This window comes from Callospermophilus lateralis, chromosome 7, assembly GCF_048772815.1.
Source record: "Callospermophilus lateralis isolate mCalLat2 chromosome 7, mCalLat2.hap1, whole genome shotgun sequence".
Taxonomy (NCBI): domain Eukaryota; kingdom Metazoa; phylum Chordata; class Mammalia; order Rodentia; family Sciuridae; genus Callospermophilus; species Callospermophilus lateralis.
The window spans coordinates 108,458,906-108,530,994 of record NC_135311.1 but is presented as its reverse complement, the minus strand read 5'-3'; the positions used below and the strand labels follow the sequence as shown (position 1 = coordinate 108,530,994).

The 72,089-nt window shown below is 39.3% G+C and overlaps 1 protein-coding gene across 1 annotated transcript; it reads left to right on the top strand.

Moving 5' to 3' along the window:
• Positions 1-21,132: 21,132 nt before the first annotated feature.
• Positions 21,133-48,463, top strand: Cyp4x1 (cytochrome P450 family 4 subfamily X member 1). Its single transcript, XM_076862799.2, has 12 exons — positions 21,133-21,309; positions 25,622-25,763; positions 27,780-27,824; positions 29,384-29,511; positions 31,000-31,127; positions 31,212-31,366; positions 38,473-38,579; positions 39,157-39,347; positions 44,798-44,931; positions 46,230-46,294; positions 47,719-47,801; positions 48,289-48,463. The coding sequence occupies exons 1-12, from the start codon at positions 21,133-21,135 to the stop codon at positions 48,461-48,463; spliced, it is 1,530 nt and encodes a 509-aa protein (XP_076718914.2).
• Positions 48,464-72,089: the final 23,626 nt, after the last annotated feature.

Genomic DNA, 72,089 nt, shown 5'->3' with positions numbered 1-72,089 from the left:
AGGGAAATGAGGCACTGAGAGTCCAAGATGATGTTAGAACCCTTCTTTGTTGGACTCCCAAAATCCCTGCTCCACCTGCTTCCAAAATGTTCCCTGGGTCTTTTCATATCTACTCATATGTAGCCAGGAGCTTATCCTCTCTGAGCCTCACTGTCTTCTTTTTAAATTTTATTTATTTATTTATTCTAATTTGTAATACATGACAGCAGAATGCATTTCAATTCATAGTACACACATAGAGCACAATTTTTCATGTCTCTGGTTGTACACAGAGTCCCACCACTCATGTCTTCATACATGTACTTGGGGTAATGATGTCCATCTCACTCCACTGTCTGTCCTAGCCCACTACCTCCTCCCTTTCTCTCTCTCTCTTTTGCCCGATCTAAAGTTCTTCCATTCCGCCCATTCTTTCCCCACATCCCCATTATGGATCAGCATCCCCATATCAGAGAAAACATTCAGCCTTTGATTTTTGGGGATTGGCTTACTTCACTTAGCATCATATTCTCCAACTTCATCCTTTACTTGCAAATGCCATGATTTTATTCTCTTTTAATGCTGAATAGTATTCCATTGTGTATATATACCACAGTTTATTTACCCATCCATTTACTGAAGGGCATCTAGATTGGTTCCACAATTTAGCTATTGTGAATTGTGCTGCGGTAAACATTATGTGGATGTGTTACTACAGTATGCTGTCTTTAAATTCTCTGGGTATAGAACGAGGACTGGGATAGCTGGGTCAAATGGTAATTCCATTCCAAATTTTCCAAGAAATCTCCATACTGCTTTCCAGATTGGTTGGACCAATTTAGAGTCCCAACAGCAATATATGAGTGTGCCTTTCTCCCCACATCCTCGACAACACTTATTGTTGTTTGTATTCTCAATAGCTGCCATTGTGACTGGAGTGAGATAAAATCTTAAAGTAGTTTGGATTTGTATTTCTCTAATTGCTAGAGATGTTAAACTTTTTTTTGATTGATTGGATATCCTCTTCTGAGAACTGTCTGTTCAGTTCATTGGCCCATTTATTGACTGTGTTATTTGATTTTTGGTGTTAAGATTTTTGAGTTCTTTATATATTCTAGAGATTAGTGCTCTATCTGATATTTGTATGGTAAAAATTTATTCCCATTCTGTAGGCTCTCTATTCACCTCTTTGGCTGAGAGAAAGTATTTTAGTTTGAATCCACCCCATCTATTGATTCTTGATTTTAATTCTTGCTCTATAGTCTTATTAAGAACGTCAGGGCCTAATCCAACATGGTGAAGATTTGGGCCTACTTTTTCTTTTATTAGGCACAGGGTCTCTCATTTAATTCCTAGGTCCTTGATCCAACTGGAGTTGAGTTTTGCGCATGGTGAGAGATAGGGGCTTAATTTCATTTTGTTGCATATGGATTTCCAGTTTTCCCAGCACTGTTTGTAGAAGAGACTATCCTTTCTCCAATATATGTTTTTGGCACCTTTGTCTAATATAAGATAATTGTAATTAGGTGGGTTAGTCTCTGTGTCCTCTACTCTGTACCATTGGTCTACCAGTCTCTTTTGGTGCCAATACCATGCTGTCTTTGTTACTATTGCTCAGTAGTATAATTTAAAGTCTGGTATAGTGATGTTACCTGCTTCACTGTTCTTGCTAAGGATTGCTTTAGCTATTCTGGGTCTCTTAATTTTCCAGATGAATTTCATGACTGCTTTTTCTATTTCTATGAGGAATATCATTGGGATTTTGATTGGGACTTCATTGAATCTGTATAGTGCTTTGGTAGTATAGTCATTTTGACAATATTAATTCTGCGTATCCAAGAACAAGGGAGATCTTTCCATCTTCTACGATCTTCTTTAATTTCTTTCTTGAGTATTCTGTAGTTTTCATTGCAGAGGTCTTTCACCTCTTTCATTAAGTTGATTCCCAAGTATTTTCAATTTTTTGAGGCTATTGTAAATGGAATAGTTTTCCTAGTTTCTCTTTCTGAAGATTTGTCAGTGATGTACAGAATTTATGAGTGATTTATGAGTGTTTTTATATCCTGCTACTTTGCCAAATTCATTTATTAGTTCTAGAAGTGTTCTGGTGGAATTTTTGGGGGAGGTCTTCTAAGTATCGAATCATATTGTAGGGAAATAGTGCTAATCTGAGTTCTTTTTCTATTCATATCTCTCTAATTTCTTTCATCTGTCTAATTGCTCTGGCTAGTGTTTCAAGAATTATGTTAAATAAAAGTGGTGAAAGAGGACATCCCTGTCTTGTTCCTGTTTTTTTAGAAGGAATGCTTTCAATTTTTCTCCATTTAGAATGATATTGACCTGGGGCTTAGCACAGATAGCTTTTATGATGTTGAAATATGTTTCCATTATCTCTAGTTTTTCTATTGTTTCAAACATTAAGAGGTGCTGTATTTTGTCAAATGCTTTTTTCTGCATGTATTGAGATGATCATATGGTTCTTATCTTTAAGCTTATTGATGTGATGAATTACATTTATTGATTTTCATATGTTGAACCAACCTTGCATCCCTGGGATGAACCCCACTTGATCATGGTACACTATCTTTTTTATATCTTTTTGTATTTGATTTGCCAGAATTTTATTGAGAATTTTTGCATCTATGTTCATTAGAGATATTGATCTGAAGTTTTCTATCTTTGATGTGTCTTTGCCTGATTTTGGAATCAGGGTGACATTGGCCTCATAGAGTGAGATTGGAAGTGCTCCTTCTTTTTCTATCTCATGAAATAATTTCAGGAGTATTGATATTGATTCTTCTTTGGAGGTCTTATAGAACTAAGTTGTGTATCCATCTTGTCCTGGGCTTTTCTTGGTTGGTAGGCTTCTGATGGCATCTTCTATTTCATTGCTTGAAATTGATCTGTTTAAATCGTGTATCATCCTGATTGAGTTTGGGCAAATAATATGACTCAAGAAAATTGTCAGTGCCTTCTATATTCTCTGTTTTATTGGAGTAAAAATTTTCAAAATAATTTCTATTTATCTTCTGTATTTCTATAGTGTCCAGCATGATATTTCCTTTTTCATCACAGATGTTAGTAATTTGAGCTTTCTCTCTCCCTCTCTTCATTAGCATGGCTAAGGGTTTATCAATTTTATTTATTTTCTTCAAAGAACCAACTTTTTGTTTTGTCAATTTTTTGAACTGTTTCTTTTGTTTCAATGTCATTGATTTCAGCTCTGATTTTAATTATTTTCTGTCTTCTACTGCTTTTGGTGTTGATTTGTTTTTCTTTTTCTAGGGCTTATGTTAGGTCATTAATTTGTTGACTTTTTCTTTTTGGGGGGGGTCTTTTTAAAATTTTTTTATTAGTTGCTCAAAACATTACAATGATCTTGACATATCATACATTCGATTCAAATGAAGAATGAATTCTTATTTTTCCATATGTACAGATTGCAGTATCACTTTGGTTATACAGCCACGTTTATACAGAATACAACAGACACTAGTATGGCTGTTTGTATAAACATGACTTTTTCTTCTTTTAAGGAATGAGCTCTATGCAATGAACTTTCCTCTTAGAACTGCTTTCATAGTGTCCCAGAGATTTTGATATGTTGTATCAATGTTTTACCTCTAAGAATTTTTAGTCTCTTCTTTGATGTCTTTTGCAACTGATTTTTCATTCAATATATATTATTTAGTCTCCAGGTATTGGAGTAGCTTCAGTTTTTTATTTTATCATTGATTTCTAATTTTATTCTGTTGTAATTTGATAGAATGTAGGGTATTATCTCTATTTCTTTGTATTTGCTAAATGTTGCTTTGTGGAATAATATATGGTCTATTTTAGAGAAGGATCCATGTACTGTTGAGTAGAAAGTGTATTTGCTCTTTGAACGATGAAATATTCTATGTTTGTCGGTTATGTCTAAATTATTGATTGTATTATTGAGTTCTATAGTTTCTTTGTTTAGCTTTTGTTTGGAAGATGCATACAGTGGTGAATGAGGAGTGTTAAAGTCATCCAGAATTATTGTGTTGTGGTCTATTTGACTCTTGAACTTGAGAAGAGTTTGTTTGATGAATGTAGATGCTCCAATTAGGGGAGTGTATATATTTATAATTGTTAAGTCCTGTTGGTGTATGGTTCCCTTGAGCAGTATGAAATGTCCTTCTTTATCCTCTTTGATTAACTTTGGCTTAAAATCTACTTTATTTGATATGAGGATGGAAATCTCTGCTTGTTTCTGGAGTCCATGTGAGTGGTCTGATTTTTCCCAACCTTTCACCTTCAGTCTGTGGATGTCTTTTCCTATGAGATGAGTCTCTTGAAGGCAGAATATTATTGGGTCTTTTTTTAAAAATCCAATCTGCGAGTCTATGTCTTTTGATTGGTGAGTTTAGGCCATTAACATTCAAGGTTATTATTAAGACATGATTATATTCCCAGTCATCTTTGTTTATTTTTGGTATTTAACTTGACTTTGATTTCTCTTTTGATTGGTTTTTCCTTTATTGTAATACCTCCCTTTGCTGATTTTCATTGTTGTTTTTCATTTCCTCCTCATGAAATATTTTGCCAAGATGTTCTGTAGTGCAGGCTTTCTAGTTGTAAATTCTTTTAATTTTTGTTTATAATGGAAGGTTTTTATTTCATCAAAACTAAAGCTCAATTTTGCTGGATATAAGATTCTTGGTTGGCATCCATTTTCTTTCAGAGCTTGGTATATGTTGTTCCAGGATCTTCTAGCTTTCAGGGTCTGGGTTGAAAAATCTGCAGATATCCTAATTGGTTCCCCCTATATGTAATCTGATTTCTTTCTCTTGTGGCTTTTAAAATTCTCTCCATATTCTGTATGTTAGACATTTTTATTATAATGTTCGTTGGTGTCGATCTGTTGTGATTTTGTACATTTGGTGTCCTGTAAGCCTCTTGTATTTGATTTTCCATTTCATTCTTCATGTTTGGAAAACTTTATGATATCATTTCATTGAATAAATTGTTCATTCCTTTGGTTTGGAACTCTATGCTTTCCTCTATCCCAATAACTCTTAAATTTGGTCTTTTTATGTTATCCCATAATTCTAAGTATTCCACTTATGGTTTCTTATCATCCTCAGTGTGTGGTCTGCATTCTTTTCATGATTATATATTTTGTCTTTATTGTCTGAGGTCCTGTCTTCCAAGTGATCTAATCTTTTGGTGATGCTTTCTATTGAGCTTTTAATTTAGCTTATTGTTTCTTTCATTTCAAGGATTTCTGTTTGGTATTTTTTCAGAACTTCTATTTCCTTATTGAAGTAATCTTTTGCTTCCTTATTTGCTTATGTATCTCTTTATTGAAATGATATTTTGCTGCCTATATTTGCTCTCTTATATCATCCTTTAACTCACAAAACATTTTAATTATATACATCCTGAACTCCTTCTCTGTCATTTCTTCTTTTGTGCTGGCCATGTGGTTTAAGAATGTAATATCTGGGATTGTTGCGGGGGCACTTTCTTCCTTTGTTTTTTCATATTCTTTGTATGTCTTCCCTTCTAGCACTGTGGATCTGAGGCATTATTGTTTTTACCCTATATGCTTGTATGTCCCTGAAGGTTTCTAATACCTCTCCTTTAAGGGGGAGAACAATGTGAACAGATCCCAATGCAAACAATATTCAACTTTAAACCAAATAGCTGCTTATTAAGGTGTTTACAGTTTTGTCACAATATACAGAAATGATGAGTTCAATTATTATCTACAATATAAACAGTAGGTTTGCAAAAGGGTCTACAGTTTCTGATGGTGAACACAGAACCAGGGGTGAGGTGTAGGATGAGATATTAAGGGGGTAGGAGGTGAGGATATAGAGTAATTAGATCTTAGAAAGTGTGAAATAGAATCTAAGAAATTGGTTAGTAGCAAGAGAAGAGAGAGAAAGTAATTTGGGAGAGACAAGTAAGTGGCCAGAGAGTAGAGTAAAAAAACAAACAAACAAACATGAATATTATGAAAAGTAAAAATAGAAGATAAAAGAATATAGAGCACCACTGTAATATATTATTCAGACAGCCCAGTCCTCAGTAGCCTAATTATTGAAAAGTACTAGGTTTCAAAAATGTTGGGGGTGTGAGGGTGGGAGAAGAAGAAAGAGAAAAAAATCTTGAAGAAAAATACAAGGATAGCTTTTGTTGGAGATCATTATCTTTCCAGCTTCCCTTCTCATCCAATAGGTGGGGTTGTCAGTTACTTGCTGCTATCTCCTCCCTGAGGATGGTGAAGGTTATTAGAGTGGGAGGTTTGGTCTTGGGGGTGTGGGTCCTGGAGGTGGTGTATAGTACTTGCTAACCCAATGGGAGACTCTGGGGTGGGTCTGCTGGTTGGCATCTGGTCCAAGCCGTAGGGCTGGGTCCTGGGATGGATCTGTCCTCAGTGTCTTCTTTTGCAAGATGAAATAACAATCCTTTCCCCAAATGTCCTATAGGACTTCTCATTCAACTAATATTTCCTGACCTCACAGTCTAGTAGCTAAAATTAGAAAGGTACATCAGTACAAAAAAAATAGTGTACAGTTGTACTGGACAAATGGAATGTTCCCCAAGAAAAGAGAAATCTTCAAAGAAATAGAGTCTCAAAAGATTAATAGGTGTTTATCAAGTGAGGAATGCTGGGTAGGGAAAGGACACGGAGATCATAAAAGAGCAGCTGTTAACATGTTTATATCATCCTCATCCTCACTTTTTTCATGATTATCTCCCCCAAGATCTAATCAAATGCCCAGAATTCAATAAGTAAAACTTTAAAAGATCTTTCAAGATGAATTCCTAGTATATCACTCTCCCAGGGCCATGAGTTTCCTCCTGACTGGTTCCGTCACCCAGGTAAGCTCTTAACCTCCTTTGCCTTATCTAATGACAGGTTATTTATTATACAACCCAGGTGGCAAGAATTCCTTTCTTTCTCCCCTAAATCCTGGGCACTGCTGAGCAGTGGAATTCAACTACCTATATACCATCCCACCTAAACTTTCCCCTGTTTTGTGGATATTTTCTGTCCTCAGGGACCCTTGGGCCATCACGCTGGTCTACTTGCCTTAATCTCAGTTTTTCACCCACAACATGCGGGACTATAATGGGGAAAAGTCTGGAGTCAGAACCTAGTGTTTAATTGTGGCTGTTTTCTTCTCTCTCTGAATCCTGGGTTTGTTCTTACCATTTTGGGGGCTCATAATGTGGTGATAGTTAACATTTAGTGAGCTGTTACTATGTACAGGGCACAGAATAAAGAACTTTACTTGCTTTCTCTCACAACAACCATACAAAATTATTTGTTTGTCTCTTTTACTCTCATGGTATAGATGGGAAATCCAAAGTAGAAAGAGGTCAGCTGCTTACCCAAGACCACCCAGCCAGTAAAAAGTACAGCCAAGATTCCAACTCAGGCAATCTGGCTCTAGAGAATTTACTGTTAAACATTGATGTAGACCAGGTATGTAGCTAGCTTTAGAGCATGTGCTTAGCATTTGCAAAGCCCTGGGTTCGATTACAAACACTCCACAAAAAAAAAAATATAATGTAATAGAGGAAACGATTAGATTGAACCTCTATTTCATATGGCAGCAACAAATTTTCCAGAGAGTATTTCTTGTTTTTTATGTTTCATCCAACTTTTCTTAGTAGCAGGAAGATGTAACAGATTATCTACACCACATATTGGCACAAATGAAAGCTTCACTATCAAGGGAGTCTCCTAGAGAAGAAGTATGACAAACTAGGTGACTAGGTGCATATATCCATTGAAAATGATGTTTACAGAGAATTTGGAAGAATATGGGTATAACTTATAAAAAATAACAAATAATATAGAACTTTATGTAGAGTATGAGCTAAAATCTTGGGGAAATTGTGCTTGCTATTGTCAAGACTTATTAACAAATAAACATCTTCCCACCTTTCTGGTACCCAGACACCTCCACCAAAGACCCCTGGAAGGTTGTAACTAGGTATTATATGTCTTTATGTTTCCCATAGCATGGAGAAGTAGCTGTGCCTATTGATGCTGATAAAAAACTACTTGCTAACTTGTATAATGAGGAGTTGCTGGTCAAGATTTTCTCCCATTTTGTAGGTTTTCTCTTCACACTCTTAATAATTTCCTTAACTGTGCAGAGGCTTCCTAGTTTAGTGGCATTTCACTTGTTGATTGTTGGTTTTATTTCTTGTGCTTCACCTCCAAAAATTCTTGCATCATCTCATACAGAAGCTTTCATAAGACACCTCATATCTAAACCATAACACCATAAAATTCACCTATTTAACATTCAATGGTTTGGACATATTATGTAATTTGTTTTTATTGTTGAATACATGTAATATAAAATTTTAAACTTTAACCAGAATACAATTCAGTGACACAAATTATATTCACAATTTTGTGTAATCATTGCTGCTTATTTTAAAACCTTTTTAATAACTCAACTAGGAAATTTATAACCATTAAGCAAAAACTCCTCACTGCCACCTCAATGTGAGGCTGAACTCCTCTACTCCCTGGTAATCTCCACTATATTTTTCTTCTTATGAAAGGTTAATAAAATAGGTACTTGTCACTTCATTTTTCTTGCTTAACAAAACACTGTTGAAATCTTAAGAACTGTTTGCCAATCTTGTCCCCAGAATGTGCTGTCCCCAACTGCCAAACTGCAGAATGTAACTTCCCTCCCTGCCCTCTCCAAGGAAAGTATATAAGCTCTGCTTAAACTGTTCTCAGGGCTCTTTGCTCTATCTCTTCTTGCTCTAGTGAGCTCTGAGCCCCAGCTTGCTGGTCCCCAAATAAACCCTTTGCTGTTGCATGAGACAGTCTCTTGGTGGTCTCTTCCTCCGACGTTTCGCCGGTCCCTTACACTTAAAGTTCAATATAGCAGTATTTGAGCAACTTAAGGTAAATATTAAACAAATAAACCTCAAGATCAAACATACTTTTAACTCTATGAATTTGAATATGCTAGCTACCACTGTATGTCATTACTGGAAAAAAAAGGAGTACAATAAGACCCATGTCCCTAAAGAGCCCCCTCTCCATTCCCAAAAACCTAGAAAAGTTACAGTGAGAGCAAGTCTGGGATGGAATGTCCAGATAAATATTATTTTGAAGGGCACTGACTTGCTCTTATGTATGCTGGAAGTAAGGCAATTAGTGCTGGTTTAGCCAGCTTTTTCACTGCTATAACTAAGACCTGACCAGAACAATTGTAGAGCAGGAAAAGTTTGAGAGCTCAGGGTTTCAGAAGTCTCATTCCATAGGCAGCTGGCTCCATCCCTCAGGGCTTAAGGGGAGGCTGAACATCATGGAGGAAGAGTGTGGTGGAGGGAAGCAGCTCACATGATAATCAGAAAACAGAAAGAGACTGCACTCACCAGATACAAAATATACACCCAAAGGCACCCCACAATGCCCACCTCCTCCAGCCACATCCTACCTGCCTTCAGTTACCACTCAGTTAATCCTATCATGGGATTAATTCACTGATTGGGTTAAGGTTTTCATAACTGAATCATTTCTCCTCTAAACCTTTTTGCATTATTTCACACATGAGTTTTGGGGGGACACCTGACATCCAAACTGTTGGGAGTCACCCCGGCTCCAAAGACTAACTTCCCCATACCCCAAGAAGAGCCGTCCAATGGTGAGCCCTGCTGGCTCACATGATCCTGCTGTGCAGTGGTGAGCCCTGCTGGTTCACATGATCCTCACCCACCAATCAGACTAGCCCTGCTGGCTCACATGATCCTTACCCACCAATCAAAAAGCACCCCATGCCAACTGTCAAACCCTTCAACCATTAAACTGTCATAACTGTCAAACCACTCCCGGCTCTATAAATATGCAGAGCTGTTCCTCACTAAATGGGCATTTTCTCTGGTGGCAAGCCTTGATTGTTCTTTCACAAACCATAACAGTGCTCATCAAGTTCCCTGGGATGCTGGTTGCACAATGGAGCAAAGCAAATTAAGTTAATGGTGTCACTACCTCTGTAACCTAGTAACTTAACCTACAAAAACCTTGCTCCCTGTTGCAAAAGCACCATGGATAAGGAAGTCCTTGTTCATCCAGTTGCCACTGGACAAAGAATCATGGGGGAATGGAAGCACAATTTTCTGATGAAGTACTACTGTTCATTCTACTGCCCCTAGACCTTCTGGTGAAGTACTTATCCAGCATATTTCCCCTAGACTTTCTGGTTAAAAACACTTATCCAACCTGCTGCCACTGGATTTTCTCTGTAAGCATTTTTTCAATAAACCTTATGCCTCACATCCCATTTCTGGTGATCTCTCAGCAACCTCTCCCACTGCCCTAGCACAACAGGGCTGTGGACAGTATACCATTTTTCACAGTTGGGGTGACTGAGGCTTAGAGAGGTTGCAACTTGCCCAAGCACCACATGAGTCCAAGGGTTATGTTCTAGTCACAGATGTGACACACTTGCAAACAATAGATCAGCAGCATTTGATCTATAAACAAATTGAACACAGGGCAGTATAATACTCCAATTTCTCTTTCCCATTTAAGGATACTCTCTCTCTCTAACTTTCTTGCCACAAGGAAAGCTTAATGTAGGGCAGACAAGGAGGGAAAGCAAATTCCTTTCCATCTTTTTGTTTTCCTAATGACTAAGGTTTAGATCATGTGATCCCAATTCTGAGGAAATTTTTAATCAAATGAATTATAAAGCATTGTTTTTTATGTAATTGATAATGATTATTTAAAATTATAATTATAATATTATAAAATTAGAATATTTCTAGAATTAAACCCTAGTGCAAGTATGCAACTAAACATACCTGCATTTCTTCCTCTAACCTAATTATTTCAAGTGAATTAAAACCTATTGTTAAAAATGGGAAGATGGCAAGAAAAAACAAGTGACCCATCAGAACTATTACCAAAGTAATTAACACTTTGAATAAAATCATTGAAAAAGAAATTGAAAAAGTAATACTTCTGCAAATTTTCTGAGATTATTATAAATAACAATACACATGTAAGTTTTCCAAGGTACAATCTTTTTTCTAAATTTTTTGTTCTTTTAGTTATATATCACCATCTATCCAAGCTGGTGACCTATGCTGGGTTCACAAAATTGGACTATTCCAAAAACTTAAGAAAATTATAAAGAGAGCACTCAAACACACAGAAGTACCTTTTCAAAATCTGGGGATGACTCTGTGACCTTAGAGGTCCGTGGAAAGAGAGCAAACCACTGGAATTCTTTATTCTTTTATAGGGGACACACAAGGGAAGGTTCCATGGAACATTCTATCCCCAAAAAAGGGCAAAGAGGTAGGATTACAAAGGAACAGGTGGGTGTAATTCAACCCCATCGGGTGACACCCACTCCTGGAGCCACACCTTCCTTATCTAAGAGGAGGTAAAGCCCAATGTATTGCAGGGTGCACTAACTGTTCAGCACCCCTTTACTCAGGACTTACAGGTGTGCACATAGCTTTTGTCGAGAGCAGCTCCTGACAGTCATACAGGGTAGAGGAATGTATTTTGACATATCATACATACATGGAGTGTGACTTCCCTTTCTTGTGGTTGTACATGATGTGGAGTCACTCAGGTCATATATTCATACATGGACACAGGAGAGCTATGTCCCATTCATCTATTATCATTTCAATACCCATCTCCGCCTTCCCTTCATTCCAATTAATTAAATTTATTTTGACAATTTCCATCTTTGTATTTTAGCGCAGTATCCTTCTCCATATTAAAATTTTAAGAACTACTGAAGCAACACAATGGGATGATGATATCTAGCAACTGTTCCAAATTTCTCCTCTGCTAGGGCACCCAACCTTCTGCCTGGGAAGAAGATGCCTTGAGATCCACTGGCCTCAGTGATCTCATCTGTCCATGTCTCCTCCCATTATTCCTCTTATGTTTCTAATGTGTTGCTTTTCCCAACTTGGATCACTTCAAAACTACTTCTGTGTTGATTAAGGAGCAGAACAAAGTGGTCACTTCCCACCCTTGATACTTTCATAAAAGTGCTTAGAACTCACAATGAAATTCCTGTGCCCCATCCTATCCATCCATTCTACCTGATGCCTTATTCACCTCCTGAAGGATTCCCTGGCCTTATACTTTCTCTCTTACTGACCCTCTCTTAGAACTTGAAAGTCTTTCTCTTGCCATTTTCCTTCAGAGCAAGCACCAAACTTCTTGTCTTTACAATAACCATCATTTTACTTTTATTCTCTCTTCACCTATGTTCCCACCTGCTGCCTTATACTTATCCTCTTAACAGACAAACTTCTTGGTCTGAAACACCTCCATTTATTCATTGCCCACTTGTTCTGTAGGTTCCTGATTTATGTTTCTCACCTGCTCTTTCTTATATCTTCCCTAGATCCAGTATGTCTCCCTAAGTCAAGTGAATTAAACAACTTCATGAAGTAGCTTCTGTGTGCCTACCATAAACATGGGCTCTGAGAAAATCCAATAAATGGGGAAAAACAGCATTTGAGCTGCCATACAGTTTTAAAACCTGATTAGAAAAATAAGTGGAAGCCTAGCACAGTGGTGCACACCTATAATCTCAGCTTCTCCAAAGCCTGGGGCAGGAGGATAGCAAGTTTGAGACCATCCTGGGCAGCTTAGTGAGCCCCTCTTTCAGTAATTTTTTTTTTCAAAAAAGCTGTGGGTATAGCTCAGTGGTCTACCCACTGAGTGGCTCACTCTCTTTCCACGGACCTCTAAGGTCACAGAGCCATCCCCGGATTTTGAAAAGGTACTTCTGTGTGTTTGAGTGCTTTCTTTACCATTTTCTTAAGTTTTTGGAATAATCCGATTTTATGAACCCAGTTTAGGTCGCCAGCTTGGATAGATGGTGATATATAACTAAAAAGAACAAAAAATTTAGAAAAAAGATTGTACCTTGGAAAATTTACATGTGTATTGTATTTATAATAAGCTCAGCAAATAATCACACCTTGCCTAGTGTGTGTGAGGCCCTGGGTTTGATTCCTGATACTACAAAAAAAAAAAAAAAAAAGGAATACAAAAAAGAAAAGAATAAAATGAATATACAAAGAAATGTATTGTAAGTCTGCATTGGATTGCTGAATGTGGAAAGAATAACAAATAAATGAGAACATGAGTGAATGAAGCGCCAAATGAAAGGCATCAGAGTACACGCTTTAATTGTCCACAAGACAGATTCCCCTGGGCTGGGTGGTTAGGGAAGCGTTTGAGGAAGAGGTAAGTCTTGAGGATCACTTGGAGAAATGCAGAAGCCACACGAGGGCAGGTGGGGGGATGTGGTTGGGGTTAGGGAAGACTGGCTCTTTTTGCTCTTCCTATCTCAGTGAATAGAGACAGATTTCCCTGGGCTTCTTCCCTGTCACACGTGGGTGTCACACAAGGGTGTGACAGGGGAAAAGTCCAGGGAAATCTGGACTTCACCAACTCCCATGAAAAACATACCCCAATATCTCTCCCACACATTCTGACTTTTTGTTCCTCTGCACGCCCTAGTCCAGGCCACCATCAAGTCTTATCAGAATACTGCAATAGCATTAGGACTGGTCTCCTGAGGTCCATTTGTGCCACTACCCTCCAATTTATTCTCATAAATGTTAAGGTCTCAGGACCTGGAGTTAGACAGCTTGAAGTCAAATACTGGCCCCATTTCTTACCCTCTGATATCCTCGGGGCAAGTTCCACAATTTCTCTGTGTCTCTGTTTTCATATCTGCAAAATGGGACAATAGTAATACCTACCTCAAATATTTCTTATGAAGATTAAATAAGTTACTAGATATAATTTACTTTAGAATAGTGATTTTTACATAGTAAGTACACAATAAAAATATCTAGCTGATCTACTATCTAACCATGTCATTTCCCATTATAAATCCTATAGTGGATTCCCATTGCCTTAAGTAAGGTTCAAACTCCTTAAATGGGCCTCCCAAGTTACTGCAGTCTGACTTTTGCACTATATGTAGTCTTAGCACCTATGCTACTTACTGAGACTTGAAAATCCAGCCATGCTAAACAAGCTAGTTGGTTTGGACTGCTTCATGCTCTGTTCACACATTTTTTTCCTGCCATGTGGAACACCTTTTCCCATTTTGTCCACCTATGGGATACCTGTGGCATTCTAAGGCATATCCCCACTAGAGTTTAAGCCACATGAGGGCAGAATCTTGTCTATTTTACTCAGTGGTAAGAGCAATGTATGAGGGGGTAATTGCTCAGTGAATATCTATAAATACACAGATGAAAATATCTCCTTAGCTATGAAACTTTCCTGCATTCTCTCCTGCATCCTTTCACCTTGTTAGACAGTTTGGATTCTCCTTTGCCTGCCTTGAATATCAGTACTATTTATAGGATGACTACCTAAGAGTACATAAGCAGTCCTCATCTCCCCACTACCCTGAGTTCCCAGCATGTAGCTATGTGGGGTCTAAGACACAGTGAACATCCTACACGTCTACTAGCTGAGCAAATGAGTGAATCTCTGGAATCCCACATTGGTAGGTAGCAATGCTGTCCTGGGAACCAGCACCACAAATGTCTAGATTTTTATCCCATGGTTCCATGTTCCAAAAAGAGTTTATCTCTAAAAACTTACTTATTATTGAGTAATAATATATTTCCACGTTTTAATGGATCAAAATTATGTGTTTCTGTGCTGAGTTATAACTTGGGTCAAAAGCTTGTTACCTTGCACTGCCATATTTGTAGATAAATGTATAATTTTCTGCAGATTTTGTACAGCATTGAGGTAGTTCCCTGATGCCACTAACTTCCTGTCTCTTGTTTGTCACATGGTAGAAGCCATGAGTTGCACACTGGAAGAGGTTGAAGGACTCCTTCTGGCAATCTCAGGGCATTGTTTTCATCAAGGGACGCAGCTCATTATCTATATTTCTGGGACTTCTCATAATTCCCAGTCCCCTGTACTGTAGGCAAGGCAATTCAATTTAGTGGTAATTCAATTCAGTGCCAAGAGCAGTAAGGAGTCACTGCTCGGCTTTTGGTGTTCAGAATAGGATTTTGAGTTGTGGTAAATATTGAAAGCTGGTGTTTATCAAGAATAAATAATTTTCAAAATTTATTTATCTTCCATTAGCATGCCCTGTTGGAGTAGCTTATAGATCTTCATTCTCGATAAGGGACAGAGTGAACAAGTAGAAAAAGTACATTTCCTATCACATGAAATGAAGATGGCAGGAAAGTACACCTCTTGCAGTAAGGTAAGGAGAGGCAGAGGTCAGGTATTTAGAGATAGGAGGATTTCTTTTTCCCGTAGAGACTAAAATCCTACAAATGGAGGTTTGGATAATATATTATTATCAGCTTTCAGCTACTACAATGAAATTCCTGAGTCAAGTAACTTATAAAGAGAAAAGGACTATTGACTTACCGTTCTGTACTTTCCCATCTGTTGAGAGCCACAGCCGAAGGGGCCCCAGCAAACTTTCAGATTGCCAGCTGATGATTGGCTCACAGCGGCCCCAGCAACATCTAGCTGATTGGCTCCTCTGTGGAGATGCTCATTGAGCTGTTTCCCTGCCCTTTCAGACTACCAGCTGATGATTGGCTCACAGCGGCCCCAGCAACATCTAGCAACATCTAGCTGATTGGCTCCTCTGCGGTGATGCTCATTGGGCTGTTTCCCTGCAAAATTCCTCATTGGCAACCTTCCATAACAGGTATTGTCCTCCATTTAGCACAGCTTTACACATATTAGCCCAATCTGCTGGCGTCATGTTCAAGTTGGTAATGGATTCAACCAAGCTTACAGTGAAAGGTGTTTGAGGACCATAGGTTGTTACAGCCTCTTTTAGCTGCTTCACTGTTTTGAAATTTAAAGCATGGTAAATTCACTGCCCTCCTACCTCAAATACAGGGCATGTTAATACTTGAGATCCTGTCTCAGGATCCGAACTATCAACTGCGGGGGTTGGGGGCCTCCCAGCATATGGAGGTGGCCTTGTCAGTTGGACACTTACGTCCTCTGGTGATAGAAAGGTGTTAGTAGCAGTCTCCTGTAGAGGTGGTGCTGTTGGTTGGACACTTAAGCCCTCTGGTGATAGAAAGGTGTTAGTAGCAGTCTCCTTTTGTAACTTTCCCCCTGATGGCTTTTTCTGCTTTACACTTTCTTTCTCTGTCTGACTACCTTGAGAGGCCTTCTCTTTTACTTGAATTTTTTCCTCTGTCTGACTAGCTCCAGAGACCTTCTCTTTTACTTGAATATTTCTACTATAACTATAATACAACCCAAGAAGATAACGCCAGACAAAACTGAAACAGAGTAAAACAAAATTGGAACAACAGAAAATCATTATAGCCTTTCTATCCTCCTGAAATGTCCATCCGTCCTTTCTCCCTATCTGTTCCTCAGATGTGAGCGGTTTTTCTTCCATCTTACACATCTCCAGGGACAGGCAACTTAAAACAAAAGTGAAGCAAAACAAAAGAGGAATCTTAAAATGGCTACCCATCCTCTCGCCCTGCCCTCAGGGGTGAGCAGTTTACTTACCCAACAGCCGAAGGGGCCCCAGCACCCATCCATCAGGTGGTTCCAATTCTTTGGGCCTCTGGTGAGTTGGCACATCATGGTTGAAATACATGGAAGAACATTGGCTGTGTTGGGTGTCGACCCGGCTCCAAAGACTAACTTCCCTATCCCCCAAGAAGAGCCGTCCAATGGTGAGCCCTGTTGGCTCACATGATCCTGCTGTCCAATGGTGAGCCCTGCTGGCTCACATGATTCTGCCGTCCAATGGTGAGCCCTGCTGGCTCACATGATCCTTACCCACCAATCAGACTAGCCCTGCTGGCTCACCTGATCCTTACCTACCAATCAAAAAGTACCCCATGCCAACTGACAAACCGCGCCCCCCTATAAATATGCAGATCTGTTCCTCAATAAATGGGCATTTTCTCCTACGGCAAGCCTTGATCATTCTTTCAGGCTGGGGTTATGGCTCAGCGGTAGAGCGCTCACCTAGCATGTGTGAGGCCCTGGGTTAGAATCTCAGTACCACATAAAAATAAATAAATAAAATAAAGGTATTGTGCCCAACAACAACTAAAAAATAAATATTTTTTTAAAAAAGAAATACATGGAAGAACAAACTGCTCACCTATGAACCAGAAAGCAAAGAAAAAGAAGAAGAGACAGGGTTCTATAATCTCCTCAAGGCATTCGCCCAGTGACCTAAAGACCTTCGACTAGGTCCCACCTACTAAAGGTTCACAGCATCTCCCAATATTACAGCCTTGGAGACTAAGTCTTTAACACATAGATCTTTGTGGGACATTCAACTTCCAAGCCATATCATTCCTCTCAATGTCTCTAAAGTTTCATATATATTTTGGGGTTCATATCTATCTTGGCTTCTTTATATCGATACTAGCAACTGCACCCTCCTTGACCACACCTTTACACAATGCAAAATGCACTCTTTCTAACCCAAGAGTCCCTAAAATCTTCTATTACAGCAACGTCTAAAAGTCTGTCTAGGACTGGGGTTGTGTGTGGCTCAGATCATTTTTATGTGGTGATCCCTAGCACCACATACAAATGAAATAAAGATATTGTGTGACTACCTACAACTAAAAATAAATATTTTTTAAAAGTCTGTCTAAAGTCTCCTCTGAATCCTAAGGCAAAGTCAGCTATGAGTTCCTATATAAATAAAAAAGGAGTTTATATAATTCCAAAATGCAATGCCTGTTCCACACAGGCACAAAGTAAATATTAACAATAGGAAAACAGGGCTGGGATTGTGGCTCAGCAGTAGAGCGCTCGCCTAGCACGGGCGGGACCCCGGTTCGATTCTCAGCACCACATAATAAATAAAGGCATTGTGTTGTGTCCATCTACAAAAAAGATTCTCTCTCTCTCTCTCTCTCTCTCTCTCTCTCTCAAAAAAAAAAAAAAAAAAGAATAGGAAAACAGTAAGGACAGATCAGACTCAAACAAGATTGAAATTTAGCAGGGCAAACACGAAATCCTAAAGCTCCCTGTCTAACATCCAAGGCACACTGTGACAGAAGGTGGGCTCCCAAAGGCTTGAACAGCCCCACCCCTGCAGCCTTGCTAGTTCCAACCCAGATGGCCACATTCTCAGGCGGGCTTTGCACACTGCCCGTAGCTTCCCTTTACAAGTGCCGCACGCCCTGGCACCTCTCCTTTCTTGGTTCTCCATTACAGCTTTGGTTTTGCTTCTATGGCTCTATTACACATGGCCTTGTTGGGGACTGCTTGCAGGGACTCTGACCCCATAGCACACTGCCTTTTGGGAACATTAAACATCCAAACTATAGAAGATAGATAGAAGGAAAAGTTAAAAGCACAGATTTTTGACTTGCTTCCTTTGGGGGAAGGAACCAGAGTGACACTGGAGTGAAGGAGAGAGAAGACCTGAGTTAACACCTTCAAGCTTCTCATAGGCTACTTGTGTACACTGCAAAAAGTCACAAAGTAACTTTGTTACCTCCAAAAGAACATGGAGTGATTCTGGGTGGGAGAAATTGACCCTGGAGCAGAGGGGTTACTTCACCAACTGTGAAGGCCTCAGAGGGATTCACACCACCAGCAAGAGCCTGGGTGAGACCAGCTCTGACCCTGAGGACTAACTAGAAGTTCACCAGTCGCACCCTGTATTGGCCAGTCAGCACAAGGGATACAAGGACCAGACAAGGCTAAATATCATGAAGAAGAGAATATTCAGGACCCTGAGGTAGAACATTGATCACCATGTGGTCACATGAAGGTCACCATATACCCATCATGGTTTGGGCAAGAAGCAGGATACTAAGGTGTCTTGAGTTACCCAGAAGAAACTAAACCAGAAGATTCTCAGACACTGTCAAATATCAATGTCCAGGACTGGGGTTGTGGCTCAGTGGCAGAGCACTTGCTTTGCACATGTGAGGCACTGGGTTTAATCCTCAACACCACATAAAAAATAAATGAACAAAATAAAGATATTGTGTCCATGTCATATATATATATATATATATATATATATATATATATATATATATATATATATATATATATCAATGTCCAATTGAGGGATGGAGGTGGGCAGGAGGTGGAAAGGTCTGGGAAGCTGGAACATTTACTGACATGGTATAATGCAATATGCAAAAAGCCAGAACTTGGTCCAGATGAAGTTACCAGCCCTAGAGACTGTTTTAACCATGTACCTGCCAAATAAAATTCCAAAGACTAGGAGGCGAGTTCGATGGGGTGGGCACTGACAGAAAAGAGACTAGGAAACTGTAGCGGAGATTGGGTTTATTGTTTAGCTGTAAACCCAACATCTGAATCACGCCTGCCTTCACATAAGTAAATGAACAAATGAATAGATGGTGGGCAATGCCTACAAAGAAGGCTGAGAGGAGGGACAGAAACTGAGGAAATCAGGCCTGTAAAATTCTTGTTCACCATCTAATAGGAAATAAATTCTAAAAACTCACACTTTGTAATTACAGTCATCTCTCAGTATTCATGGGGGATTGGTTCCAAAATCAAGGATACCAAACTTCACAGGTGTTCAAGTCCCTGGCATAGTATTTGCATATAACCTACCACGTCCTCCTGAATACTTTAAGTGATCTCTAGGGCACTTGTAATACCTAATACAATGTAAATGCTGTGTATATACTTGTTGTACTGCTTAGGAATAATATCAAGAGAAAAAGTCTGTACATGTTCAGTACTGATGCAATTTTTAAAAAATATTTTCAATCCACAGAGGATTTACTGTACCTATATCTTTATATATGACATGTATCAACAGATTCTTGCTTGTAGAAACTGGTTTCAGCATTGGTTGCAGCTGCAGTTGGACTCTGAATAATTCTGCACCCATCAGCTCATAGCTTAGGACCCAGGTACAAAGGACAGAAAAACAGAAGCACTGTGATGGCAAAGATGGTATTTTGCTCACTACTTTATCTCCAGCTTTGAGAACACTGATTCATGTGTTATAAGTGATCGATATTTGTTGAGTGAATAGGCTTTCAACAAATTATGTTTAAAACCCTTGATCCACAAGATTTGGGCTCCAATTAGAATAAGATAAATTCCATGCATGTATAATTTGTCAAAATGGACTCTAATGTCTTCTGAAACTAAAACTTAAAATATAAAAATTTCACATAAAAAAGAACCAAGAGAACACAAGACATTGTCTAGAGTACTGAGTAGAGAAAGGGTGGGAATATCTGGTAGTTGATTAAAGCATTCTAAAAGTCATTGAGTGTTTCTTTAATTATTGTGCAACAAGCCACATTCTATGAAGGGCTGACTGTATTTAACAGTTAACTATTTTCTGTGCTCTTGAGGTTGTTTCTTGCATCCAGGGCTGGCAACTTCATGGATTGCGACCTGAACAGTACCCAGGACCCTAAACTTTGAAGGGCATTTGCTTGGTTTAAAGTTTTTCTGTTATCTTAAAATTAATAAAACTTTGATCCTACGTTTATTTTGAACTGAGAGCCATAAATTATGTAGTAAGCCCTGATTATATCTGAATGGTGGAAATGCTATATGATAATGTATTGTTTTATGTCTCTTTCCAATTCAGGATTCAGTGCCCTCATATCCACAGTATGAAACAATGTAGACGCTGGTACTAGTCACAAATTGGCGTGAGAAGCAATTGTAAAACATTCACCAGCACACTCTCTATAAGCCCACATTACATACATAAAATCATCATACACCTCCCTTCCCCCACTCCAGCGCCTGTAGCTTTAGATAGGATTCCAGAGTGGGAAGGAAGGTCTTTTTGCATAGCAGCTCATTATTTATTGATGACAAATAGAAAAAAAAACAATTAGCTCAGCCTAGGCGTTATTTCAAAATCTAAATTCGGATCTTCCATGATTGAAATACTGCACCCCAGAACAGTGAAAGAAATTCGCCTAAAGCAAGATGCGCATCAGTGGATAAAGGGTTAGGAATCAAGAACATGCTCCTGCCTCCTCTCCCCCCGCCTGAGCCGCTCCTCCCACCGCCCTTTCTCCTTCCCGGGGAAATGCTGGGCTGAGAGTGATGCTCGCCAGCTCTGAACTGTGAAAGCGCACGACCTCCCTCCGGGTCCCTGGAGTGAGTCTGGCGTGCGCAGAGCGATGGAGGCCTCCTGGCTGGAAACGCGATGGGCGCGGCCTTTATACCTGGCATTCGTGTTCTGCCTGGCCCTGGGACTCCTGCAGGCCATCAAACTCTACCTACGAAGGCAGCGACTGCTGCGGGACCTCCGGCCCTTCCCGGCGCCTCCCACGCACTGGTTCTACGGGCACCAGAAGGTAGATGGAAGGGAAGGGGTCATAGGCGGGTGCCAGAGACAGCCTGCGGATGGCGTCTGCTGCTTTTCCTGTCTCCAGACCCGCGGTCCTGCACGGACCCCCCAGCTCAGCCTTGACTCTCAGCACCTTTTCATTACTCTAGAGACTTCCAGCAGCCCCACAGGGAAAGGTCACTAGAGAAGAAATAGTGGGGGGTCGCGAGGGAGCTTCTATATATATATTTACTACATTATAAAATGCCTTCCACATATACTGTTTAAAATAGTATGTTCACTTGAATCAAAGTGTGAAATATGATATATCAAGAACTATGTAATGTTTTGAACAACCAACAATAAAAATTAATGAAAAAATAAAAGTAAAAAAATAGTATAGTTATTATAAACAATACTTATTAATTGCATAAAATGTGCCACACTAAACACAATGGTTGGCACCCTTTAATCCATTCTAACCAAAGAAAATTAACTTTCTTTTCCTAAGATTCTTGTGAAGCAGGAAGCTACCCCAGCCAACCTCTTAAGAAATATGATTGATTGAAATTTATCAAATAAAGGGAGACTGTTGCTTTTTGTTCTCTCCTATTCTCTAAATCTGCTCCCAGTCCTGATTTTTTTTTAATTCAACCAATTTTGAGTGGCATTTGTGTGATAGATACTAGAATTACAAAAAACAAAATGGGTCCCTACCTTCAAGGGGCCCAAGTCAGGTGCAGACTTAGGCCACCAAAAGAAATGAAAATACAAAGTAGAGAGTGCTTCAGTGGAGGCACATGGAGTCTTGGAGAATTCCTAGGAGAGGAAAGAATGTCTGTGAAGGGCTGTGCAGAATCTTAAAAGGATGGGTGGGGCATGTAGTGTTTTCATCTTCTAATGTCTTCTTCAGTTTCTTTCTTTGGTGTTCTATATTATTTTGGTTATGTGAATGCTATTTACTGCTGATCTAAATGGTCCAGGCTGATTTTGACCCTTTTCTACTAGAACTCCCTCCCCTATAGTATGGCTAACTTCCTCTGTTTCCCAGGTGCTTAGATTTTCAATATCTGTTATGCTTTTTGTGGAAATAGTTTTAATAGGGCTATCACACACATCTCAGTATTTTCAAATATTAAAATATACCAAGTAATCTATCAGGCCAAATGCTTTTCTGGAGGCATTTCTCCCACAGCCCTCTCCTCCCGCTCCAATCCAGTTAGGCCTGGTACATAGCTGTTGTTCCAGGACCACCTATTGATGCTGTCCTGTGTGACATCTCATGTTTCCTGGTCAGTATGGCTTCTTTTGTTTCCTATTTATTTCATCATTTTTATGGTTTGATTCTTGGGAATGAGTGAAGAATTTTTTTTGAGCTGTTAAATGGCTATAAACATTCTAATTTCAAACATGAATGGAATTAAGTTTGGCTAGGTATAGAATTCTTTAGAAATTATTTATTCTCAAGGCTGGCGTTGTGGCTCAGTGGCAGAGCACATGCCTAGCCAGTGGCAGACCACATAAAAGTAAAATAAAGGCATTGTGTCTATCTACAACTTAAAAAAAAAAGAAGAAGAAAGAAATTGGTTATTCCCAAGCCAGAGGGGTGGCTCATACCTGTAATCCCAGCAGCTGCAGAGGATGAGGCAGGAGGATCATGAGTTCAAAGCCAACCTTAGCAACTTAGCAAGGCCCTAAGCAATCAACAAGACCCTGTCTCTAAATAAAATATAGAAAAGGGCTGGGGATGTGGCTTAGCCCCCTGGGTTCAATCCTTGGTACCAGAAGAAAAAAAGAAAAAATTGTTTATTCTCAGAATTTTGAAGGCATTATTTCATTGTCTCTACCTTTCAAGATGACTATTGAAAATGCTGATAATTTTCTGATTATTTTGTTTCAAGTTTTAGTTGTATATGTTTAAGGTTAATAAAATGATGTTTTAGTATATTTATCTTGATAGGCATAAGAATAGTAAGGAAATTAATATAGTCAAACAAATTAGCATTTCCATCATCTCATATAGTCACCTTCTCTCCTTTTCTTTCTCTTCTATCCCCTCCCAACTCCTTTTTCTTTTCCTTTAGTTTTTTATTACTGCATTATAATCATTTGTAATAGTGGGATTCATTTTTTTTTAAAGAGAGAGAGAGAGAGAGAGAGAGAGAATTTTAATATTTATTTATTTATTTATTTATTTTAGTTTTCAGCAGGCACAACATCTTTGTTTGTATGTGGTGCTGAGGATCGAACCCGGGCCGCATGCATGCCAGGCGAGCAAGATACCGCTTGAGCCACATCCCCAGCCCAATAGTGGGATTCATAGTGTTATATTTATACATGCATGAAATTTGATCAATTTCATTCCACAGTACCTCCCTCTTCCTGATCCTTTTCTTCTACCCTAAGGGTCTTCCTCCTATTTTTATAAGATTTTCTCTCCACTCCAACCCCACCCCTCCCCCCCTTTTTTTTTTCCTCTCTCTCTAGCTTCCACATGTGAGAAAAAAAAACAAACAAACATATGGCCCTTGACTTCCTGAGTCTGGCTTATTTTACTTCACATAATGTTTTCTAGTTCCTTCTTATAAGTGATATGATTTTATCTTACCTCATGGCTGAGTAACTCCATGGGTATCCATATCATGTTCTTTATTCACTTGTCCATTGATGGACACTAAGGCTGCTTCCCTAACTTGGCTGTTGTGAATTGCAATGCTATAAATGTAAGTATGCAATTGTTGGTAGGACTGAAAATTAATACAACCACGCTGAAAAGCAGTATGGAGACCCCTCAAAAAACTAGGAAAGGAACCCAGCTATCCCAATTCTTAGTATTTATCCAAAAGAACTAAAATCAGCATACTATATGATACAGCCACATAAATGTTTATAGCCACACAGTTCACAATAGCCAAATTATGGAACCTGTCCAGATGCTATCAATAGACGAATGGATTAAAAAAAATGTGGTACACACACATACACACACGTTTTACTCAGCCATAAAAAAAGAATGAAATCATGGCATTTTCCAGTAAATATATAGAACTAGAGAACATCATGTTAAGTGAAATAAGCCAGATTCAGAAAAATCAAAGGTCAAATGTTTTCTTTCACATAGGGAAGCTAGAACACAATAAGAGGAAAAAAGGAAGGATCAGCTATCATAAGGATATGGGGAAGATCAGTGGAGAAGAAGAAGGAAATTGAGATGGAGGGAGGGAGGACTGGAAAGGAGAGGAAAAGCAAAATAAACTTAACAAGTGATGTTAAGTTTATGCTATGTGCATGTATAAATATATCACAGTGAATTTCAAGTATAGTATGTGTAGTATTTATAGAAAAATGTTTATAAATATATAGAAAGCAAACAATCAAAAATAAATAAACAAGCAAAGGAAGATTAGTAAAGGAAGGAAAATAGAGAAAGGGAGGATGGAAGGGAAAGTGGGGGAAATAAGGATTGAAATGGAATAAATTAAATATCATGCTTTTATGATTTTGTCAAAATGAACACAACTACTATGTATAACTATAATGCTAAAAAATGGTATACATATATATGGTATATATATATATATATATATATATGCACTTATTTCTTTACATATATTTATATATGGCATATATATGTACTTCTTTCTATGTATAGCTATAGTATGCTACTTTAATTATTTTGGATAAATATCAAGCAGTGAAATAGCTGGGCCATATGATGGTTCTATTTCTAGTCTTTTGACTAGAAATAAATTATTATGGAGCCTCCCATAATAATTTCCTTAGTGGACATGTTAATTTACAATCCCACCAACAAAATGTAAGTATTCTTTTTTGCCACTTCCTCACCAGCAATTATTATTATTGGTATTCTTGATGATTGCAGTTCTAATGGAAGTGAGATGGAATTACAATAAAGTTTTGATTTGTATTTCCCTGATGGCTAAGGATGTCAAGCATTTTTTCATATATTTCTTGTCCATTGTTATTTCTGATTTTTGAGGAATATGTTTCATTCATTTGTCTATTTACTAATTGGGTTACTTGGTTTTTTCCAGGAGGTGTTAGATTTTTTGAATTCTTTATATATTCTAGATATTTATCCCCTGTCAGAAGAGTAACTGACAAAGATTTTCTCCCATTCTATAGTTTCTCTCTTCACACACTTATTTCTTTCACTGTACAGAAGCTTTTCAGTTTGATGCCATAACATTTGTCAATCCTTGGTATTATTTCCTGAGTTTTGCAATCCTGTTAAGGAAGTTATTGAGACAGGACAAGTCCAGCCAGTTCTCTAATTTCCTTTACTTTCTTTTTTCTTTTTCTTCTTTTCTTCCCTGCAGTTTCTTCAGGGAGATAAAATGGAGAAGCTTGAGGAGACTGTTGAAAAGTATCCTTGTGCCTTCCCTTGCTGGGTTGGGCCCTTTCAGGCATTTTTCTTTATCTATGACCCAGACTATGCAAAGACATTTCTAAGCAGAACAGGTAAGACAAGGGGCAAATCTCAAGGACCTAATCCTCCTAGGAGTGAGATGGACATGACCCACAAGCAGGAACTGAAGCAGAGATTAGTACTGGGTCTTTAAAAAAAAAGGCGGGGGGATTTTATTCATGAGGGAAAACCATGGTTAGGACACAAGCCAGCAGGTGGTCACAGCCTCATAATACTGAGTGTCCACCTGCAGGGTCGGGGGAAGTACAAAGGGAATACACCCAGAAACCCCATTCCACTCCTAGAGACCCAGACACACTCCCAAGTGACTCAAATGACAGGTGGGGACAACAGTTAGATGGAATAGTGGCCAGAATGAGGACCTGTGAGACTGTGGAATGTGGCAGGTGCAGACCCCTATCCATTCAGAAATCTCTTGGACCCCGTTTGTCTTCGTCTTCAAGGCCGTCTTGAAGGTCATGTGCAAGTCTCTTCAAGGCGGCTTCTAGTTCCTTGCCATATACCTCGAGGCCCCAGCAGTGGGGCTCCCCAGGAAAGGCTGCTGCTGGGACACTCTCCTGGGCACTCTCTGGAAGGTTCCCACAGGCCTGGCCCTGAATGGAGAAGCTTCTGGGGCTTCTTGGGCTGGGGAAGTGGGCGTCTTTGGCAGATGGGCATGTACAAGACAGGCCAGACCAGGGGGGGCTTGCCCAGGTTGGGCTTGCCCAGGTTGAGTGTGCCCAGCATGAACTCGAGGGCTGTGAGGGCCGGTAGGGGTGGAATTCAAAGCAGTGACAGCCTGGTTCCCAGTACCGGTATGAACACTGCTGCACCCTAAACCAATTCTTCACGTGTTGCTCCTCTGGGCCAAGGTGGGAGGCCAGGGGCACCAGGGCACCCACGGATGGAAAGGGGTCCTTCAGGAAGTGTGCTTCTAGCTCCTCTTTCTGCTGCTTGCTGGGGATCAAAATAGGCCAATCCAGGGTCTATGGGCCCAGTATACTGCGAAGGCTTTGGATATTAGCCATGGCAGCGGAGGCTCCATTCAGAGGAAAGGAAGCACTGAGTCTTTATGATACCCTGGAGCAAGTGTGGAGAGGGGACAGGACTCTGACCAAGTGAACTCCTTATGTCCTTCTCAGTCCCTAGTCTAGTTCCCAACTCCAGAGTCCTTTAAAGCTGAGCTGTCATTACCAGACTGGCCTTTGCCCCTCTCACTTTTGTGACTTCCCTTTCATCAATACTCCAGACTCCCATCTGTCCTGAACATAAGCCTCCGGGGGAAATCAGAAGTAGCCCTGCCTCTGAAGGCTCAATACGTAATTCTGGATCTGTATCTTTCTGTTACCAGCCCAACCTCTTGATTATGATCCAGTTTTTTTTTTTTTAACCCTTATGTATGTACTCAACTCTGTTCTTTTGGGGGCCATGATTCAGCTGCCTCCTCTACCCACCCCTTTTCAAGGCCTCCACCGTGAATTATGCATAGCACAGAACTAACATGGTCAGTGTTTGCTCTGTCAACTTTGCAAAACAAGTGTCTCATATTCTATTCTGTTCTTCATATTCCTCATCCTTAGTAAAACCTTATAAAAGAAAAGAGCCTTTCCCTGAAAGTCTCCAGGTTTCCCATCCCCCTCCTCTGATTTGTCTCAAGTTCAGCTCTTAAGGAACTCCATGTCAGTGTCACAAGAGCAACAGGGGGTGTTCGTATCTCACTCTATGGTGACTGCTGGTGTGTCTCATATTTAATATACCTTTCACAAAGGACATATGTTGTGCTACTCCTGTTCTGGAAATGTGGCAATCCTCTGACAACCACTGTTTCTGCTGGTGGAAGTGAAAATGAGGGAAGAATCTGGGTTTGGGTATCTGTGTGTCTCCCGGGACTTGCTGTTCTCTGGTACTGAACCAAGACCTGTGTTTCCCCCACCTCCCAGGACTCCCATTTGCTCCCTGTTTGTGCTGAACACAGCAAATGGAAAAAAAAAAAAAAAACCTTCACTGACTGGTAATGAGTGCTCCCTCTAATGCTGTATTTTGTTTGTTTCCTTTTCTTGACTCTGCAGACCCCAAGTCCCAGTACCCATACAGGTTCATGACTCCGTGTCTTGGTATGTATGTGCCAACTTGTAACCCGCTTTCCCACTAAGTCCACTTTGCATGATAGAGCATTTCAGAGACTCAAATCTGACCTCAAAAGTATTAAGAGTAAGGTTGATATATACTGGGAGTTGTCTAGGGGAAGGTCACAGGGGAGCTTGAAGGTCAACTCAGAACTTCCTGGAAAGCCTTCTTATCCACTTCTCTCCTCAAAGTCCCATTTTCAAGGCATCATAGGGATGAACCTGTCTCCTCACTTTCTTTTTTGTTTTAATAGAGACATCACATTTTTATTATTTGTTTTAGCCAACATTCATTGACCAGGTACATTCCTAGAACTGTTTTAAGCACTTTATATTAATAAAGCTTTTTTAATCCGTGACATTGCTAATATGAATGAAGCAACTGAAAATAATATAATATATTCCAAACAAGACATAAATTTAAACTAAATCAGAATATCTATATTTTGTTTTTGTGTATCTAACCTACATTACCTTCTCCTTCTTTAAAATTGTAGCTTCGCCATTCCTACTCTGAGAGACTCGTTTGGTCTCTCTTGTTTCCTTGGATTTTTTTTTCTTTTTTTTTTTTTTTGTATGCAAATCAATAAATTTTATTCTGAAGTACAGTTTGGCAATATTCTATGAGCAGATAAATTAAGCTCTTTAGTCATATAATCGATGTGTGTGCTAGACCAGGAAAGAATTAATTGAAAGATCTAGGCTTTGGATCCAGATCTCCTTAGATTTGAATCCTGCCCCCCATACCAGTAAACTAATTGAATGTGATTTTAAGGAAGTGATTTAATCTCTCTATGCCTTAGTTTCCTCATCTTTGAAAATGAGGATAAGAATCACTGTTATAGCTGTTATGAGACAAATTAATGTGTATTTCTAGCATTTTATGTAATGCCCAACATTGAACCAGAGCCAGACTATGCATTATGAGCCTGGCATATTTTAAGCACTCAATGAATAGTGTCATTCAGACTTTCAGGTCCTTTTAAAAATAAATCCTTAATGAACACTCTGGCAATAGATTATGGTGAGGTATTAGCCTTGATAAGTGTTTACATGTATGTCATTCACAGACCAGGGCTCAAGAGGGTGGTATCTGGAAATAGAGTTCCTAGTGAATTTGTATTTCAATCATTTATGGATTGGTTTACAGTGGAGAGGAGATGGATATTTGTTGTGTTTCTACTGTGAGCCAGGGCAGGACTAGGTTTTGTATCTTATCATACATCTCCATAGAATCTGCATGACACAGTAAGATTGATATTTATTATCATAATTTATTATTTTAAAAAACTAAGCCTCAGAAAGTTTAATCAACTTCCTCAATTACTACATAGTGATTTTAGTATTTATTACCATTCTCATCTCATCAGACTTTGAAACTCAGGATGTTAAATTCATCCATCCCAGATATAAGCAACAAAACTCACTACCATCTTAACCTAGGAGCCCTTCTTTGATATTCCACTATTTCACCGAATGCTATTCTTTATCTTTCCTTTTTCTCTGATCTAATAAGTGGCATGCATTTATGTCTTTTATTTCTCAAGGAAAAGGACTCTTGAATCTAGATGGGCCCAAATGGTTCCAGCATCGTCGCCTACTGACTCCTGGATTCCATTGTGATATCCTGAAAACATATGTCGATATGATGGCCCATTCTGTGAACACGATGTTGGTAAGTAGGGTGGGAAAGTGACGCTCTGTTGCATTGCAAGGGGCTTCCAACTGAAATTGTATTAGGCATACGTTTCATGGATAGTGAAAATCAAAAGTCAATTTCTGAAATTAATCTATGTATAAGTACCCACTGAAAAGCAGATGTTTGTCTAAGCTTTTGATATTTTCTTTGGGTGATTAAAATAATAATGAGAAGATCTAGTCTTCTGTCTTAGATATATTCTGAGATTCTATAGCAATACACCAAGTACCAACTAGAGATATTCATGCAGTAAGAGTTGTAGGTGACAAGTAAGAAAGCTACGACCAGCTATGGCAGCTTCTGATTCCAGAGGAGACTAAAATTTACCATGAAATATAAATTGGATGTGTATATGTAGATAATATGAATGAGAGAGTTCTAGATGGAGCTGTTCAGCGTGGAAAAAAAGGTTTGGAGGTTGGAATGGATTTGTATGAGGGCCACAAAGAACTGATCAGAGGATTAAATGTCTTCATTGAAATCCCAGATATGAGTTTCCCCTTGTAGATAGTGAAGGATCACTATGAGGTGACCTACACCCCAAAGGGGAAGGAGGTCTTTGCAGAGGAACATTCCTGGGATGGTCTCTGATTTATAGTTAGCTGTGCCCAAGCTCTACTTTTAAAAAGCTTTTAATTTTTAAATTGTATTTCTTTTAATTGGATGAATAATTCACTAATACAGTTTCATCGCAAATACTTCAAACACCAAAAAGCCAAATTCCCTTCACCATCATCTCCAAAATCATTTCTGTTCCCAAGGAATCACTATTCCTGGTTCCTCTACTGGCTTCTCAGCCAAGTTCACAGAATCCCATTTAACCCCTGCCTGGATGGTGGTGAAGTCATTGGTGAGGTCTTGAGACAAAGACCCAAAGACTATCAGGTACAGAGTTAGAGAGAGAAGAGGGCACCCTCTTCCAACTCTGGTGCTGCTCAGCGACCAACACAATTTTAACCTCCAATTCTAGGAGCTCTTTCTGCTTTTCCTGTTTCTTAGTCCATTTCCATGAGTTCCTCTCATACTTCCTCCCCCAGCAGAACGGTTCCAGAGGGCACTGAGCTTCAAAGACTGCTCTTGCTCTCATCTCTTCTAAATGTAACATTTGTGCTCAATGTGCACACTGTATGCATGTGTTGAAATATCACATTGAGCCCCATGAATAGATTCAACTAATTGAAATTAACTAAAATAAAATATTTTTAAAGTAGCTAATTCAGATTCTAGCTACCTGACTAAACAATTGACACTTTGGTATAAGGTTTTCAAACTTTACCTTTTATTCAGACTCCTAGTCCTTGGGACCTAGCTTGGCACTTGTAGATGCTCAACAAATGCAGGTTGACTTAAACATTTCCACTTATTTGCATTTTTACACAAAGAATATTTGCATTTTTACACAAAGACTGCAAATGAAGGCATTTTGATGATAGTGATGATGTTGATCTTGACCTCCTCTGCCAGGCTAAGTGGGAGAAGATTTGCAGCACTCAGGACACAGCCGTGGAGGTTTTTGAACACATCAACTTGATGGCCCTGGACATAATCATGAAATGTGCTTTCAGCCAGGAAACCAACTGCCAGATAAATGGGTCAGTGACAGGAGAGCAAAACAGATATTTGTTCATCATTATCTAAGTCAATTATTGACACAGTGTCCTAACTTTATTTTCTAGCTCCCTTGATCCTTATGTAAAAGCAACGATTGAACTCGGCAAAATTATATTTTATCGCATGTACAATTTCTGGCACCACCATGACATAATTTTCAAATTCAGCCCTAATGGCCACCTCTTCCAAGAGTTAAGCAAAGTGCTACATCAACACACAGGTAAATACATGGGTATTTCTTGGATTTGATTTGCCCAAGTCCATATATCACCATTAATTGTATTGTGGCTATCAAGAGAGATAAGCCTCAGTGTGAACAGAAAAAAATTATTGTTCTTAATGGAGCTTTTATATGGACACTGCTCAAATGAAATACAGTTTGAGTCCTTTAGAAGAGTTTGCTACATCCATAGTAGTAATTAGTCTTCTCAGTATTCTTGTTATGTTATGCAATTTTTATTATGTACAGTTATTAATACAAAAACAATAAGTGGACACTTAAGATTTCAAAACATATATAACATATAGCTTTGTGCAATTATTGCAGTAATAATTATAAGTTAAAAGTACTCATGCAATGTAGGAATGGGTGGGAGAAAGAGTAGACATGGAAATGCACTCAAAAGAAGCTTGATTCAAAAATATGTTTATGTTAGCAAAGTGTAAACTCAAAAATTAAAATAGAATAAATTTTTAAGCAATTCAACATTACTTTTCATAAGTATCATAATAGAGAATACTCACCCAGAAATTTATCCCTCATGGGCTCCATCATTAACTAGCAGCATGACTTTGGACAGTTACTGTTTTGTTTCAAAGGCATATGAAAAATGGTGATTTAAAAATAAACCTATCTCATAGGTTTCTGGTGATGATGAGTGTGCTAATAAATGTAAAAGACTTGGGATGATACCTGGCACTGTATAAATATTAAATATAAAGTATAGTTACTTATCAAATATCTTTGCCCCCAGGAAACTTTCAAGACTCACCAATACATGCATATTCACACTTACATATACACATAGATACTATAAGGAGGACATTCAGTGAAGCAGGTTAGAAACAATTTAAGATACAAGTGGGCATTACATCTTTATAGCAATAGTCCTCAAATGTTTTTGCATCATGGATCACAGAAAGTATTAACTTTTATATGATTCATTGGAGTAAATAGGAGTGGATTTGAGGACAGCTACATATGACTTAGATGATTCTTTACATTTTCATTATGTATAATTATGATGAAAAAACAAAATCAAAAGTATTAGAGAAAATATTAAGTGTCCAGGTTGTTGAAAACTTTAAAAACAAGACATTTTCAGTTGTGTATGGTGATGCATGCCATAGTCCCAGTAACTTAGGATGCTGACGCAAGAGGATTGCAAGTTCAAGGCAGTCTCAGCAACTTATCGAGGTGCTGAGCACTCTGTGAGACCCTGTCTCTAAATAAAATACAAAATAGGGCTGGAGGTGTGGCTTAGTGGTTGATTGCCCCTGAGTTCAATCCCTGGTAGCCCCCCAAAATTTTTTTTAAATAACCTGTTGGGGATTTTAATTGTGAGTATGTTGAATCTAAAAATCAAGTAGGGAAAAAGAAGTGACATCTTGATAATATTGAGTCTTCCTATCTATATACATACATGGAATATTTTTTCATTTATCTAGATAAATTTTATTTTTTTCTTCAGGTTTTTAAAGCATTCCTCATAATGGATTTGCACATCTTTTGTTGCATTTATACTAAGTATTATGTTTTTCAGAACTAATGTACATAATATTCTGTTTTTTATTTCAAATGCCATGTTTGTTGGTAGTATATAAAAAATCACTTCTATTTATTAACTTCATATCCTACAACCTTGTCATAATTACTTACTAGTTTCAGGTGTTTTTTGTTGAATCTTGGAGATTTTTCTACTATCATATCATCTGTGGATAAACATAGTTTTGTTTATTCTTTCCTAATTTATATACTTTATATTACTTTGTCTTATTGTATCAGCAAGGATTTCCAGAAAGATGTTGAATAAGAGTGGTGAGAGGAGACGACATTGTTTTATTCCTGACTTTATTGAAAATATCAAGTTTCTCATCATTATCTATGATATACACTATAGGGGTTTTGTAGATATTCTTTGTCAAGGTGAGGAAGTTTTCCTTCTGTTCCCAATTTGCTGGGATTTCTTTTAAACATGAATAAGTGTTAAATTTTGACAAATGGCTTTTCTGTATTTACTGATATAATCGTACTCTTTCTTCTTTACGCTGTTAATTAATAAGTTACATTGATTGATTTTCAAATATTGAACCAGTCTTGCCCACCTGGAGTAAATACCACTTTTGTTGAATTTTTGCATCTATGTGCATGAGAGATATCAGTCTGTGGCTTTCTTGTAATATCTCTGTCTTATTTAGGTATGAAGGTAATGCTGGCTTCATAAAATGAGTTAAAGTATTCTACTTCTATTTTATGGAAGACACTTATAGAATTTATTTGATTTCTTCCTTAAATGTTTGGTAGAGTTCACTAGTGAGATTATCTGGGCCTGTTTTTTTTTTTTTTTTTTTCCTGTTCTGGAAGGTTCTTAATGATTGATTTAGTTTCTTTAGTGGATACAGACCTATTTTAATCTGTCTCTCGTGTGAGTTTTTTGAAGATTTTATCTTTCCAGGATTTGGTCCATTTCATCTGGGTTGTTTCTTTATTGGGTGAAGTATTCCACATATGTCAATTAGATTCAGTTGATAGATGATGTTGTTGGTTTTAACTGTGTGCTTCCTGATTTTTCCTACACTGGATTTATAATAGAGAGACAATGAAGTATCCAAATATTCTATCAGTTTTTGCCTCTCATATTTGGATGCTTGTTGTTATGCATACACGTTAAGGATTTTTCATGTGCTCTTAGAGAATTAATCTCTTTATCATTTTAAAATACCTTCTTTATCTGGTACCTTTCCTTGCTCTGAAGTTTATTCTGCCTGGAATGAATATAAATACTCCAGTCTTCGTTTGCTTATTTATTATGGTTTACCTTTCTTCATTCCTTTACTTTTAATTTGTATGTATCTTTATATTTAAGGTAAGTTTCTTATAGGCAATATATAGCTGTGTCTCATTTTTTATGTACTCTGACAGTCCGTCTTTCAATTGGTACATTCACATCACTGGTGCTTAAAAGAGATAAATGATATATATAGTGGATTAGCAGCTACCAGATTTATTACTGCTTTCTACTCACTGTTTTTGTTCTTTGCTCTTTGGTCTTCCATTCTTTTTCTACCTTCTGTGGATTTTTAATAAAGTTATTTTTTTACATTTATTTATTTTTTTAATGTGGTGCTGAGGATCAAACCCAGTGCCTCACACATGCCAAGTAAGCGCTTTACCACTGAGCCACAACCCCAGCCCACCTTCTGTAGTTTTTAATTCAGTGTTTTCTATGACTCAATTTTTTCTACTCTGTCAGCATATCAATCATACATCTTGCTTTTGTCAGTGGCCATACATATCCACAGTTAATCCAAGTCTACTTTCCAGTAACACTACACTACTTCAATAGTAGTGCAAGCACCTTCTGGCGGAGTATTCCCGACTTGTCCCTCCTGTCCTTCTATGGCATTATTTGTCATTTATTCCACTTATCTGGAAAATATAATCATTAAATATATTGTTGCTGAAATTACTTGAGACAAACTGTAATCTGTTAGCTCAGTTAAAAACAGGAAAATCAAAAGACCTACATTTTACCTTCACTTATCCCCTAACGCTCCTTTCTTTGTGCAGATCTGAAATTCTGGTCTGTATCATTTTCCTTCTTGCTGAAGAACTTATTTTTAACATTTCTTACAAAATATTTCTACTATAACAAGTTTACTCAATTTTATATGCCTTAGAAATTTCTCTTTAATTTTTAAAGATGATTTCTCCAGGTACAAAATTCTAGGTTAATGGGATTTTTTTTTTCTTTTAACACTTCAAACATTTCACTACACTTTCTTTTTGCTTGCATGGTTTCTAACAAGAAGTCCAATGTGATTCTTATGCTTGGTCCTCTATAAATAAGGTGTTTTTCCTGTGTTTTCTTTAATGATTTCCTGTTTGTTTTGTGCAGTTTGAATATGCTGTGCATATGTGTATTTTTTTTTGTTAAAGAGAGAGTGAGAGAGAGAGAGAGAGAGAGAGAGGGAGAGAGAGAGAGAGAACTTTTTTAATATTTATTTTTTAGTTATCAGCGTACACAACATCTTTGTTTGTATGTGGTGCTGAGGATCGAACCCGGGCCACACGCATGCCAGGCGAGTGCGCTACCGCTTGAGCCACATCCCCAGCCCCCTGTGTATTTTTTTAATATCATCCTATATGGCATTCTCTGAGTTCCTTGGATCTGTGATTTGGTGTTATTAATTTTGGAAAGTTCTCAGTCATTTATTGCTTCAAATATTTCTGTTTCTTTCCTCCTTCTCCATGTATGTGTGTGTGTGTGTGTGTGTGTGTGTGTGTAGAGGTAGGTAGCACCTTCATATTTTTATCCATTTCTTCTATGAAAGTAATTTGTTTTTCTGTTTCTATTTCAGTCGATTTTGTTACATTTAATTTCCATTTTATTTGAGTTTTAAAATATACGTGAGTAGCAGGAAATAGTCAATTGTAACTCAAAAATATTTCTGCAAATATAAGTTATTTTCCTATTATGCTGGAGGCCTTTGACTTAAACATATGCAGGCAGATTTATCTTTGTGCTGCCTGATGGGAGTTGTAATTATAGATTATTTAGGTAATAAAAGAGTTGGTTCTGATAGCCATGAGACAAAATGGCCTAGTAGAAGAACCCTTTGAGGAATTTGGCAAGTCACAAGAGTCAAGGCAACAAAGGGGAAACTATTCCAAGGAGAGAAAGAAGAGAAACTCCAGGAATCAATAAATGACTGACAAAAAGCCTAAAATGCATAGAAACAGAGGAAAGGCAACTCTGGGTAAAATACAAAGCATTTTACAACCTCAGCCCTCACTCCCCAGCTGAAGGAGGTGAACCCAACGCTGCAAGCACAAGGTAAAATGGTCTGTTACTTGAAGTATATATCTTTTTAGCGATTGTCTCGTGATATCATGACTTTTAGTACTAAAAACTGAGTCTTGTTTAATAAGTTTTGTTCAAATTCTACTTTGTCCAATATCAAGATTACAACCCTGCTTCCTTGTCATTTATGATTGTCTGGTATAATCTCACCTATCCTTTTATGTTTAGCCATTCAGAATTACTTTGTTTTAGGTATGTTTCTTCTATGCAGCACATAGTTGGATTTTATTTTATGAGCCAGTTTTGAAATCTTTTTATTTCAATAACCATATCATTCTCATTCTCATTCATTGAAATGACTGTTATACACGGTCACAATGCTGTCATATAATTATATTATCATTACTGTGTGTATTATGGTATAATTACTGTATTTATTTATTAAAGTTGTCATAACAAGTGATCACAAACTAGAATAGATGTTTAGAACAGACTTTTTCTCTATCACAGTTCTGGAGGCTAGAACTACAAAGTATTGGCAGGGCCATGTTTCTTTGGGAAGGCTCTAGAGAAGGCTCTTGCCTTCTTCTTCTACCTGCTAGTGTCTGCTGATGATCCTTGGCATTCCTCAGCTTGCAAATACATCATTATTATTTCTGACTGTATTCAAATGGTTGATTTCTCTCTGCTTCCAAATTCCTCTCTTCTTTTAAGAATACAAGTCAGTGAGGTAGGTCCTACTCTAATCCAGTATAACTTTATCATAACTTGATTGCTTCCACAAAGACTATATTTTTGAAATAAGGCCACCTTCACAGCTCTTAGTAGATATGAATTTTGGGGAGACATTATTCAATCCACTATATAGTTTCTTTATATAGCATGTCATCTTTGGTCTTTTTAAATATACTGTCTTTGATATTTAAGTTGTTTATATTTTTTAATTTTTTTATAATTTTAATATTTATTTTTTAGTTATCAGCGGACACAACATCTTTGTTTGTATGTGGTGCTGAGGATCGAAGCCGGGCCGCATGCATGCCAGGCGAGCGTGCCACAACTTGGGTCACATCCCCAGCCCCTATATTTTTTAATTTTTTTATTTGTTCTTTTTAGATACCAATGACAGAAGAGTGTATTTTGACATATTATACATACATGGAGTACAAAGATGTTTGTGTCTTTGTTCTGAGGCTACCATAATATTTATTTCCTTTGTAGAATCCTTAGTCTCCTACTTTTCTTTATTTAACCTTTTACTGTTCTAAAAGGTCTAGCTTGCCAGTTTTTGTATTGTAGTAAAATGTATATAATTTAGCATTTGCCATCTTAACCTTTTGCAAGTGTACACTTCAGTGACTTCAAGTATATTGACATAGTTGAGCAACCATCTTCACTTTTAATGAAGTAGTCATCTCTGTAGATTTCTCGGAATGGGTTCATGAGCACAACATTCCCTGAGTTCTTCCATGTTTAAAACAAATTTTTTTCTATAGCCTTGATACTGGAAGGACAGTTTGTCTACATATAAAATATTTATCTCATACTTCATTTCCTTGAGTTTCTTGGAAATGTTCTACTATTGTCTTGATTTCTTTACTGTTTGTCTCAAGTTTGAGCTAGCCCAATTTTCTCTTCCTTAAAACTCATTTAATATTTTTGTCAGAAGTCTCTGAGGATTTTTTTCCTCTGTCTTTAATGTCAAATATTTTTACTAGGTATATATCACAATTGGTCATTCTGTTCCAATTTTTTCAGGCAGAGACTAGGTCCTTTAATATATAGATTTCAATTTTTTATTTCTAGAAATTTTTCTTGGATTAGGTTTTAACTATAGCTCTGTTCCATATGTTTTTGTGTTTTTCCTTTTGGTCCCTTCAAACATGCATATGTTGAGGGTGCAGAATTATTTGTTTATTCTTGGTCATTTTTCCATTGTTTTGCCTATCTTCTATTTCATCTGATAATTTCCAAGAAGATGAGATTTTAGAGGAAGAAAAGAATGATTGATCATTTAAATCTAAATTTGAAATTATCTTAATTATATTGCTTACCTACTATATAAACTAGGTCTTTGATTTGTTGTATTTTATTTTGGAACTTTGATCAAAAGTTGTCCATTTGATGGAAAAATAAATCATCTGTGAAAATTTAATCAACTTAAATGTAATGTACCCAGTCTGGTCTCTGAAAAGCCAGCAAAATCTGAAGTTATTCATGGGCCCTGACTTACTTTATAATTTACTTGACTTTGATTGACTTTGCTGCCACTTTGGTAATGGAGAGATATTATTCTACCCAGAAAAGGTAATCCAGGACAGAAAAAAAACCCTCAAGGCTGGAATGAAGCAGGATAACACTCAAAAGAATAAGTACCAGGATTTCCTGGATATTATCCTTTCTGCCCAGGTAAATCTTCCAAATATCTTAGCCTAATTAATCATCCAGTTAACTATGTGTGTCGGTGGATAAGAGGGGATGGGGTGGGGAAAAAAGCAAAGCTGATCCAATAAATTTAACAGTACTTTGAATTGAGAGGTTGGCTCCATGAAGGTTGGGGTAAGGATAGAATTCTGCAACTGTCACTAGACATGGTCATTGAAGACTAAATTATGTATTTGACAGGATTGGGGATTATATAGATACATGGAGTTTAGGTAATCAAAGGAAAATGGGTCACATGAGTGAGCATGTAAAAAGAGAAGGAGTTGGCACTGGAAAAATCTGGATAGATCTGGGAGTCTGAAGAGAATTCCTTGGGTCTGATGAGTGGAAAGCACTTTGCAGTCTGCTTTTCCTATCTAATGTTGGTTCTCCTTTATGCTCTGAGTGAGGTGTCACTCATAGAATATATCTGTTGAACTGAATTAAAATTGAAACTTTTTTTTAAATCTCTAAGTTTCCCCCTAGAGCCATTAATTTTAATTGGGTCTCCAAAGATCTGTAAACTTACATTTCATTAAAACATCTCTACTGTACATTCTAGGCTGAAAATGAAGACAGCTTCTCCAATGCTGACCTGCGGTCCGAGGTGAACACATTCATGTTGGCTGGGCACGACACCTTGGCCGTGAGCCTCTCCTGGCTCCTCTACTGCCTGGCTCTGAACCCTGAGCATCAGGAGAGATGCCGGGAAGAGATCAGGAGCATCCTAGGGGACGGGTCTTCCATCACCTGGTAAGATCTACCTCTCTAATCATTTCATTCTAGTTCTCCCCCTGGGATTTTGGGGTATTTTTTGCCCTGGTTCCTTAATAATGACAGTGACTCATGATATGTGTATGTGGAAGCAGAAGAGGTAGGCTGTTTCTCTGTTCGTTCTCAAGAAAGCCCCAAGTAAGTGCCTTGTCTTTTGCAAAAGTTCATTCATCCAGAAATTGTCATTGCTTTTCTACTCAGTGGTGTATAAAATGACCCATTTCTTCCTTTCACCCAGTCTCTGGCACATTGGAATGAGGACCTGACCGGAGGCTAGCATGTAGAATTTGAATGGTTGGGCCCAAGTGGGATTCCTGAGAGAGCTGAATGAACAGCTGCGTCATTTAAGGCTCATTGTGGACACTCTAACCATCCCCTTGTCATCAGTTTCATTTCTCAAGGTGACTTTGGACTTTGAACATGGTATTCAGTAGGAAGATATGATATGGGTTCTGCCCTCAGTGAGCTAACAGTCTAATGTGGACACAGACCTCCATAGAACAAATTGAAATATAGCGTGATAAGGACAATAATAGAGATATGTGCTATCCACCAGACAGGCACCTAGCCTGGCATGGGGGCTCAAAGTGATTTCCTTAGAATGAGTAGAAGTTAACCACATGGAAAACTTCAACTCTACTTTTCTAGGTTTAAGCGTATCTTGTTATTAATAAAGTCCAGCTTATGAATTTGCTCCTCAAATATGCTGTTTGCAAAGAAACAACATGTTTCTGACATAAATCACACCCTTCATCCTGCCTGGTGAAAAGGAGCAGAAAGATAGAAATTCTAAGGGTCACTGAGCCACATGACTAGGAAAACAAACATCGTATTTGATATGAGAAGATCAGCTCAATTGAAATATTTGTAAAGCAAAATTTGAAGTAATAAAGGTATAGTAGAGCTATCATTTTATAAGGAATTATAATGATTTCTTAACACAAATTAAAGGCTTAATTTATATAGCATAAAATACAAAATTAGACAGTCTTTTTACTTTTTGCAGGGAAGGGGCGGGTACTAGGTATTGAACTCCGGCACTCAACCACTGAGCACATCCCCAGCCTTATTTTTTGTGTTTTATTAAAAGATAGGGTCTCACTGAGTTGCTTAGTGCCTCACTTTTGCTGAGGCTGGCTTTGAACTCACCATCCTCCTGGCTTAGCCTCCCAAACTACCAGGATTAAGGCATACACCACCTCATCCAGCTCATTTTTAACTGACAAATATGCACGTGATGTTTTGATACTTGTATAACTTGTGGGATAACTAAATCAAACAGTGGATATATCTATTAACTTACATACTTATTTTTGGTGATGAGACATTTCAAACCTATCCACTTAGCAGTTTTCAAGTATACAACAAATTGTATGTTGTACTTGCAATGCTTCCATAGAATTGCATGATGTGCAGTATATCTTCTGAATTTATTTCTCCTATCTAACTAAAGTTTTGTATTCTTTGACTAGTATCTCCTAGTTCTTAGACCCCTGAAGTACCATTCTACTCTCTGCTTCTAGGAATTCAACTTCTTCAGATTCCTCACGTGATTGAGATCATATGGTCTTTGTCTTTCTGTGCCTGTTTTATTTCCCTTAGCATAATGTCCTCCAAGTTTTTCCATGTTTTTGCAAATGATAAGATTTTCTTCTTTTTTTAATGTACTTTTAATTGTAGATGACACAATACCTTTATTTTATTTTCATGTGGTGCCAGGGATTGAACCCAGTGCCTTCCACATGCAAGGCAAGCACTCTACCACTGAGCTACAACCTCAGCCCAAGATTTCCTTCTTTTTAAGAGCTAGGTGGTTTCCTATTGTGTATGTATGCCACATTTTCTCTATCCATTCATCTGATGATGGACACTTAGGTTGACTCCATATCTGGGCTATTGTGAATAATGCTGCAATGAAGATGGGAATGCAAATGTCTCTTTGACATACTGATTTTGCTTCCTTTTGATGTATATCTGGAAATGATATTTTTGGATCATATGGTCATTCTATTTGCAATCTTTAATGGAACTTTCGTACTTCTTCCTATAGGACTGCATTAATTTTCATTGCCACCGATAGTGTATAAATGTTCCCTTTTCTCCACATCCCCACCAATGTTTATCTTTCTTTTTTATTTTATGATAGCCATTCTAACATGGTTAGGTGATATCTCAATGTGGTTTTAATTTGCATTTCTCTGATGATTAGTGATGTTGAAAATGTTTTTTGTATGCCTGTGGCCATTTGTATGTCTTTGAGAAATAGTGTATTCAGGTTCTTTGCCCATTTTTTAATTGGATTATTTGTTTTCTTGATACTGAGTTGTGTCAGTTATTATACATTTTGGATATTATTCCCTTATCATATATATGGTTTGTAAATCTTGTCTCCCATTTTTTAGGCTGTCTCTTCACCTTGTTGATTATTTCCTTTATTTTGCATAAGCTTTTTGGTTGGTGCAAACTCATTTGTCTGATTTTGCTTTTGTTGTCTGTGTTTAGAAAACTATATTTTTAAAAAATTTTGTCAAGACATGTCAAGAAGCTTCTCCCTTTTGTTTTTTTAGTAGTCTTATAGTTTCAGGGTTTCAGGTTTTAAATTTAAGTCTTTAATCCATTTTGAGTTGATTTTTTTTACATGAGGTGAGATAAAAGTCTAATTTTATTCTTCTGCATGTGCACATCTGGTTTTCTCAATACCATTTCTGCCATTTCTCCACCGTGTGTTCCTGGCATCTTTGCTGAAGAATACTTGTCCATAAATATGCAGATATATTTCTGGGCTTTTTAACCTGTTCTATTGGTTTTTGAGAAGGTGCCATGCTGTTTTGATTAGTAAACTTTATGGTGGTCATCAGATAAGGTAATACTTTTCACAAAGCACTTTTGTCTGTGAATGGCTGTGGAATACTGCAGCACTTTTGCCTGTGAATGGCTGTGGGAACTTCCTATTCTCCTATCCTGCTGAGTAATCATTCTTTATTTATTCATTGATATAATAACAGTGAATATCGCTTTCCAACATGCCTTAGATATTTTAACCTTCACTAGGGTAAATATCTACACAACTAAAATATCACCATTTCTCATTCTTGTTTGGCCTAAATGGGAAAATAGTAAGTAACTCTCTGCTGGCTGAAAAAACAAAGTCTAGATGATGTGTTAATTGTCAATTATTTTAATGAGACAAAGGGCAAAAATATTACAAAGAACAAAATGTATTTTTTTTACTGTCACATGTATTTATAATAATGACATTGGGATGTGGTATTCTGAGAATTTACATTTCCTCTAGACAGGTGCTGCAATCATTCTGCAAAAAGCAATTTCTGGGAAAGCTGGATAGTTGTCTCAAGTTTTTCCATTTGGCTCCTTGTCAGACCATTTCTATGTTGATTAAAATTCTTTCCTAGGTTTTTTTTTTTTTTTTTTGCACCATCATGAGGTGGGCAAAATTTTTATTCTTAATTATACAAAGTGCCAGTGTAAGAATTATTTTTTTATCCTAAGCTTAAGGAAGGAGTTCAAAACTAAAATTTCATATTACCAAATGGACAAATTCTGCATTCACAGTAAGTAATAAGAAAAGAAAATACGGGCTGGGGTTGTAGCTCAGTAGCAGAGTGCTTGCTTAGCATGTGTGAGGCACGGGGTTTGATTTTCGCACCATATATAAATAAATAAAATAAAGGTCCATTGACAACTAAAAATATACTTAAAAAAAAGAAAAGAAAATACAAATACAATAAAAAGACTAGACTAAATATTTGCAGTTATTACTTTTGAACCAAACTGACTAACTAGAATGCAAATTAAAAATACAACTTTATTCTTCTGGTGACACTTGAAACTTGCTCTATGGATCAAGTTCTTTCATCTCCAGGACAGAATCCTGAGATCGCATAGAGGTTTCATCCAATCACAAGAGTAGTCTCATGTCCAAGATTGAACTGTCCAGCCCCATATAATAGTGAGACCTTCAAATACTCATCCCCTTGGAGCATCTCCCTCCATCCCAGTTTGGCACTTCTTTGGGCCTGGAAGCCAATAGAGAGTGAGGACTTTATTGCTGTCTTGTCCTTACTTGCCCCGCAGTCCGGCTAAAATAACGGGGGGGGGGGGGGGGGGGGGGGGGGGGGGGGGTGACGAATAACTTGTGTAGGTTGATACAGCAGGATTCGAAGCGGTTTATTGTAGAATAAGAGCGGTATTTATACATTTTACACAGCCTATCTAATTAGCATAAAATAGATACAGCAGTCAACCAATAAGGAATCTCCACACTTAATGGCTCGCTTTTGTTACTTCACAAACCACTCCCTCTGGCATTTTTGCCAGGCACCCTGCAGACTTGTTTACAGACTCTAACATTTCTCTGGCAAAATAACAGGTGCCAATCTGACTTGTTTACAGACCTTAACACTTAACTGATCAGCTCCTCCCCTACCCGGAAGCTGCTCTTTCTGACTCTTCCAGGAAGGATTGGGGCTGGGGAGGAAAGAAGGGGAAAGGTCTGTAACTATTGTGATCTGTTCAGGGGGGTTGGTGGATATTTAATGCTTCCCTTTCTCTCACATCTGTGGGTCTCTTGGAGACTCTATGATTCCCAGGGAATTCTGGTCCTGGGCAGAGCCTTTCTCCAGCTGAATCTGGAGCTCTCCCTCCCTCCCTCTGGTCGGTTTGTTGGTCCATAGGACACATTGGCACATTTCTACAGTGCAGCTGCTCTCCCCTGCCTCTCTGTCCATTCTGAGCCTCTCCTATCAGTCCTGGCTCCCCAGACACCAGCGAGCACTCATCAGACCATCTGAGTTGCCCTAGTGAAGCTTCCCTTTGTGTGTTGGAGATGGGCCAGCACCCTCTTCCATTCTCCATGGCCCTCCAGTATTCCAACAATTCTCTCTAAAGGATGTTTTTTTCTCCCTTAAACTTCTCTAGCCTTTTCTCCTCAATCCTTAGTTATTCCTTATACATTCTTGCCAGGGTAAGAAGAATTACTCTTTTTTTTTTTATCCTAAGCTTAAGGAAAATGTTCAAAACTAGTCAAGAGCTTTGTGATGTTTTGAACAACTAATAAAAAAAAAAAAGAAAATGTTCAAAACTAAAACTAGAATTTCACATTACCAAATGGCCAATATGATGAGCTAAGGGTTGCAAAATTGGTTTTCAGAAATCTCCTTGGCAAGCCTTTTGCTGTTAGATAAACACCTCATTATATAATGAGGGTACGTGGCCCCTCTTTTTTTCCTCTACCTCACCTGATCCTGAGGTAGAAAGTCCCATTTTAATGATCTTATACATAAACCTATGACAAATAACTTTAACCTGAGAGTAGTGTGTATTAGGAACAAACAAAAGATAGGAAAATATCATTATTTACAACCAGATATGAAGTCTGAGACCCTTCCCTCCCTCCCTCGTCCTCACAGGGACCAGCTGGGTGAGATGTCATACACCACAATGTGCATCAAGGAGATGTTCCGATTGATTCCTCCAGTCCCGTCCATTTCCAGAGAACTCAGCAAGCCCCTTACCTTCCCAGATGGACGCTCCTTGCCGGCAGGTCTTTGTATTCTTTTCCTAAGCAGTTCCTAGAGACCATGGGATCTTGGGGACCACAATGACAATGATTGGTGGGTTTCTACCCTCAGGGCCTCTGGCTTATGGTTAGGCATCTATCAATAGCTCGGAGGATAATTCCTTGGTCAGATTTCAGTTTCAGTGACTCTCCCAAGGCACGCAGCCAGTTACCGCAAAGCTAAGCTCATAACCTACATTTCCAGAATCCAGCCCAGGCTTTCTCCTATTGTAAGGTGTTGTTTCTAAGATAATATTTGTTAGGCTGAGTTTGAGACCCAGATGAGACTTCGTGGGAGTTGAGCATCATTATCTTATTCTGAGAGACTCAGAGGGATTTATTTTTTTGCTTCATCATGATAATATCACCCTAAGTTTGAAACACTTCATATATATAGGGCCTTCAAACATTTTCTCATTTTCACTCCTTGGAATGTGATCTTAACAGACACTTCTACAGTGTTTTACAGTTTTAAAAACACTTTAAAATACTTTTGATGTCACCAGTAACCCACTGGGAGAACCCCAATGTACAGATGGGGTTAATTGATAGAAGCAAAACTAGAACTCATGCAGAGGCCCCATACTCCAAGTTTAGGTTTCTGGGCCAGGCATGAAAGATGCAGTGGGATCACACAGGACACTCTTTCACTGTATGCTTTAGTGCCCCACTAACTGCCTTAGGAAGCTAGTCAACAGGATTGCTTATGGCAAACACCTACAACTTGTCCTGTAACTTGTTTGATAGATCCAGAATTAATTTACCAGAATTATTTCTAGTAACAAAATAAGTCTCAAATTCTCCTTTGTCTTTTTTATCCCCAAACTATATGAACATTTGCCAAAATTCCCCATTTTCCATGTCTGAACTGCATCAACAAAAATTGGCCACTGGATCTGCATGATACAATTATAGTTCTGTTCTTAACATACCCAAGTTGTTGCTAGTGGGTGCAACATATTCCATTTACAGACATTTAAGTAATTTCCAAATGTGGAAAAAAAACATAAGCATAGTTTAGCACTTCGATATGACACCAAGAGCTCCCTAGAATAAAATCATGAATTAAGTAAATCATTGCCCTGAAAACTAGAGTATAAATCCAAGTCTCCTCTTTCCCTGTGTCCCTCTCTGGTGGCATCAGCTCTGCCACACAGCTCTGCCACACAGCTCTGCCAGGAGCTAGCTCTCCTTCCAGAATAAAAATCTTTCAGAGGAACAGTATAGCAGTAGTCCAGTTTTTTCTTTCTCCTGTATTCTTCTTTATTTCCCTCCTGACTCAGGAATCACAGTGGTTCTCAGTATTTGGGGTCTTCATCATAACCCTGCTGTCTGGAAAAGCCCAAAGGTATGATTCTCTTCCAACAGACATATTCAGAGTACAAACGCTACCCAATTTATTTGGGGGCAGCTGAGCATGAACGTGGCTCTACAGTTTAAGCAAATAGCTGAAAGCAATCAAAAAATAGACATAAAACTCCAAAATGAATAGAACTTGACCACTAATGGGAACTTACCCTCTTTCCCCACTCCTGCTTTACCTTTGCTTTGAATGAACAGATTGACATAATGTCACACAATCTCCTCTAAATTGCCGCAATTTCTATTTCAGCCATTTCCCTGTAAAGCTCTACCAAGCATTTACTTAGATATCTCCAAGACTGAGGCCTGACAATAGAGTTATTCAGGAAACTCAGGCTCTCTTTTGCAGGACGGAACAATATAGATCCTAGCAGAAAATCAATGACACACTCAAGTTGGATGTCACTGTGTTGTAAGGAACTATTATGAGGATGTGGGCAGGGTTTAGGAAAAGCAAATTAGGACATCTGCCAGAAGTGTTTATCTCTTCTAGGCCTGATGATACCCAGGAGGGAGGGTTATAGAACCTGGAGAGAATGAACTTCAAGGGGAAAGGCCATCAGATAGGAGCTGTGGTAGAGATGCAGCCAAGCTGAGGCAGCAGGCAGAGAGGAGCCAGGGAGTAAATACAGGGAACTCTATCCTCCCACTCTCCAGAGCCCTTATCAGTGTCTATTATTGTCCAAATCCAATGGAAAACCATGTGTGTCAGCTTCCTGGGGCCCAGAATAGTCTGGGAAATAGAGAGAGAGAGAGAGAGAGAGAGAGAGAGAGGGGATCTAGACAGGCGAAGAGGAGATGTGTTGCAGCATTGAGTTCCTTGATTCAATATTTTTGAAACTCAAGTACTCAAGTACCAGTCCTATCTTTACATATGCCAGCAGGGTTTCAGCTCTAACCTGGTCTACCTGTCCTGGTAATTAATAACTATGGAATTATGTGGCTTTGACTTCTACATGAGTGCGCTCTCACTTCCAAAGTAAGAATAATGCCACTTGTCATATTTTTGCTTCCCCTTTACTCTGACTAGCAGACAAGTCAATTGGAAGCCAAAGTCTGCAGGTCTAGAGGTGCATTGTGAGGGAAGCAGCTCCTAGCCTTCACTGAGCTACTGCACACTTGAACATGGCTAATCAGGATTGAGATATGTACTTTAAAGACGTAGTACCAAAACAATGTGAAGTATTTCCTTGATAATTATTTATACTAATTATATTTTGGAATAATAGAATTTCGGGGTTAAATAAATTCTACTCTAAAGAGTAATCTCATCTTTTTAAAAGGTGCCTACCAAGGCATTTTAAATTGCATGTGAGGTTTACGTTGTTTCTGTTGAGCAGTATGTGGTAACTTTAAGAAATATGTTAATATTGTTTTGGGGATGGTTGTGGGGTTGTCTTCTTATTGCAGATCTTTGACCCATTGAGATTTACAAAGGAGAATTCTGATCAGAGACACCCTTATGCCTTCTTACCATTCTCATCTGGACCAAGGTGAGGACAATATGAAGTTGTTGAAAATATACAAAAATGTTCAGTTAGGAGTCACTTCCTTTAGACCCTCAGCTCTATAAATTCTTGCATGGAACCTCATTGTCTCATGAGGCAGATATTGGTTTTTACAAAAAACCTCTGAAAAGATCAGTTAGTTTCACAAAGGATAACACAATTATCTTCACATGCCTCAAAAAGAGACCATACAATGTAAACTATTGCTCCAAGGAGTCCATCATCAATGCAGAAGAAACAGTTCTGTAGGTAATTCCAACTGCCATCTTATGTAGGGAAGACATCCTGTTGGAGCCTCCCATTTATCTTCTTATAGGGAACAACATAAGGCTAGAGTCCAAAAGTTTCAGTGGCACTTAGTGTGAAAATGTTACTTTACTATAAACTTTAGACTTGTGATTCTAGGAATTTATTAGAGTCAGGTGGAATATTATTGCTCCAAGCATCACTTTCTCTTCCTCTATGTCTTCAGGAACTGCGTCGGGGAGCAGTTTGCCATGCTGGAGTTAAAGGTGGCCATTGCCTTGATTCTGCTCCACTTCAAAGTGACTCCAGACCTCACCAGGCCTCCTGTCTTCTCAAACCACATTATCCTCAAACCCAAGCATGGAATCCATTTGCACCTGAAGAAATTCCCCGAGTGCTAGATCCACAAGTATAATGACTAAATATACTTTGTTTTTAAGTTACATTTACAGCTAATGGTTCAAGCAAATAGAGAGGAATCAAAATGCGGTAAGAGGGTTGGAGATAGATGGATTAAGAGATATCTGTAGAGCTGCACATTCCCTAAGGACATTTCCAGGTAACTCCTAACACTGTTTGTTTGTGTGATTCCAACTATCATTAATACTATATACCAAGCACTTTGCTAAGTGACTTCCAAACATATTCTGTTGTTTTTTTAAAAAGTTTTTAGAATTACTCGATAGGTGAATATATAAATATTTGCTGTAAAAGAAATTCAACATTAGAAAAGCATGTAGAATAAATTAAAAATTTCATTTTGCCTCGCCCATACTGAATGCCCTGACCAATCCTACTACCTTTAAAAAAAAAGAATAATTTGGTATGTATTCTTTCATATTTTTTCCTATATATTTCACATATATACACATAGGAATGTATTCTTACCAATGGGTTCATATCAATATTGTTCTTGCTTTTCTCACTTAATAAAAGTCTTTCTCATTCCAAGGATTTATGGTTTTCTATAATATGAATATTCTATTACTTATTTGACTATTTTCCTCATTATATATATAAGTTATTATAATTTTAAAAATGTATCTATTGGCCATTTATGTGCCTATTAACCATTTATCTTTGATTTGTTCACTTTGATTTGTCTGCACATCATCTGTTTGTTTTTCTATGATGTTGTATTTCTCTTATTTACTCATATGTTTTCTTTATATATTGTGGATAATAATCCTTGATTATAACTTTTTGTATTCTTTTAATTTCTTTTAAACTGCATTTATAATGTCTTTTACCATGCAAAACTTTTTCATTTTCATGACCCAAGACATATACAAGTTTTTCCTTATGTTTTCTGAGTTTTGATTCTTGAATAAGAAAGCCTTCATTTTGAATATTACAAAAATATTCCACATATTTTTCTGGTGCTAGCCATTCTTGTGAAGCCTGAATGGGGAATTTCTTAATAATTTCCAGATCCATCACTCATTGAAGCCTACTCAGAAATCTAGACTAATTTTTAAGGGTAACGGAAGCCCTTTAAATGTTTTGCACCACAGGTAGGACTTGAAGTTAGAAAAGTTTGCATTTGTTATATGGAGGAGCAAGAGTGGAAACAAAGAAAAGGGCCCCGTCAAAAAGGTATTATGATGGGCTGGGGATGTGGCTCAAGCGGTAGCGCGCTCGCCTGGCATGCGTGTGGCCCAGGTTGGATCCTCAGCACCACATACAAACAAAGATGTTGTGTCCACCGATAACTGAAAAATAAATATTAAAATTCTCTCTCTCTCTCTCTCCCCTCTCTCACTCTCTCTTTAAAAAAAAAAAAAAAAAAAAAGGTATTATGATGGTACAGGTAAGAGATGATGCTGCCTGACAAGGATGGTGGCAGTGAAGTTGAAGGTAAATGGATGTGAGAAGGATTTTGATGGTGTTTGGTAGAGTAGATAGAATTTGTTAATTGGTTGAAAGTACAGAATCAGTAAAGGGAGATAATCCAAGATTTGTGAAGCCTTGGTTACAAGACTATCACATCCAACCATGGAAACACTTTTGATAACACTCATGATCACCAGACATCCATCAGTGCTTTGCCTTTTGACATTTTGAATATAGGGAAATCCTGTAGTGAAGGATATCAGACCTGAGAGCTGTAATAAGAGCAAAAGTTTAGTGTGAGAGAGAGTAACTTGTGTGTGGGATCAAGAATTCCCTTAGCCAAATGGAAAATCCACCATCTTGGATTTAATGAAATCCATATACTGCCAAAGATGTATGAGGGTATAGATAGGATTTTGCCCTCAAATATAGTGATTCCAAATGCCTCCTAAAAAAAGTATCTAACAGGTTCACATAATTCTGACATAGTTCCTACTTTCTTTTTGTCTCCTCTGTATCCATTTGTATGATTGTGAAAGACCCTCAACTACCAACTTCACTGGTTTAACTGGTGATCTATGCACAGTGCTTTAGTGCCAAGTGCCAAGGACAACAGAGGAGCTTATGTGATCACAGTGGCTGTGGTCATGAGTGCTTAAAGCATTCTGGAACTTACATCAGTAATCATACTTGTGATGGACCTGAATGGAGATTTTCTTTATAAATTAACCTGTATGTCTGTTGGAAATCTGGCTGATTATTGGTTACTGAACCCTAAATGTTGTGAATGTGGTGAACCCTGTTCCAGATACTACTTCTATTTCTATTTTAAAAGCCCCATCTCAGTCCCTTCTTCAATGGCCAGTTGGTTGTGGCAGAGATGACTCAGCAACAGTCCTTCCTCGCGCTTTGTTCACTCCTACAGAAATAGAAGGTCTAGCTGAATGCAAAGCTGCCAGCTACAGACTGCATTGTCTAATCTCCTTTTTAACTAGATGCCTGCTGGAACTAGATTTGGGGCAGAGCTGTAAGCAGAAGTGATATGCACAACTTCCAGCTAATACCTTAAAAATAAAAGGTCCATGATCTCTCTTTCCCCTCTACTGCCTTCCTACTTTACTGAAGGCAGATGTGGTGACAGGAGTAGAACCACTAGCTCAGACCATTAGCTGAGGCTTTGTGTTAAAGATGCAGAACTAGAGAGAAGGAGCCTCATGACTGCAGGACCCTGTAGAACAAACCACCCTCCTACCTCTGGGCCACTCACCTCCTTAAGACTACAATATTACCTCTCTCTGCACCAGCTCATTCCTTGGGCCACCAAATGTCTGGGTTTATTTTCTTCCCAAATATAAGACATTTACCCCTTCCTCAAGGATGCTAACAAAATGTCTAGCTAGCTAAAGGACCAGTATCTCTAACTTATGCACATTTCTCTTCATCAGGCCTGGATGTGACTCTTTGTGTTCCAGGGGCCTATGAACAAAAAGACAAGGTATCTTCACCCTTTTCCCAATATACATGATAGAGCCAAGTTAGAGAAACTGCAGTGAAAACTCCCAACTCTATCCCATTAAACTATATTTCCCAAATGCTCTTGCTATGCATGACTGTGTAACCAAGTTTAGGCCAATGGGTATAAATAAATTTGATGTGTGCAACCCGGCTGCTCATCCTGGATTTTTTTTTTCTCCTTTTCTGTTTTAGTCTGTTTTCCATTGCTATAATTGACTATCACAGACTTAAGTAATTTATTTAAAAAATAAATTTATTTCTTAAAGTCCTGAGGCTGGAAATCCCAAGGTCAAGGGACTGCATGTGATGAGGGTCTTCTTTTTGAAAGCAATTCTGCAGAGTTCCAAGGCAGCACAGGACATCACGTGGTAGATCGAGCAAATTTGATAGCTTGGGTTTCTCTTCCTCTTCTGAAAAAGCCACTAATTGCATCTTAGAGGTTCCACTCTTATTACCTCATCTAATTCTAACTACCCTCAAAAGGTCTCACTTCTAAATATCATTAACAGATGATTTGAGTGATTTAAGTTTCCAACACACACCTTCTGGAGAACACCCCAAACAATAGCACCTTCCCAAGAGCTGGAAAGGCAAAACCTCAGTCTTGACTTAGAGGTGACATTGATATTTTAAGGGATGGTAGATAGACATGGAAGAAAGGTGGGTTCCTGAAAACTTCATGGACCATAGCTTCTCCACCAGCCTGGACTGTCCAGATGATTGATGATGTGAGAAATAATCAGGTCTTTCGGAGCTCTGTTACTAGTTGACCTTCACCTAAATTAATATATTCCTCCAATTCCAAAAACCCTTCGTGTTCTCCAAGAGGTCAAGATTTCCTGACTTCTGTGATACCTTCCTTTGTTTTAGAGTATAGTTTTAATGCTTAAGTATGCAACTTCAAATTACTGGAGTTTAGTTTTTCTTGCTTTTGAAGTACACATGAATAAAATCATAATTTTAATTTGGCTTGTTTTATATCCATTTCACACCTTTTTTTTAGAGTAGCTGTTCTTCAGTCATTTTCATTGCAGTATAGAATTCCATTATGTATTCACCACAATTCATATATCCCTTCCAGTCTTGATGAAAATTTAGGGTATTCCCAGGTTTGGTTCAGCTTTTGAAAGTATAAATAATGCTTCTATAAAGCAACCTCATTATATGTATCTTAGTATACAAACACTCACACCCTTAACAGTGGAATTGATAGGGAATAACATAATTATATATTCAAATATAGTATATAATATATTTACAATCTTTCCAACAATGTATGGAACTTCCCACTGATCCACAAAACCCCACCATTGCCACTTGGTGCGGCCTGACTTTTTTAACTTAATTTGGTGAGAGTGTATCTCTTCACGGTTAGATATTTTTATTTCCCTGGTGGCTGATGAAGTTGAACATTTTCACATGTGTTAGGTCGATTGGCAATCTCTTTGCAATGCCCTTGTTTGGTCCTGCCCATTTTCCATTGAGTTTTTTCTCTTCACATGGATGTCTAGGCATTTGTTATACAGTCTGACATTGATCCATTTGTTAGTAATATCTTGCAATTACCTCCTTTCACTGTGTGGAATACCTTGTCATGTCCAAAGAGCATCCTTTCATTAACATATCTTCTTAAACCTCATATATCCAAATTAATCAAAATTTTTATAGTTATGTTTTTTTAAACCCATTTGAGAAGTCCTTCCACTTCCTGATCTTTTATAAACCCTGGGGAGGTGGTTGTATTATTTTTTGGCCTTCACTTACAGATTTAGAAGTCACCTGGAACTGATTTGTCTAAATACTTTGAGGTATGAATTACATTTCAATGTTTGTTTCATCTGGATAATCAACTAACCCAGCCCCATTTATTGAATAAGCTATTTATTCCCCAGTGCTTCCCAGGGCCTTATTTTTCTGAATCAAGAGTCCATATATATTGGGTCTGATTCTGGGCTTTCTGTTCTAAGTTCTTATTGTATAGTCTCGTGCTAATATTACATTATTTTGAGTACCATGCTTTTATAAAAACTTGATAACTGATGAGATATCATCTCTCGTCACTTTTTAAGAGTATTCTTGATATTCTCAGACCTTAATACTTTCATATAAAGAATAGAATCAATTTTTCCAAATTCTACAGTATCATAGCTCCTATTTTGAGTGGGAGTTTCATGAATTTATAGACATGTGAGAAGAAACTGATATTTTCACCAAATTGAGTCTTGCAATGCATAGTGATGGAATATCCCTCCACCTGTTTTGGTGTTCCTAAGTTTGTCTCAATTATATTTGATAGCTTTTATGAAGAAACCATATTCATTATTCATGGATATTTGACATTTTTAGTGAAAAAAAATAAATTATATGCTCGTTTAATTTCTGAGAATGTGTTGAAATACAAAACACAATTAATTCTGTTTGTAGATGATATAGCCAACCACCTGGTTAAGCTACTTATCTATCCATTTCTCTAGATCTTCTATCTGATTATTCCACATCATCCCAAAATAATGTTTTATTCCTTTCTTTCCAGTCCTTATGCTGTGCACATGTACTTGCAAGCAGCTTTTTTATGTGGATTTTTTTTTTTTGGCATTTCTGCATTGCCTAGGAAATACAGCATATTAAATGGAAGTAGATATAGTAGCGGCTATCTTTGTCTAACTCCTGATCTCACGGGAATCTTTCAGTATTTCACCATTAAATATCATTATGGTATAGAAATGAAAAAAATCTCATGTGTGAGACAATGCAAGAAACTTTAGAGGTGAAATGATTGGGTTATGAGAGCCTCAATCTAATCAATGCATTAATCCACTGATATGGATTAACTGGGTGATAACTGTAGGGCAGGTAAGGTGTGGCTGGAGGAGATAAGTCACTTTGGGGTTTATATTTTGTCTGTGATGAGCAGAGCTCTTTCTGCTTCCTGATTATCATGTCCTGAGCTGCTTTCTTCAGCCATGCCCTTCTGCCATGATAGTCTGCCTCATCTTGGACCCAGAGCAATGGAGTTGGCTGTCGAAGCACTGAGATCTCTAAAACCATGAGCACCAAATAAACTTTCCTCTTCTAAAATTGTTCTTGTCGGGTCTTTTGGTGATAGTGGAACAAAAACTGACTAAACATGTATAATGTTGCTTTGGGTTTTTTTATAAAATTTCCTTATCAGATTACATTAATTATGTGCATCCTATACCCAACTATCCCAAGATTTGCCCGTTAATGCAATTGTCTATTCCTCACAGTTTCTGAGGGTCGGGAATTCATAAGAAACTTAACTGGGTGCTTCTAAGTCCTTCATGAAGTCTGGTCAGGATTTCATCAAGGGCTAATGTACCCACTTTCAAATGTCTCACTCACATGGCTGTTGTTGGAGATCTCAGTTCCTTACCATCTGGGTCTCTCCATAAACTGCTTGAGCATCCTTACAACATGTTGATTGGCTTCCATTGGAACAAGTGATCCAGGAGAGACTGAGGAGAAAGGAGGAAGCCAAAATACCTCTTATGACCTATGAAGTCTCACACACTGTCACTTCTGCTTTATTCTTGTTGTTAGAAGATAGTCACTAAATCTAGGGAAACTGGGAAAGTTGAACAGGGTTGGGGAATTGAGCCCCATATTTGAAAAAGAGGACTGTCAAAGAATTTGTAGATATATCCTATTTTATTGGTTTCAGGACACAATGAAGTTATGGCTTTATATCTCATTGGTTTGGGGAAATTTCTCAAATATTATCTCTTTAGACATTACTTTGATTCAGAATTTTTTCTCTAATTCTGGGTCTCCAATTGCACAGGTACTAGACCTCTTCCCATTATCACAATGTCTCTTACACTTTTTCCTGTGTTTTCTATCTTTTGTCTCTCTGTGCCTTAATCAGAATATCTTAATGTAATATACATACTATCTGTTAATTTTCTTCAATTTGTCAAATCTGAAGTCCATGTACCCACAGGAATCTTCTTTTTTGGTATCAATAATTTAAGTTGTAGAACTTTTATTTCATCTTCTATAACTTGGGATTGCCTGCTAAAATTTTCAGTCATGGGTTTTATCTCCATGTACTTAGTAAGAAAAAATTATTTTAAAACTAAGTCTCATAATCCCAATATCTGGAACTCTTATGAATCTGATTTTATGCTGTACTGTTTCTGCTGGAGGGGGGGGGGGGGTCCCACCATGTCATCTGGGCTTATTTTGTACCTGCCTCCTTTGTACTGTGCACCAGATTTTTGGCCCAGTTGCTTGTAGGCTTGGGCTGATGTAAGCTTCTTCCAGAGAAGATTTACATTTGTTTATGCCAGGTACCAATAATCACCCAATTCAGAATCCCCTAATCCAAATGTAGGGAATTTGGATAATTAAAAGCTGAGCCGTTGCTCTGGTAACTGTCTTTTTTCTCCCCCTAGTTTACTCTTTTTAGTAGGAAGTTAACTTTGAGCTTCCAATACAAAGTAAATGAATTCCACAAGCACCTTCCCCTGGAAAGCCTTAGAATCTGATTCTAGTCCCTGGAGCCCTAAACTACCCAAAGCACTTCTGAGTTAACCCTCTGGAATTGGCAAGCCCCCCAGCAGAAAAACATCTCTGAATCCCTGGATCAAATTCCTGAATCTCCATCCCCCTCCCCACCCCCCAAGACCAACATCTCTTCACTGTATTATTAGCTCTCTGATGTGCTCAAGTAGATTGCTGTGTGTGTGTGTGTGTGTGTGCGCACACACACGCGTAAGCATGTGTATGCACACATGCATATGTATTCCAGATTCTTTGGTTGTCATATTTAGTATATCATTACCAGAAACAAAATTCTAAGTTATTCTTTTTTTCTAATTCTGGATATTTATGCTTGTTTGCTTTTCTTAACATTCTCACCGAAGGCTTATCGATTTTATTAATCTTTTCAATGAATTCCAGTGTAGCACTGCTGCCCTTGTTGTTTATGCTTTTTCCTATCTCCAAGGTTGCTACTCTTAATTTCACTCTTTTTTCTTCTGATTCTTTGCATTTGTTCTGCCTCCTACGTACTTATTTCCAGGATGCATTTCCTTGCAGTCCCAGCCCAGGGCTGAGTGTGGTCCGCCACTGTCCTTACAAGCAGTGAGCCTTCTACACAGGCTCATGTCCCCTTGCTTCTGTTTTCCCAAAAGCTCAACTTGTTGCTCCAGATGTTCACTCTGGCTCAAAAAGCATCTGCTTACTTCTGTGAACTCTTATCCTCTCCACAGTCTCCTCACAACTGGTTGAGTCACTGATGCTTTAAGAATATTTTTAAATGTTTCCTAACTTTTTTCAGTTCTTTTAGTCAAAAAAAACTGGATATGTATTACACTATTACTAGAAATACTTATTTGTTCTTCATGGGAAAAAAACCGTTCTAGAACCCACAAATCTAATCAGATTTCACAGGTGCATGATATTGTGATCAGAAAGCCCCTGAAATAAGTATGTCTCAGGACTCAGGCCCTATGTCTGCAAAAAAGACGCTCTAATGCAGCCCCACCCTGGGAGGGGAGGCTACAATGCTTTTGCAGCCCCAAAAATATTCAGAGTCAAATTGGTAGGAAAATAGACTTTATTAAAAGCCAGCTTTGAGATAGAAGAAACCTAATTATTTAAAATTTTCCACATTTGGATTTCCTGAAATTGAGAACTTTTTTTGTTGTTGTTGTTATTGTTTTGGGAAATTTTGTCTCTCTCTTTTTCTAAATTGTTCTAATTAGTTATGCCTGACAGTACAATGCATTTTGACACATTGTACACAAATGGAGCACAACTTCTCCTTCCTCTGGCTGGACATGGTGCAGAGTTGCACCAGTTGTAATCTACATGTGTATAGAGGAATAATGTCTGTCTCATTCCACCCTCCTTCCTATCCCCACACCCCCCCCCTCCCCTCACTCCCCTCTGCACAATCCAAAATTCCTTCATTATTTGCACACACACACATCCAATTATGGATTCGCATCCACTTATCAGAGAAAACATTTGGCCTTTGGTTTTTTTGGATTTGGCTTATTTTGCTTAGATTGTTATTCTCCAGCTACAATCATTTATCTGCAAATGTCATAATTGAGCAGAACTTTTAAAGGAGAGAAAGCAGGAAGAAGACACAGCAACAAGGAAGTGAGACAAAAGGCGGGAAATAAACACATAAAGATTTAGTTAGCCTGCCTTAGAGAGGCCCCCAGCTTCACCTGTCAGGGTAGGGGGTTACCTCTCTTCCCTTCTGTGTTCACCCAGGGAGCACCGGGGCCAGGCACCTTACAGAACCCCGTGCATCACACAGTGCCTGCCTCTACCTACCAGGAACAAACTTGTTCTGGTTGCTCAACAAACTCATTACTTTTCAGATGGACCTTCTTTACCAGAAGTCTTGAAACTTCTTTGCACACTGTGTCTCCAACCATCATTTTTCCTTAGAATCTGTGGAACCCAGGGCTGTGAAGTTCCAGAAGGAAAGAGGAGAGAGCTCTCAGGACCATCCACACAGACACAGGATTTTCAAAGTGAAAAGGTGTAGAATCCTTACTCGACTTCAGGGAGGCTGGGGGACTTAATCGAGCACCATGGTTTCAGCATTAGACCTTGGACATCCAGGAGATTTGCATCCTTACAAAGGTGAAAAAGGTATCATAGCGTGCAGAGAGAAGAGCAGATATGAAGCAGCAGGCAGCCTGCCTCCTCCCCTCCCTCACACTCAGAGCCAGGAGCATCACGGAAGCCATTCTGCCCACACCATGCCTGCTCCTCATAAACACTCCAAAACTTCACTTTCTTCTCCCTTTAGATTGAATACCTGGACCCATCACTTTAACTTTGCTCTTAGCAATTCCTTCAACTCCCCTGAATATTTCCTGTTTCACTGTTCTCACTCATTAATAATTCAACAAGTGTTTAATTATTCTAGGTATTTTCTCTGCCCTGCTAATGGGCCATTGAATGTGGCTATAGGACATCAAAGCGTGACTCACCTCTTTCTTTATATTACCCAGAAATCCTGTTTCTTCCTCATTAGAAGTTAAGATCATTTCTCAAAGAAAACACAGAACATGCTTATGATGTCTGCTTTTTATCCCATAACTCACAATGTTGGCCACATGTTTTCATCACTCTCTGGCTGATACTGCACCATATCCCAATTCACATTTTTTTTTTCTGTACTGGAGATCAATCCAGCACCTTGTACATGCTAAGCAAATGCTCTGCCACTGAGCTACACACCCAATGACTCTTGGCAGGAAACCTACTATATGTACCCTTCTCTTTATTCCTTTGTCTAGCAATTGTCCACTGAGTGTCTACTCCAGGTACTTTCCTTTGTTCTGAGCATATTTTGGTGAACAAAAGTTCCAAAAGGGAATTCATCATCCACTTCCTTCCCCTAAACCTGTTCGTTCTCCTGGATTCCTATATCAATGGATAGAACCATCATCCCTGTGTGATTTTAAGTCAGAAAACTAGAAGTCATCCTAAACACCTATATCACCATCCTAAACACCTCTTTCTGACCCAGACAGTATCCACATCCTAGAATTTCAGCTCTTTTCTCCTCAACAACCTTGCTTTCATGATTTATTATTGCCTTTTTCACTGTATGCTACCAGAGTCCCCTATTTTTTATATTTCTGTACTTAGCTATGTACCAACCTATCTACCTATAAAAGAGAAAAATCATAATCCTAGGTAAATTCTAAACTCCAGTACAAGAAGGCCACCTGACTGATTGTGTTGGCCATTGATCCACCCTAAAATCCTACTGGATTTATATTTTAGTATATATGCATATACTAAAATGCAAAAAGAAATAATCCCTTAAAATGAAAAGAATGGAGGGAAAACACTTAACCAACAAATCAATAAAAAGAGATTTCAACAAACTTGTGAAAATAAGAAAGAAGGTGAGATTGGGCTGCCAAACAAAGGAGGAGGAGAAATTACCAGATTAAAAAGCGTGTGCTCACAGGGAAACTTTCAGGGAAGAGAAGGTGCCTCTACATTTGAATCCCATTGGAAGAAGTGCAGGAATCATGGTCTTGTAAGTTTGGAAAGGCTGAGCTGTTTTAGGGAAAGTATCCACCCATCACCTATAACAAAGAGACCATACTAAAAAACTTTATTTTATCTTTTAAAGGTTAAAAATTTTATTTTAACTATTCTTTAGGGCCTTAGGTACTATTAAAGAATCCTTGTTTTGGCAGAAAATAAAGGATATTCTTTCTATTGACAGACTGTGACCCCTAAAATATAGAGATTCCATAAAGAGTTATCACTTTTTTTCTGGATGGTGCATAATCTTTTTTCACTGATCTTGTTAAGCAATATTTTGACCCTTGCTCAGAATTACTTAGATTTTTGGAACACATCAGTTGGAGATGGGAAGACAGTTATAGAGAAGGTAAGAATGTACAGTCAGAGCAGTTGAAGACAATTATTAATCTTTTCCTTTTTTCAGGAAGTCTACTGAAGTTGAGTTAGTCATTAGGTGTTTTTGTAGATTTTCCACGTGGCAATCAGAGAGGGCAGAATGCATAAGTTATGTATTCTATTTTCTTATTACTCTAAGGCTCCTTGGAGATTGAAGACCTCAACAAAATAGAAAGTTCTCCAAACTTATCTGTATATTTCTAAACATCTGCCAGACATGTATTCTTCTCATCATCATGTGGAATTGTCTCAAAAACAGATCCTATATTAGGCCACAAAATAAGTAAGTTTTAAGTTTTTTCAGAATGAAATCATATTCTGTATCCTTTCTGATCATAAAGGAATGAAACTACAAATCAGTAGGAAGAGAAACTTCAGAAATTATACAAACAGTTAAGACTGAAAAACACACTTTGAATGGAAATGAGATATTGAAGAACTCATAATGAAAATTTAAAAATTCATTGAAGCAAATGAAAATGGAAACACAACATATCAAAACCTGTGGGATGTGGCAAAAGCAGGGCTAAGAGGGAAACTTGTGGCCATGTGTGTCTGCATTAAAAAAAGAGGAAGATTTAACAAACTTTTAATTTTTTTAAACCAATACGCTAGTATTTTAATATACTATACATTTTTCTACTTTCTAGTAGTTGAAGTGTCTACATAATTTTCATTTGGGTCTCCTTGTTTGGAAATGTCCTGTTTATATCATGTATCAAGTTTTCCATCATGTTTCTCATTGTTGATTCCCAAGAGTTGCTCATATGTTCCAGCATTGTTCTCTAATCAGTCTCCGATATTGCAAATATATTCTCCCAACCTTAAAAAAAGGGGGGAAGATTTCAAATAAGCAACTAGTGATGCCTCTCAAGATCTTAGAAAAGCAAAAACAGACCATACTCCAAATTAGTAAAAGGAAAGGAATATAACGATCAGAATAAAAATAAGTAGCATTTAAAGAGCAATTCAAAGGATCAATGAAGCACAGATATTTTTCCTTGAAAAGATAAACAAAACTGACAAACCTTTAGCTAATCTTTGACTAATCAAAGAAAGAGAGCAAAGAACCAAATCAATAAAATTTGAGATGAAAGTGAGACATTACAACTGATATTACAAAAATTCAAAGGCTCAGTAGGGATTATTTTATACTATATGGTAACAAATAGGAAAATGACAAACTTCTGGGTGCATATGTCCTACAAAACTGAACCAAGAGACTATAAAGAAAAAACTCAATGGACCAAAAACAGCCAATGAGACTGAATCAGTAATGAAAAGTCTCCCAACAAAAAAAAACCCAGGAACAGACGGCTTGATTAAGGAATTGTACCAAACTTTTAAAGAAGTACTATCACCAAGGCTTCTCAAACTAGTCCATATAATTGAAAGGAAGAGAATTATGAGACCGACATTACCCTACCACCAAAATCTAACAAGGCCACAACAGCAACAATAACAAAAACTATACACCAATATCCCTGATGAACATAGATACAAAAATCTTCAACAAAATACTAACAAATTGAATCCAACAGCACATCAAAATGATCCTATGCCATGATCCAGTTGGTTTCATTCCAGAAATGGAAACATGGTTCAACATATGCAAATTGACAAATAGATTAAAGGAAAAAATCACATTATCATCTCAATAAATGCACAAAAAGCATTTGATTCCCCATTTTTTCAAGATGAAAGCCCTAAACAAATTAGATATAGAATAATCTAATATCTCAACAGAATAAAGGAACAAGTTCTCTCTGCTTCCTTGTTCCAAGTCCTGAATAGCCTTCCTCCATGATACCCTTCTGCCATGATATCCTGCCCCATCTTGGGCCCAGAGCTATGAAGTCAGCTGACCATGGAATGAACTTCTGAAACTGTGAACCAAAATGAAGTTTTCCTCCTCTACACTGTTCTGTCGGGTCTTTTGGTCACAGTGATGCAAAAGCTGACTAAAACAATTCCTAAGATATGGAATCAACCTACGTGCCCATCACCAGAAAAATGGGTAAAGAAAATATAGTATACCTACACAGTGGAGTATTGTTATTCCACCATAAAGAAGAATGAAGTTTGGTAATTTTCAGGAAAATGGATGGAATTGGAGGAAATCATATAAAGCAAAATAAGCCAGGCTCAGAAAAACAAGTATTGCATATTCTTTCTCCTATTTGGAAACTTAAAAATAAAATGACCAGAGGGATTAGTAGGGAGTGGAAATGGAGCTGGGAAGAGAGATGGGTTGAGGGTAAAAGGAGGATGGGAATGAACAACACATAATGTATACATGTATGGAAATACCAAAGAAAATCCCATAAATTTATAAACTTAACATGTGTTATTACAATCTTAAAAACCCACAGCTAATATTCAACTGAATGGTACAGATTCTAGATACTTTTTCCCTAAGATTAAGAATATGATATCCTCTCTCATCACTTCCTGGCAATGTTGTATTGGAAGTTCTAACTGTTGCAAAAAAAATGTAAGAAAAGATGTATGATGAATAAGGAATACTTAAACCTTTGTGTGTGTGTATGTGTGTGGTGCTGAGGATTGAATCCAGGGCCTTCTGCATCCTAGGCAAGTGCTCCACCACTGAACCACATCCCCAGACCTAAATCTCTATTTCACATAGAAAATATTCATTTAAAAATCCTAAGTGTTCCTCACACCCATTAGGATGGCTACTCTCAAAACAAACAACAGCAACAAAACAGGGAATACCTAGTGTTGGTGAGGTTGTGGAGAAATTGGAAACTTGTGTACTGTTGACAGGAATGTAAAATAATATGGCCACTATATAAAACTGTATTGTGTCTCGTCAAAACATTAAAAATAGAATTACCACCAAGAAATCCTACTTCTGGGCATACATCCAAAAGATTTAAAGCATAACCTTGAAGAACTCTTTGCACATCCATGTTCTTAGCAGCATTATTCATGATAGTCAAGAAGTGGAGGCAACCCAATGCCCATTGACTGAATGGATAAACAAAATGTGGTGTATACAGACAATCTAATATTCCATCTTAAAAAGGAATAAAATCCTGTTACATGCCACAGCATGGATGAATCTTGAATATGTTATGATAAGTAAAATTAGCCAGTCACAAAAAGACAAATCGGATATGATTGCACTTATTTGAGGTATCTAAAGTAGTCCAGTTCATAGAAACAGAAAGTAGGATTGATATGATATAATGAAACACCGCCTTACTTCTGTAGTCAACTTTCCAATAATCTATAACCCCAGTCTTAGGGAGAAAAGAGCATCCAATTCCAACGAACATCCTACAAAATACCAAAGCAGTACTCCTCAAAACTGCCAAGGTCATCAAAACAAGGAAAATCTGAGAAACTGCCTCCACCAAGAGGAGCCTAAGATACATGAAAACAAAATGTAATATGGCATCTTGGAACAGAAAAAGGGAGATGATCCAATCATTTCTCAAAGCCCCACCGTTGAACATTGCTACATTGAGGACCAAGCTTTCAACACACGAACCTTTGGGGAACATTTTGGGTGCAAACAATAACATAAATATACAAAAATCTATCTATCTGTATATACAATTGGTCCTGACTTGAGATGGTTGAGTTTAGGATTTTTTTTTAATCCTAGGATGGGTTTATCAGGACATAACCTAAATTAAGGAGCATCTATACTAGTTACAAACAGTTGCAAAATAAAATTTAAAACATAATTTCATTTAGAATAGCAACCAAAATTATAAAATTTGTGAGAATAAGTGACAAAATATGTTCAAAGCCTATAAACCAAACTATAAAACATTGCTAAATAATTCCAGAATTTCCATTTCACTCATTTGTATGGATTAAATTTTTATGAGATCTTCTTTCCTATTATTTTCCCAAGCACGTTAATCATAGTTTGAACATTTCTGTCTAGCTACTCCATAGCTGAATCTCCTGTGGGACTATTTGTGCTATTTTTTTTATTCTCTCTCTCCCTCTTTCTTTTTCTTTTGCTTTCTTGGGGTCATTTGGACTGCTTCTTGGCATGCCTACTGAGTTCTTATTGAATGCTGAACATTGTGTATGATGTGTTGTAGAGGCTCTGCTTGGCATTATCTTCAGCTAAAGAGGATTAAAATATCTTCTGGCAACCACATAAACACTGGCACAGCCTGGTGATGTGGTTGATGGAGGTAGGCAAATCAGATGCAGCATTCTTTCAGGACTTGCAGATTGCTTTGTTTTACAGCAGCTGCAATTATACAGAACATTTATTTTATACCATTTCTCCCCACTTCGTAACCCAAAGAAGCTTTTCAAAAAGGTGCCCATAAATGTCAGAAGGTAAGGGACATGCAGGGAAGGGGCAGATAGATACGGATGAGCATTTTATATGATGTCATCTCACATCTCTTTCCAAGACAAAAGGGAGGGGATCACTACCCAGACTCATATCTTAAATCCTTTGAACACATTTTCTAATGATGGCTAAAATGTGCTTACAGTCATGAGGTGTCCTCATTATTTCTTACCTCAACAAATAAATGAAAGCTATACTTGAGGGGTAGGGCCAATTCTAGAATCCCGAATGCCTGATTTCCAACCAGGACTCTATCTATTAAGGTCATCCCCAGCAATTCTAATCAATGGTCACTTCCTTCAAGCCTGGGCAGACTCCCCCTTTTGCACAGGTAAAGTGGAGTTGCTGGTTCATCTTCCCAGGGACTGTGTACTCTCTGCCATCTGGTGGCTATTCAAAATACTGCAATCAATACATAGAAAAGAAACATTTCACATAGAAAAAGCACATGCTTTGTGAACAACCTTTTGAAAAATATTTGGCCTCAACACAGATTTAAATCACACACAAACATGCTGCTTACACTGCAGGTTTATTAAGTGTAAATGGATTCAACCCTTAAGGGAAGCAATAGAAAGCGTTCATTTGGCAAGAGCCTCAGAAACTCCCATGTTCTTTGATGGAGTGGCTCCATTCCTGGGAATTAGTCCCTAGCCATTGCCATTGCTCCAGGGCTTCACTGTAATATGTACAATGATCAGGTTCATCCAGACATAGGCACAGAGCTCCACAGGGAATGGCCAGAAAACAGCCTTCAGCCCTACTTGGGGTAGACTAAAAGAGGCCTCAGCACCCAGTAATCCAGGAGGTTTACTGCCTTAAGGAAAGAGGAGACTGAGTCTATGCTTTCCAGGCTAAGGCGCCCCCTAGCTCAGCTGACCCAGCTGTGTCCCACTCCTAGTAAAGAAGGACTCTTCACTTGGTGGGGCCAGGAAACAGGGCTGAGCAGAAACTGACTAACACACATGCATTAGCAAGTGCTCTAGGCAGGTGTCGTGCCAGTGTTTCTGGAGACGGCCAGCCCCCCTCACAGACCCAGAATATAGACCAGATGGTGATAGTGGGGTGCAAAGAGATGTTGGAGAGCCTTTCCCGAAGGAGGTGAGACAGATGTGAGGGCGATCTGGTTGTAAGGTCTGTCACCTAACTGATCACCAGGGATGACTCAGCTGGTCTGGCTGTCTAGACAGATGTCCTCTACCTCCCTCCCCATCCGCGAGCTTCTCTCCCGAAGTTGTGCATCCAGTGTAAGAGATCAACCCCGCCGCGGTAGAGTACCACCGTTCTTCTGTCAAGGGTATATGAGTAGCTGCGGTCCCTCTGCTAGACGTTCCCAACATGAAGTTAAAGCTGGCTGAATGAAAAACATGAACCCTGAATATGAACAACAGAAGCTCTGAGAAGTAGAACAGCTTGATCTGGGAGGGGAGGTAGAAGAACTTCTGCTATGAGGCGTGTGGCAAAGAACGGAAAAACAAAGGCTGCGGAGGAAGGAGGCAGAGTTGCAGTGTGGCCATCTAGTGGCTAATTCAGATATTGCAGGCAAGACAGGTAAACATTCCACGGAGTAATGACCATAGGCTTTCTGTAGATGAACTCATTTACTCCTCACCACGATCTTATCAGATGGACATAGCTTTATTCCTAATTGCATATTCAGATGCTTATATACATTGTTAATAACTTACCAAACATCCTGCTAATATAAAATTAGCCAAGGGAAGTTGGACTTCAAGTCTATGCACATAGCCAAGGCTACACCTGCCTCAAAAAACGTAAGATTCACCCTGCAGGTGCAAAGAGCTGAATCCTGGTTGGATCTGCGTTTTACAGAGGTCTCTCTAAACTTCCGAATGTGGCAGGATAAAGGAAGAATACATACCAGGAAAAGAGGGAGGAGACTGCTGCAAATATCCAGGCAAGACAGTGACCTGAATGAAGCAAGGAGCCCTCAGGCAGGGAGGATGATTTGTTGGAAAGTAAAAACTAGGTGAAGCTGGGGTGGGGGGCACTCCAGATGTCTCCCTGTCTCTGGTCTTGGTGGATGGGTGCCATTTACAGGAACTGGGGGCTGGAGGTGGGGAAAGATTAAGAATTCCACTTGGAGTGGGGCATGGTGGCAGATGCCTGTAATCCCAGCAGCTTGGGAGGCTGAGGCAGGAGGATTGAAAGTTCAAATCCAGCCTCAGCCAAAGGGAGGCACTTAGAAACTCAGTGAGACCCAAATATGGCTGGGGGTGTGGCTCAGTGGTTGAGTGCCCCTGAGTTCAATCCCCAGTACCCCACCCCCCATAAAAAGAATTCCACTTGGAACCTGAAGTGCCTATGAAGTTTTACAGGAGGGAAGGGGCTGAAGGTGCTGCTTTTCTGTTTGTACTTCACAGGAAGTAATGTAACAGAATGGAGTGAAGGTCCCCATGTCAATCATTCAACAAATATTTACTATATCAAGCCTTTGCTGGACACTTAGGACATTATGATAAACCAGTGGATGTGGCCTGTGCTCAGATAACTCTGTCTCCAAATTCACAATGTGTCCCTGGAGAACACCATCAATGGGCCAGGAAGAGCTTGAGGAGCCAAGATTCAGGAACATCTTCCTGGAGAAAATGGGGTACTATCTAATACAGTAAACTTAGAAGAATCTGAGAGATCATTGCATCTTCCAACAAGGGGTGGAACTGGTGAGCAGTCTTTTTTTAGTATTTTTTAATTGTAGATGGACACAATACCTTTATTTTATTTATTTATTTTTATGTGGTGATGAGGATGGAACCCAAGACCTCATACGTGACAGGCAAGTGCTCTACCACTGAGCTAAAACCCCAGCCCCATGAGATCAGTCTTGGTGGAATGTCACAGGTGGAAAGAAGGCTCAGACATTGGGGTGGGGGGGGTGACAGACAGAGATGAAAACAGCAAATGTTGACAGCTACTCTTAGATTCTCGAAGGGACCCTTTTGGAAAGTCAACCTTCCAAAAGGACTGAAAGTTCAGCGCACACTGTGGCTACTCATTTCATACACACACACACACACACACACACACACACACACACACACCAGAGATCCCTATACTGGGGTAGGATTAGTCAAAAGACCAAGTTCAATGTCACTAACTGGCTATGTAACCCTGAGCAAGTACCTCCCTCTCTCTGAGTCTGTATTCTTGCCTCTAAAAAACAACCCTAGTTACAACCACCCAGAAGGATCACTATGAGGCTCCAATCAGAAAACACCCTACACACCACATAGGAACCCTCAGCTTCCTTGAGAAAAACATCACTGCCACCATCATTGGGCTTGGATTTGAGGACAGTCCCTTTCCAGCCTCTTGCTCCAGCTCACTATCCCTGGGTGCCTGAAACATCCTCCCTCCTCCTGACCTTTACCCCATATGCCAGCTTATGTCTGCACCACCCCCACCCCATACCCCAAGCCCACAGCTGGACCTGGCCAAAGGTCCAGTTATTCATTTACAAAGACCACAGAGAACTACATGGGCCTCAGTGATGTGGAACAAATGGGCCTCACCAGCTCTAGTATGCTGATACCTCGAGAGACACAGGAGAACAGATGGGCCTGGAATGTTCTGTACCCACCAGCCTCACGGGGCCTCCAGACTGCTTCTCACCCACCTCATTATGGAAGCTTAGGCGGGTACTGTCCCTTCCTTGGGCTTGGATTCCTTAGTATAATATTAGTACATTGGACTAAATGATTCTAAGGATCCTGCTAGTTCTGTCTTGCATCTAATTCAGCTCATTCTGTAATAATAATATCAACTTAAAATCATGCATTAGCTGTGTGCTAGGTGCTATTCCGTGTGTTTTATGCACATTGTTCCTTTTGATATTCACAATGTCCCTCATTACATAGACACCATTTATTTATTTATTTATTTATTTATTTATTTATTTATTTATTTATTTATTATATAGACACCCAATTTAGAGCACAGTGAAGGTAATTTGTCTAGGGTCACACAGTATTAAATACTAGCCCCAGGCTGCCTGACTCAGACCTGGGCTCTTAGTTGCTCAGGGACTGTCTAACTGTAGGGCAAAATCTATGGCTCAACTGAGCCTCAGACCTCAAATGTATTTCCAAATGTCCCTCCAAGACTTCCTGTATCCTTGTCCCACAAGCTCCTAAACCCCAAATTACCATAAATGCAAATTACCATAAACACACACTTCTGCTTGTCCCCTGGCATCTGCCATTCTCAGTGCCATTCCCTGTCCTCTATGGTGCCAAAAAAAAAGGCACCCCCTCCTTCCAGGTGACTCGGGTCCAAATAAGACTGCAGGACCTGGTCAGTGGAGGAATCATCTGCATCATTCAGTATGGTGTCCCTGGTCCCATAGTCTTCCAGCTTGCTCAGGACAGATGCTTGGGAACCATGTGACTCAGGCTCCAGCTCATCTCTGTACCCTCGGATCCCCTGCCTCACACACACTTTCTTTCTCTCTCATTGAACTATCATTATTCTGCTTTTCTAGGAGATCAGGGTCATTCCATACAAAGTCCAAGAAATGATGTCATCCCTCACTCACTCTGAAAAAGGGGCACAGGCTACTATGCTTTAGACAATTTGTGTGTGTGGTGGGGGGAGGCAGAACCAAGATGACTCAGCCTCTAAAAGCTTGGTTGACCAGTACAGATGGAGCCTGAGGCATTCACAGATTCAGTCACTGGGGCCAGGAACCCAGCTGCCCAGGAGGCCCATAGGAAGACCCAGTGAATGTTTGAATCACCTGAGGGAGTGCTGGGACAGTGCCAGGAGATGGTCTCTGGCCCCAGCACTTCTGCTCCCTTACCCCAGCTCAAGTTCAAAGGCTCTGCTGAATCTGCCCTTCCTAAGGAGTGTGCAGCCACCAGGTGGCAGCGGAGGCCACAGGCACATAACAAGAGCCACTCCAGGCCAGATGGGGCAGAGGTGATTAGGAAAGTCTATCACTAACCCCAGAACCTTCAACCAGGGAGAGAGCAAGCGTAGGTATATGCATGTGGGTGTACAGGTGCTTATGTGTGTGCACCTGTATGGCATGGAGGGGTATGGACAGACATACAGCTAAACAGACTACTAGAGTTTAGCCTCCTTCCTTTGTGTCACTCCCCGCCTCTTTGGGCTTCCCTTCCCCTGTTCAGCCCTATCCTGGATGCTAGTGACTCGGAGGGCTGTGACTCCATTCCTGCCTTTGAGGGGCTCCCAGACCTGGAGCTAGAGGTGGGCACCAACAAGTAGACAGTGCAGAGGGGCGTGGCACAGGTGCCAGATAAAGGGGAGTACAGGGGCTGGACTCCAAAGCTGACCATAGGTTACTTGCTTTCTGGCAAGTCTCCGGTGTAATTATAACACATATGTTATCTCTCTTTCCTCCCAGCAGCCCTGCAGGAAGCTATTCCCAATCCAATTTTACTGACAAGTCTTGGAGGTCCCACAGGTAGTGAGATGCAGACCTGGAATTTGACTCAGAGTCTGTATGACTCCCAGATTCTTGCTTTTGGCCACTGTGCACACTGCTAGGGGCTGAAATCTGGGAGGAAAGTCGAGCTGGGGAATCCAGACCCCCAGCCAGACCTGGGTAGGGAGCAGGTGTCCCCACACTCGGACTGACTTACTTGTGAGGTTGGTCCAGGACAGGGAACCGTGTGATTCAGGCTCCAGCCCATCTCTGTACCCTCTGTATCCCCCAGTCCCCCTGGGTAAGGGAAAGAGGTGCTGCCCACCGTGGCCCTGATCTGACGGCTCCTGAAAGCACATAGTATTTCCGCAAGTTACCCTGAGCACAAGGGAAGTAATCCTGAAGCTTCTTGACCACCTCAGCTCTGCCCCACAATAGGGGAAGCTGTGGAGGCAGAACTCCAAAAAGCCTTTGGTCAGGGCTGTAGCTCAGTGGTAAAGCCCTTGTGTGGCACGGGTGAGGAACTGGGTTCAATCTTCAGCATCACATAAAAAATAATTAATTAATTAGACTAAGATATTGTGTCCATCTACAACTAAAAACATTAAAAGAAAAAAAAAAAAAGTCCAGGATGGAAGTTCCTCTTGAAGTTTCAGTCCCCAGTGCTGCAGTCTCCCTCCACCTGTGCAACCTAACTCTACCTGCCTGAGTTGGGGTATGACCTATAATGTCACCCTATGAAAGTCACACTGTTGGGATAAGACAGAGGAAAGAAAGATGCAAGCCCTGTTCCTGGAAGCAAAAAGTGATAATGCCATCATCTTGGTTCCAGAGCCAGGTTCGGGAGACCTGCTTGTTCTGGCAGCGAATTGGGGGAAGGGATCCGCTAGAGACGCCAACAGTGAGTCATGGGACCTGCAGGCAAAGGGGTGTCCTCTGGGAATCTTGGAGTTTGGGGAAAGCTGGTGAGGGAGAGAGCTGGGGAAAACAGCTGGAAACAGAAGAAATGCAAGTGGGGAGAGGACAGGGAGGGAGACTGGAGACGGGACTAAGAGAGGAAGGTGGAAATGAAAACAAGAGGTCGTGAGACTGACAGACAGAGACAAAGAGGGGACAGGACGGCGGGAGAGGGCCTACTGGGAAGGGAAAGGACGGAGAGAGCCGAAGACGGGAGGAGCACAGCCCGGGGAGGCGGCCCAGGGCTCCGCGCGGGTCCCTCCCTCGCCTGTCACTCCGGCAGCTCCTAATCCCCTCCCCCAGGGTCAGGGGTGGGCAGCGCGCCTCCAGCCCCGCCCTAGGCCCTCAGAGGCCGCCCCCGGGGACTGGTTGTACCGCCCAGTAGATGGTGGGGGGTCCAGCTGGTGCGTTATCAGCCTCCTCCAGGAAGGAGCCTGAGCCACTCAGCGGCTGCCAGTCTGAGATTAGGCCCCGGGAGGGTCATTAAGCAGCCGCCCTGGCCCCGGCCCAGCCTCCTTTCCCTCCATGATCTGGCCAGGCTGGCAGGTGGGAACAAGCGATAAGGACTGGGGGTCTTGGCCGTTCTGGTCAGAGCATGGAGTGGGGGTGGGGGCTGTAAGGTCAGTTCCAGTCCAGTCCCCTTGGGGGTCCCCAGGGTTCCCACCATCCTGGTCCTGCTCAAATTGAGAGAGACAGAATAGGAAAGGGGCGAAGGAGGCTCTTAGAGCAGGGTGCCCGTTCTGTCCCCTTAGCCTGATGGGGACCAAGGTGAGTTCAGGCAGAAGCTGGCCCCTCCTGGTAATGCCTCACAGGTGGCTCTGCCTTCACCTCCCAGGGACAACTGGGATCAGAGGAGGGAAGAAAATGACCCCATGCAAGGAGAATCACATCCAGGCCATCAGAAGGTCCCCACCAGAAGGCTGAAAAGGAAAAGGAGGGTGTTTGTGCCTTAGCAGAGACTAACCCTCTAGGAACCTGTCTCTCCTTCAGTGAGTGAGAAGCTGGGCTGGTTGCTAAGGAACCCTGCCCAGAGCGGGAGGAGCCTCAACCAGGAAAAACAAAAACAGGCAGAGTTTAAACCAGCAGAGGCCACATGAGCAAAAGCCTAGAGTAGGAATCATGGGAACAACAGCCACAATTCATACAGCTAAAGCCCAGAGAGGACATAACTTGGCTCAGGTTGCACAGCAAAGCAGAAGTGGGCCTGGAACAAAGTGGCTGCACCCCACTCCCCCTGCTGCAGGCCACATCCCAAACCCCAGTGAGATGACAAGGTTAATTCTGGTTTAAGATGAGTCTTCCCTGGGGCATTTGAGTGAGCCTTGGAACAGCAAAGGAATGGCTATGACAGGATGAGATGGGTGGCAGGGGAGACATTGGTACAAAGTACACTGTTAGCCCCACTACCTTGGATCTGAGAATGCTCCTCGGTGAGTCTGTCTTGGGTTGTTACCCCAGAGAGAAAGAGCCAGAAGCCGTTCCCTGGGCAGTCACAGAGGCAAGGGCCCAGGGTCAGCCAGGCCCTGAGTCATGC

Excerpts from the sequence above, each read along its gene's own strand:
- Cyp4x1 (XM_076862799.2), top strand. The coding sequence starts at position 21,133 with ATGGAGGCCTCCTGGCTGGAAACGCGATGGGCGCGGCCTTTATACCTG. Across the intron at positions 38,580-39,156 it reads ATATTATCCTTTCTGCCCAG|GCTGAAAATGAAGACAGCTT; the intron begins GTAAATCTTCCA and ends TGTACATTCTAG. Across the intron at positions 47,802-48,288 it reads CCATTCTCATCTGGACCAAG|GAACTGCGTCGGGGAGCAGT; the intron begins GTGAGGACAATA and ends CTATGTCTTCAG.